At 35.4% G+C, this 69,487-nt stretch overlaps 8 protein-coding genes, 1 non-coding gene and 1 pseudogene across 17 annotated transcripts; 4 read left to right on the top strand and 6 right to left on the bottom strand.

Moving 5' to 3' along the window:
* Window positions 1-12,272: 12,272 nt before the first annotated feature.
* LOC106408437 lies at window positions 12,273-14,835 on the top strand (annotated as a pseudogene).
* A 708-nt stretch (window positions 14,836-15,543) lies between these two features.
* LOC106406955 (transcription factor GTE12) lies at window positions 15,544-18,568 on the top strand. Of its 2 annotated transcripts, none has more exons than XM_013847714.3 (10): window positions 15,544-15,714; window positions 16,093-16,853; window positions 16,946-17,003; window positions 17,088-17,191; window positions 17,294-17,354; window positions 17,461-17,520; window positions 17,598-17,722; window positions 17,820-17,886; window positions 17,963-18,072; window positions 18,173-18,568. In XM_013847714.3, exons 2-10 carry the CDS (start codon window positions 16,098-16,100, stop codon window positions 18,380-18,382), a joined length of 1,551 nt encoding a protein of 516 aa, XP_013703168.1. In that variant the 5' UTR covers window positions 15,544-15,714; window positions 16,093-16,097; the 3' UTR covers window positions 18,383-18,568. The 2 variants fall into 2 exon arrangements, with proteins under 2 accessions (XP_013703168.1, XP_013703169.1); XM_013847715.3 differs by having other exon boundaries at window positions 15,555-15,714; window positions 16,096-16,853.
* A 2,769-nt stretch (window positions 18,569-21,337) lies between these two features.
* On the top strand, window positions 21,338-23,455 carry LOC125575720. The gene is made up of 3 exons (XM_048760255.1): window positions 21,338-22,493; window positions 22,571-22,844; window positions 22,947-23,455. Exons 1-3 carry the CDS (start codon window positions 22,329-22,331, stop codon window positions 23,078-23,080), a joined length of 573 nt encoding a protein of 190 aa, XP_048616212.1. The 5' UTR covers window positions 21,338-22,328; the 3' UTR covers window positions 23,081-23,455.
* Window positions 23,456-23,966: 511 nt separating this feature from the next.
* LOC106407331 lies at window positions 23,967-29,407 on the top strand. Of its 7 annotated transcripts, XM_013848173.3 has the most exons (14): window positions 23,967-24,741; window positions 24,819-25,092; window positions 25,195-25,321; window positions 25,405-25,529; window positions 25,626-25,707; window positions 25,816-25,894; window positions 25,969-26,132; window positions 27,170-27,426; window positions 27,635-27,790; window positions 27,950-28,077; window positions 28,263-28,502; window positions 28,596-28,676; window positions 28,744-28,859; window positions 28,965-29,407. In XM_013848173.3, the coding sequence occupies exons 1-8, from the start codon at window positions 24,577-24,579 to the stop codon at window positions 27,183-27,185; spliced, it is 1,032 nt and encodes a 343-aa protein (XP_013703627.2). In that variant the 5' UTR covers window positions 23,967-24,576; the 3' UTR covers window positions 27,186-27,426; window positions 27,635-27,790; window positions 27,950-28,077; window positions 28,263-28,502; window positions 28,596-28,676; window positions 28,744-28,859; window positions 28,965-29,407. The 7 variants fall into 7 exon arrangements, with proteins under 7 accessions (XP_013703627.2, XP_048616193.1, XP_048616189.1 ...); XM_048760236.1 differs by having other exon boundaries at window positions 25,969-27,426; window positions 28,784-28,859; XM_048760232.1 differs by having other exon boundaries at window positions 25,969-27,426.
* A 244-nt stretch (window positions 29,408-29,651) lies between these two features.
* Window positions 29,652-37,082, bottom strand: LOC106409481 (accelerated cell death 11). The gene is made up of 4 exons (XM_022708899.2): window positions 34,189-37,082; window positions 33,745-33,917; window positions 32,970-33,118; window positions 29,652-32,696 (listed from the first exon to the last, which is right to left on the bottom strand). The coding sequence occupies exons 1-4, from the start codon at window positions 34,363-34,365 to the stop codon at window positions 32,590-32,592; spliced, it is 606 nt and encodes a 201-aa protein (XP_022564620.1). The 5' UTR covers window positions 34,366-37,082; the 3' UTR covers window positions 29,652-32,589.
* Window positions 37,083-37,300: 218 nt separating this feature from the next.
* On the bottom strand, window positions 37,301-38,599 carry LOC106409111 (membrane protein PM19L). Its single transcript, XM_013849794.3, has 4 exons — window positions 38,266-38,599; window positions 37,811-38,030; window positions 37,704-37,749; window positions 37,301-37,525 (listed from the first exon to the last, which is right to left on the bottom strand). Exons 1-4 carry the CDS (start codon window positions 38,390-38,392, stop codon window positions 37,445-37,447), a joined length of 474 nt encoding a protein of 157 aa, XP_013705248.1. The 5' UTR covers window positions 38,393-38,599; the 3' UTR covers window positions 37,301-37,444.
* Window positions 38,600-38,781: 182 nt separating this feature from the next.
* On the bottom strand, window positions 38,782-43,643 carry LOC106411386 (disease resistance protein RPS6-like). Of its 2 annotated transcripts, none has more exons than XM_048760224.1 (6): window positions 42,846-43,643; window positions 41,521-42,652; window positions 41,136-41,441; window positions 40,616-41,023; window positions 39,061-40,175; window positions 38,782-38,990 (listed from the first exon to the last, which is right to left on the bottom strand). In XM_048760224.1, exons 1-6 carry the CDS (start codon window positions 43,301-43,303, stop codon window positions 38,987-38,989), a joined length of 3,423 nt encoding a protein of 1,140 aa, XP_048616181.1. In that variant the 5' UTR covers window positions 43,304-43,643; the 3' UTR covers window positions 38,782-38,986. The 2 variants fall into 2 exon arrangements, with proteins under 2 accessions (XP_048616181.1, XP_013707590.1); XM_013852136.3 differs by having other exon boundaries at window positions 39,075-40,175; window positions 42,846-43,639.
* Window positions 43,644-47,804: 4,161 nt separating this feature from the next.
* Window positions 47,805-57,022, bottom strand: LOC106409686 (accelerated cell death 11-like). Its single transcript, XM_013850268.3, has 4 exons — window positions 56,770-57,022; window positions 49,150-49,322; window positions 48,813-48,961; window positions 47,805-48,089 (listed from the first exon to the last, which is right to left on the bottom strand). Exons 1-4 carry the CDS (start codon window positions 56,932-56,934, stop codon window positions 47,983-47,985), a joined length of 594 nt encoding a protein of 197 aa, XP_013705722.1. The 5' UTR covers window positions 56,935-57,022; the 3' UTR covers window positions 47,805-47,982.
* On the bottom strand, window positions 51,430-51,536 carry LOC125589494. Its single transcript, XR_007325684.1, has one exon. It is a non-coding gene; the product is annotated as a small nucleolar RNA R71 (small nucleolar RNA).
* Window positions 57,023-58,924: 1,902 nt separating the features above from the next.
* Window positions 58,925-63,492, bottom strand: LOC106409855 (disease resistance protein RPS6). Its single transcript, XM_013850407.3, is given in 6 exon segments — window positions 58,925-60,494; window positions 60,888-61,295; window positions 61,422-61,727; window positions 61,814-62,511; window positions 62,514-62,944; window positions 63,026-63,492. Coding segments are annotated over 6 exon segments (3,537 nt in total). The 3' UTR covers window positions 58,925-59,267.
* Window positions 63,493-69,487: the final 5,995 nt, after the last annotated feature.

The raw sequence follows: 69,487 nt of genomic DNA, 5'->3' as shown, positions 1-69,487 counted from the left end.
CCATCCATCTCCTCTGCCTTAAGTTTAACTCAGGCTGAGTGAATATGTACTTCAAACTCTTATGGTCTGTGAGTATTTGCACCCTGGCACCCTAAAGATATGATCTCCATATCTTTAATGCAAATACTATTGCAGCCATCTCCAAATCATGGGTTGGATAGTTACCCTCATGCTTCCTTAACTGCCGGGAAGCATAGGCTATCACCTTCCCATGTTGTGTCAAAACACAACCAAGACCAGTTATGGATGCATCCGTATACACCACATAAGGCTGATCAGCCTCAGGCAACACCAGGACAGGTGCATTAGTCAACATGTTCTTGAGTGCTGCAAAACTTTTCGCACACTCCTCAGACCATGTGAACCTCACGTCCTTGCCTGTCAGCTTAGTCATAGGTTGAGCTATGCTCGAGAACCCCTTGACATATTTCCGGTAATAACCAGCCAACCCTAAGAAGCTCCTCACTTCCGTAGCATTCTTTGGCTGTGGCCATTCCTGGATACATTTGATCTTATCTTGATCCACTGAGACTCCTTTATCAGACACCACATGCCCAAGGAATCCAATGCTCTTCTGCCAGAAGCTACACTTGCTTAGCTTAGCAAAGAGCTTCTGTTCTCTCAGGCGGCCCAACACCGCCCTAAGGTGTCTTTCATGGTCCTCCTTTGTCTTGGAATACACGAGTATATCATCAATGAAGATGATCACAAACTCGTCCAAGTATTCCCTGAAGATGCCGTTCATCATCTTCATGAATGCAGCAGGTGCATTGGTCAGTCCGAACGGCATGACCACAAACTCATAGTGACCATACCTAGTTCGGAATGCTGTCTTCCTCACATCACCTGGTGCAATGGGGATCTGATGATACCCAGAGGCCAAGTCAATCTTGGAGAACCACTTGGCTCCACGGAGTTGGTCCAACAACTCATCAATCCTGGGTAAAGGGTACTTGTTCTTCACAGTCACCCTGTTCAAACCCCTATAATCAATGCACAACCTAAAGCTACCATCCTTTTTCTTAACGAATAGGACTGGTGCTCCCCAAGGTGATACACTAGGGCGTATGAACCCCTTCTCAAGCAACTCCTCAAGTTGCTTCTTCAGCTCTGCCATCTCAGCTGGTGCCATTCTATATGGACTTTTTGATAACGGGGCCGTTCCAGGTTCCAATTCAATGATGAATGGGTCAGCCCTATCAGGGGGAATGCCCTGTAGTGCCCCAAACACATCCTGAAATTCTCGAACCAACGGTATACCCTCTGGGTCACAGGCCCCTACAACCTCATCAGTGTAAATGGTAGCCAAAAAGGCCTCACAACCATTTCCAAGCATCCGTTCTACTTGGACTGCTGAAACCACCAAACTACAAGAGGTTGGCTTGATTCCTTGGTACTTGATCGGGGGTCCAAACTCATTCTCAAGTTGCACCCTTCCCCGGTGACAATCTAGAGTTGCCCGATACTTTCCCAACCAGTCCATGCCCAAGATCACTTCATGATGCTTGAGGGGGACAACAATCAGATCTATAGGCATCGGCCTATCCAAGATCACCACAGGGATGTCCTTAACCAGACCGAGTGAGTTCATAACTTGCCCTCCGGCCGCACTCACTCGTTCAGGACCATCCCATGTTCCATACTGGAACAAACCTTTTCCTATCATACTTGGACTCACAAAACTATGTGTAGCTCCAGTATCAAATAGTGTGTGTGTTTCCACACCACCAATACTTAAGGTCCCTACACAAGACCCATCAAAGTATATCTATCCATCCTAGATTCCATACCATGCAATTCTACTGGAATTGTAAAAGTAGTAGTCTAGAGTGTTACCATTGATCGCTTGGAAAGGCCGAGCCCCATCCACATCCTTGGATAGCTCATACACACGAGGTGTGGAGGTCTGGCCTCGTCCCTGAACTGGCCTGCTAGCCTCCCCACGTCCCTTACTTTGGTTGCCTTGCAACTTAGGGCAGTCCCTGCGGTAGTGGCCCTTCTGGCCGCAGTGGTGACAGGTCCTGGACTCACCCAACGGACTTGGACAATCCTTGGCTGAGTGATCCATCTTACCACATCGAGTGCAGGCACCCATGGCCTTCCAGCACTCTCCACCGTGGTATCGTCCACACTTAGGGCACTCTGACCTACCACTTGAGGTTTTACCCTCCTCGGTCGAGTCCCTCTTCCTCTTCTTGTCACCACTCTGACCCGAGGATACCACCACACTCTTCAGCTTCTGCTTACCCTCCTCGGTGAGGTTGGTCTCCAGCAAGGCCATCCTCTCAACCAACTCAGAAACCGTGTGGAACTTAAAAAAGAACAGTAGGTTCGAAGTTCCACCCTTAGGCCTCGGATGAACCTTCGGACTTGAACCTTCTCATCCTCCAGTTCTCTTCCCACATACCTTCTGAGTCGGTTGAACTCTTCTTCATACTCACGAACAGTCCTCCGTCCCTGAGTCAAGTCCAGGAACTTGGACTCCAAACGATCCCACGCCTCAGCAGGAAAGTACTTATGGTTGAACTCAACCTCAAAGTCAGCAAAATGCTCAATGGTGCCATTGGTACGCTTGTCCAAAGCTAACCACCAGTTATGTGCATCTCCCTCCAGGAAGTGTACTGCTATGTCCTTCTGGTAGTCCTCAGGACAACGTGTGGACTTGAAGTTCCGAACCAACCTGGTTCTCCACTCGTCCGCCTCCATAGGATCAACACTTCCAGCAAAGTGTTTGGTTCCCAACTTGGAGATATGCTCCAGCACCTTCAGGTAGTCCATACCATGCACTGGCCTGACCGGTGGGTCTATCTCAATCACCTCGGCCACACGGCCAGCACCAACATCAGTCACTCCAGCAGCAACCCGAACCGGGAGATTAGCCTGTCCTACGGACGAGTTCACCAATGGTGTGAACGCCTGTGTCAAGGAGGCTATCTGAGCTCCCATGACCTGCATAGCTTCCACCAAGCCCCTTATGGTCGGCTCAATGACCTCCTCAGCACCAGTGACCCGAACATTGTTTGCATCAACATTCTGGCCACTCCCAGCACCAACGTTGGATGACCCAGTATCTTCTCCATGGACTTGCTCTTGTTGCTCGTCCACATTAGTTTCATTAACCTCAGTAGGAAGAGTTGGACCCACTGGGAGTCCGGTGGCATTATCCACCTGCTCCACCAGAGCCGGTAGCACTGTGGTTGGAATGGTTCCAGCTGGTAACACTCCGGTCTGTTCAGCACCATCCTGCCCCACTGCTCCAGACGCCCCAGTCGCCTCCTTTCCTTTCCGAGATTTATACCTTCTTGTTCCCTTAGGAGTTACAAACACAAACAAAAGGTTAGTCCACAACTGAACACACAAACCTCAATCACTCCTAAGTTAATCAGTAGAAAAGATTACTTAGAACCCAACTATCTCACCATGAGTCCAAACGGCCAAGTGTGTGGTGAACCAATAACCCAACAAATCCTAGAATCAAGAATGCTCTGATACCAACTTGTAAGACCCGATCCTGGATTCCTCAATCCAACCAGACCGCGGCCTCACCAAACAATGCAACCAATTCCATCTTTCATATTCAAGTTCAAGTGTTAAATAATTCTAAGTCTTTTTCAGAGTTTTGAGGTTCCAACATTCACACTTAAACAATCAAGCATCAACTAATGAAAATAGATACTTCATAGATATTAACCAAGGTTCATACATCATTCATCATCCTAAATAATAGAATACATACTAGAATCGCATAAGTTCACAAGTTGCACAATAGGCTACAATAATCACACAATTTTCAGAATCAACCCAATCACCACACATCTTCCCATGGCCGCGGTCCTCATGGTGCTTTTCCCTTACCACGGTCCATTTCTGGTCCTGGATCCAACACAAACAACCACACAATCACAAGGTTAGATTACAAAACAAGAATCAAATCACATTGCATGGTCGGATCCAATCTAGTCAAGAACAATCATCAAAAATGTCAAATCTGACCCCTTTAAAAAGAGATCCAAATACCAAATAAAATTCATGATAATTCATGATAATTCAGAAGAAAAATATTCCCATAAACAGATTCAAAAGAATCGGCTCAGATCATAGTGATCTCGGCCATGAACAGCCCACACAAGAACAAGGGACTTTCATGGGAATTTGATCAGGCCAAGGCCTTAGGATCAATGAATCCTTTCCTGTAACAACATAAAACATTCCATAGCACAACATATAAGAAGAAACAGAGTAGAAGAAGTCAGAGTAAGGAGTAGCCAATCGATCCAAACCGGCCAGGCTCACACGGCCATCATCCGCGGCCTTGTCCGGTTACTCTTGGCCACACCTCTCACCTTAGGAGTTCGGTCTCCAGGGGTGACTTCCTTCTCTTTCTCCTTTGCCTTCTCCTTGTCTTTCTGTCTCAAATCCATCCTCTTGATCACACGCCCAAACACACCAGGAACACTCAAGAACAATTTCTTGGATCAAATCGGCCGATCCAAAGTTTCTGTCTCTCTTTCTCTCTTGAATTTTCTCTGTGTTTCTCTCTGTGTGGAATGAGTAAAAACCGACCAGAATGATCAGAAATGAGAGAGAGAAGACGATTTAAACTGTCCCCAACCGCCTGGGCGAACAGTTACCAAAATCCCTTCCTTTCTTCCCAAAACCGTCCCATAACCGTCCCATAACCGCCCCTTGGCGGTTTCTCCCCTTTTCTTCCTTTGGCAAATCGATCACTGAGCCTCAGCTCACACTCTGGGAGCTTGCCCGCTCCCTATCCCAAGCCTAAGACCCATTTGGTCGAACCGTCCTGCACCCGGACCATCGGCTCGCCCAGTAACCGTCCCGGACTCGCCCACACTGATCCGAACCAGAACGCACCGTTCACTGGATTGAGCTGACCCCCATCTGTTCCCAGCTGATTGAGCTAGCCCACCAGCTCCTGTGAGCTGAACAGATCATGGTGAACTGATTACCAGCTGAACCGAGCTGATTGAACTCAAACCAACACTCGTCCAGCTGCCTAAACACTCACCCAGCCCCTTTACCCTTATTTCCATCGTATCCTGGTTAAGTCTCAGCTGACTGATGCCCTTAACCTTCATTCAGGGCCATGATACGCTTGTCTCAAGGTCTAATGACCTGACTGGTGCGTCTCCCCGCACCATGGCCCGTCCGGCCGATCCTATCTAGGATCGGGGACATGACAGAGAGGATGTAACTTATTCGTGGTTTTAGCATGAGATTCAGCTGAAAATTAGTTGTTTCATGTAGTTACAGTTTTTTGGAAAAGATAGTCATATTATGTGAAATTCAATTAGTGAATTTTATGCCAACAGTGCGGTTCTCTTTTATTTGACTATACACTTTGGTAGGATTTGTTTTGTAGCTGTTTAAAATGGTAATTTGGGTAAAATAATAATTATTAAATTTGAACATAGCAAAGGCGACACAACGCTAAAGCCAGAACTACATTTGTATACATGAGCTCAGCTAAGCTAAAATCTAAACTACTTTAGAATGACTTCTATACTACAATGATCTAAGAAGCAAAATATAAAAGAAGCTAGCCGGCTAGCCCAGTTGTGGCTCATGATATGTCACATAGTAATTTGTTGACAAAAAAACAACGTAATTTTTGTCCAAAAAACCAACGTTTCCGAAAAATTATAGATAGCAAAAATATAGAAGTATATTAGGTAAGTGGATAAGGCACTGTGCATTTTCAGTAATACTGAAAGTGTCATTGGTCGTATAAAAAAGAAATACAATTGGAAAATTAAAGAAACTGAAGAGACGGTTGCACAGAGAGAGAGAGTGATAATAATGCAAAGAATCGGAATGTTCAAAAACTTTTTCTCTTGACTGCAAAAGCCCAAAGAGGTTTGATATAAATTTGTTCCCTAATATATCGTCTCGTTTTGAACCAACATCTCATTTCTTAGTTCTATCTCAAAATCTCTTTTACCAATCCGTAATGGTCGCTTCAAGATTAGTCGATTTTCCAGAAGACATAGTAGATGAAACATAAGTCGATTTACCTCAGATGATGTTAGCGGATGGAGAGGAACCAGTGGGCGTTAGGGTTCTGACTTACCAGTCTTCCCGATCAATCAACACCATCCTTAATGCTCTGAACGAAGATGAGATCCGGTATCTCAGAGAGTCATCTTTCGGTATACTCGTAGAGATAGCGGAGAAGCCTGGTTTTTCTGGTAGATTTGCTAGATATCTACTATCGCAACAACTTTAGGTGGAAAAAACATGAAGCTTGGTTTCGGTTCGCCGAAAAACCTATTAGGTTTTTCTTTGCGTTAGTTCGCCATCATCACTGGACTTCCTTGCGGTGAACTCCCGAAGAATCGTCGTAATATATTTAACAATCGTAATCTAATCCAATATCCTATATTTGTAACCGGTTAATTCTGTCTCGTTAATGCAATTTCAGGTTTCGGACGCCCTTTGTCACGAAGAAAAATCTTCCCTACCAAGGGGTGGCCGGCTGGGTGAAAACAACCATCAACTCACTCCACTAGCAAGTGAAGATATTGAAGTAAGGATTCAATAATGTAGATATGCACACTACTTTCAAATATCCAGTTACTAATATTAAAATCCGGAGAAAAAATGTAATCCTACAATCATTACAACATAGTCACAAATATATGCTTTCCTCTACCTCTTGGCTTCGTTAATATGGTAAATCTAACATCCAAGTTTTGTTATTTGACAGGGTACGGACGCAGCTGAACAGGAAACCATGGTCCTATGGCATCGAGCACTCCCCACCTTACGTTCAGAACATCGACCAACATTTTCTAAAATATCTTGCTTTGAATCCCATTTCGGACAAACAATTAGTAAAATATCTTACAATTTTTTTCTTTTCAATTATTAAAGCTATATCCGGTTTCAAGCTCTTATATCATCAATTACCATCAATCTATCCGGTTTCAAAACGTAGTTTGCGTTTCCATACAGTATCAATACAACTTAATTTTTTTGGCATCAGCCCCGATAGCAGGTAACACTTACGTAATGAAGAAGTTTTAGTTCGAGGACAGAATTGACTACTCATCGCATAAATGACATGGTTCGCCAATTATTTTTAAAAAATGCACACTTCTGCAATTACCGCCTACAATTTGTATATTAAGCTAAATAGGCCATTTAATTATTAAAAGGTTTTCTCCAAACTATGAACTACGCCATTTTTGTTTGAGAATATTGTACTAAAATCAATATATTTATTTATTCCACTTCCTACTTATATTTTATTATTGCAAGTTTGTACAAAATGTTCTGTTAAATACATGTATTGATCATAAAAGAGAATGTGAAAGTCAAATCTAATCCCTTTATATATATATATGTGGTATTAGAAAGTATGTATATGCTATTATACTAGAATGATTTGCATATGCAGATGAATATAACAAGGCAAACCGTGTTGAAGATGAATACGACGACAAAGTTCACTTTATGAAGATGTGTTTTTTTTTAATATATCTTTGATTCGGTTAGTAACAAGAATTGAAGGTTGATCGGTCAAAGGCTAACTTTGGAAACATTCATTTTCTTATTTATTTTAATTTGCATTGTAAAATTTGTTTTTTTTTTTTCAAACGTCCAAATCGGCAAGTTCTAACAACGTGTAAACTACACCAGGAAATAGAGAAAATTTTGCATAGTGCCAGGGTTCGGCCGGGGAGGGGGAACGAGTACGCCTAGGAAACATCCCCAACAAATGTAAGATAAATCCGTGACGGCATGACTTAATGGAGAGGGGTTTGGTCGGTGACCGGCGACGTCTCGGAAACGTTTCAAGACAAAGGAGACGTATACGTTTGCATTTAATTTTTTTTTATTCTAATAACTCTGAAAAGAAAAAAATTGTTTATCATAATATCTTCCATTCCTATCTTAGTGTCTTTCTCTTTGATTTTCACCAATATCTCACATACGCATGTTTCTTCTTCTTGTCTCTTTCTGTTTTTTATGTTTTCAATTTTTTACGTTTGAATTATATTTCATATACAACTTTTAGATTTTTTTTCTTCTCTATGTGTTTCTGTATACGAATATGTGATTTCATGAGTTTCTGATGATAAACAACATACATGCTTTTTCTCTGCATTCCTCTTGTGTCTTCTCATCTTTAATAATATTTTGTTCTGTGGTTTATTTTGTTGTTAATGTATGTTTAGTTTTGAATATTATCATTTGTTTAATTGTTTATTTTAATATTGGTGGTATAAATAGTAGATTTTTAGCTTATCATGTTGATTTATAACTGTTTTTAAAACTATTGAATCATATGTGATATATTCTAATGTTTTGATTTATATGTATTATTACATTATATATAGCCGTTTCTATGATGTACATGTATCTACAAATTTTAAGTTCGAAGTTTCATGTCCGCGCTCCTGTCCCTGCTCCCGTTCCAGTTTCCGGTCCCCGTCCTGTTCTTGGTGCAGCTTAGATCTTAGGGCTTTTGCTCAGAAGTTCAATAGTATTGGTTTCAACGAAAAGTCTGAGTTTGTAAGGTGAACCCGTGACGGCATGACTTAACGGAGAGGGGTTTGGTCAGAGACCGAAGATGTCTCGGAAACGTTTCAAGACAGATGAGACGTATCCGCTTGCTTTTAATTTTTTTTATTCTAATAATTCTGAAAATAAATAATTTCTTTATCAGTAGTATCTTCCACTCTTACCTTAATGTCTTTCTCTTTGACTCTCAACCATATCTCACATACGCATGTTTCTTCTTCTTGTCTCTTTCTGATTTTTATGTTTTCAGTTGTTTACGTTTGAATTATATTTCATATACAACTTTCAGATTTTTTCGTTCTCTATGTATTTTTGTATACTAATATGTGATTTCATGTATTTCTGATGATAAACAACATACATACATTTTCTCTGCTTTTTTTATTGGTCTTCACATCTTTAATGATGTTTTATTTTGGGGTTTGTTTTGTTGTTAACGTATGTTTAGTTTTAAATATTATCGTTTTTTTAATTGTTTATTTTAGTATTGGTGGTATAACTAGTAGATGTTTAGCTTATCATGTTGATTTCTAATTGTTTTTTAAACTATTGAATCATATGTGAGAGATTCTAATATTTTGATTTATATGTATTCTTACTTTATATATAGCCGTTTCTATGTCATACCCGTATCTACAAATGTTAAGTTTGACGTTTCATGTCCCCGCTCCCGTCCCACTTTCTGGTCCCCGTCTTGTTCTTGGTGCAGCTTAGATCTTAGGGCTTTTGCTCAGAAGCTCAATAGTACTGGTTTCAACGAAAAGTCTGAGTTTATAAGGTGAACCCGTGACGGCATGACTTAACGGAGAGGGGTTTGGTCAGAGACCGGAGACGTCTCGGAAACGTTTCAAGACAAAGGAGACGTATCCGTTTGATTTTAAACTTTTTTATTCTAATAATTCTGAAAATAATTTTTTTTATTATCAATGGTATCTTCCACTCCTAACTTAATGTATTTCTCTTTGACTCTCAACCATATCTCACATACGCATGTTTCTTCTTTTTGTCTCTTTCTGATTTTTATGTTTTTAGTTGTTTACATTTGAATTAAATTTCATACAACTTTCAATTTTTTTATGTGTTTCTGTATACGAATATGTGATTTCAGGTGTTTATGATGATAAACAACATATATGCCTTTTCTCGGCTTTCTTCTTGTGTCTTCTCATCTTTAATGATGTTTTGTTTTTTTTGCTTTGTGGTTTGCTTTGGTGTTAATGTATGTTTAGTTTTGAATATTATCGTTTGTTTAACTATTTATTTTAATATTGGTGGTATAACCAGTAGATCTTTAGCTTAACATGTTGCTTTCTAACTGTTTTTAAAACTTTTGAATCATATGTGAGAGATTCTAATATTTTGATTTATATGTATTCTTACATTATATATATAGCTGTTTCTATGCCGTACCCGTATCTACAAATTTTAAGTTTGATGTTTCATGTCCCCGCTCCTGTCCCCTCTCCTACCTTAATGTCTTTCTCTTTGACTCTCAACCATATCTCACATGCACATGTTTTTTCTTCTTGTCTCTTTCTGATTTTTATGTTTTCAGTTGTTTACGTTTGAATTATATTTCATATACAACTTTCAGATTTTTTTTCTCTATGGGTTTATGTATACGAATATGTGATTTCATATGTTTCTAATGATAAACAACATACATGCCTTTTCTCTGCTTTTTTCTCGTGTCTTCTCATCTTTAATGGTGTTTTGATTTGTTTTGTGGTTTGTTTTGTTGTTAACATATGTTTAGTTTTGAATATTATTGTTTGTTTAATTGTTAATTTTAACATTGGTGGTATAACTAGTGTAAATTTTGATAAGTAGTGTTTTAACATTTTTATTTTAGTGTATTTGAAAATATTATAGTTATATTCTTTCTATTTTTATTAAATTTAAAAGTTATATAAGATATTATTTAATTTAGTTTTTTTAATTCTTTTAATCTCTTTTGGTATGAATTTTTAATAAAATTTCTGTAATTCATTTGATTAATTATGTGATATATACTTATTTCATAAAAATATTATTATAAAATTCTTTGATTTTAATTTATTAACTCTAACATTTTATTTGTTTAGTATAAAATTAGTTTTTAAAGAATTATTTTATATATTTTTCATAAACAAAATTCCATTGATTTAAATTTCGTAAACCTTTCATATTAGATTCTTATTATTTTATTATTTTTATTTTTAAAAGTATATAATTTATAGTTATATACACAAGATTATGTTTGGTTTAAGTTGATATCAAATATGTTTTAAACAAATAAAATGTTAGACTTAATAAATTGACAGCAAATCAGTTTCATATTTAAAAATTATCAAAGAAGTATATATCACACAATTAGTCAGACGAATTACTAAATGTTTAGTAAAAATTCTTAACAAAACAGATTAAAATAATTAATGTTGGGGTCGAAAATGGTTACGACGAAGTTAACATCCAAATCTCTGCAAATTACAAGTATGAGTATCTTTCCGCGACAAATTGTGCTTGGTCAAAAGAATGTCGCGACTTATGTTCTCGAGATTAAACCTTGTTCAAATCCCGTTTGGATCAAACACAAGCTGTCCCAAGGTAACGGAAACGTATCTAAACCAGCCACGTATAGGTTCGAATATGACGATCGGAACACGGACAAACCAAGCTCAGTCACTACGCAACTACCGCACATGCAAACTGCCCGGTCAATGCGAAGCGACCAAGCTCGAACCGAGCTCGGTCGCTACGTAGCGACCAAGCTCTTCCAAAACGACGATACAACACAAATCCATGCATTCTCGTCTACCCTTCGATGCTGTCTCCCGAAGACCGTAGCGAACCCATTTCATGTTTTCTGCCATTCGAAGTCATCAATAAAACTTTACGATAAAAACCGCGGAAAGTTTGTTTTTATCGAAAGAAGACGTAATAAACGCTTCAAGTCGAAAGACGGCCCAAAGGGACCTAAGACATGACTCGAAGCCCACCTTACGATTTCTTAACCAGCAGTCCGTAAACTGTGGGACGGTTTATGCTTGGTTCGCAAGGAAACATCAATGTCAAGTTTCCGCGAATAAATACGAAATTTTTTAGATAATTACGAAGATCGAGAAAAATGGAATATCTCCATTTTTAGGCTATGACGCCTTAAGGGCAGAAGGGGAAAGGCGTAAACCGACCTAGGAGCGAGTATATAAGGCGTCCAAGGCGAGAGGCATGGGAAGAGAACTTTTTCACAGAAAACTCAGCACTTAGAGCAGTTTAGGAAATTTTCCGTTTTTTGTTGTTTGAGCTGCGACTAAATTAGGTTAAGCCGTCTTAGGGTTGCTAGAACTAGGAATCTCGCCGACAGCTCTCGAGCCCAGGCTTATAACTTGTTGTAACGCAGATTCGTAATAAGACCTACTTTGCTCTCTTTTTACGATCTTATATACTTTGTCGTTGTTATTTCGTGTTCTGATTGCTTAGCGTGTGGTATTAACAGATATCCGGGACCTCTGAGAAATTAGGGCTCTCATACTTTCCTTATTTAAACGAAAATCTACAGTGCAAATTTCGGTTCCCACAATTGAATAAAAAACAAAACAAATTAATAATAGAATTATAAATTTTTAAAAGCCAGTTAAATAAAAATGTTAAAACACTAAAATTAAAATGTTAACACATTACATACAAAAAGTTCATAACAAAACAGATTAATATAAATAAAAATAATACAATTATATAGTTTTAAAGTACACTAAAATAAAAATGTTAAAACACTACTTATCAAAAGATGTTAAAACATATAGATTTTGTAAATAGATTTTGTTAAAAATATTCTTACGCTTTTAAAATGTGGGTCAAAATCTAATTTTAGTTAAATATAGTCGGGTCGGTCATATTTTAATAGTTAAAACAAGATATTTAAACGATCTCTAACATCCACATCAGTTTTTGGATGAATAAATTAAACTCGTGATGTTAACTACATAACATCATAAAGTTAAAGGATTTTGTCATGTATATCAAGTACTTCGTGTGGTTAGGTATACATTAGTTTAGTTTGCATGGTTAACCATGTGATGACCAATACTTCATGTAGCTAGCAATCATTTTTCCTTCATATAGTCGTTTTTATGCCGTACCCGTATCTACAAATTTTTAGTTTGACGTTTCCTGTCCCTGCTCTCGTCCCAGTTTCCGGTCTCCGTCCTTGTCTTGGTGCAATTTAGATCTTAGGGATTTTGCTCAGAAGCTCAATAATATTGGTTTCAACGAAAAGTCTGAGTTTGTAAGGTGAACCCGTGACGGCATGACTTAACGGAGAGAGGTTTGGCCAGAGACCTGAGACGTCTAAAAAACGTGTCAATAAAAAGGAAATGTATCCGTTTGCTTTTAATTTTTTTTTATTCTAATAATTCTGAAAATAAATAAGTTATTTATCAATAGTATCTTCCACGCATACCTTAGTGTCTTTCTCTTCGACTCTCAACCATATATCACATGCGCATGTTTTTTCTTCTTGTCTCTTTCTGGTCTTTATGTTTTCAGTTGCTTACGTTTGAATTATGATTCATATACAACTTTCAGATTTTTTCTCTCTATGTGTTTCTGTATTCGAATATGTGATTTCATGTGTTTCTGATAATAAACAACATATATGTCTTTTCTATGCTTTATTCTTGTGTCTTTTCATCTTTAATGGTGTTTTGTTTTGTGTTTTGTTTTGTGTGGTTAATGTATGTTTAGTTTTGAATATTATCGTTTGTTTAATTGTTTATTTTAATATTGGTGGTATAACTAGTAGATGTTTAGCTTATCATGTTGTTTTTAAACTGTTTTTAAAACTGTTGAATCATATATGAGAGATTCTAATATTTTGATTTATACGTATTCTTATATTATATATAGCCGTTTCTATCCCGTACCCGTATCTACAAATTTTAAGTTTGAAGTTTCCTATTCCTGCTCCTGTCCCCGCTCCCGTCCTAGTTTCCGGTCCCCGTCCTGGTCTTGGTGCAACTTAGATCTTAGGGCTTTTGCTCATAAGCTCAATAATACTAATTTCAACGAAAAATCTGAGTTTTTGTATACTCTCGATGACATTCCTCATCCACCAAATAAGGATAACACATTCCTAGTGCTTAACCGTTTTTGAACTTTTGATCCATAAAGTTTTATGACAATGGTAAAACACTCATACGTTCTTCGATTGGTCAAAACCAAGAATGCGAAATGATCTTTTATAATGTCACGATGAAATCTCTAATATTTAAGAGACAGTTTTAGCTTATTGAGGAGACGACACGTGAGAAATGTGAATGATGTTGGTGAGCTTGATAACATCACTTATTCAACTATCACCACTTGTTAAAAAGGTGCAATCTTTACCACAAAGCGATTGAATGGTTCGAGAGGATGTATAAAAAAGGTTTGATGCCTGCAGATGGGGTTGGAGATCTGATGATATAGTGTTCTCTGTGTTGGGGAATATGTTTGGTGAGCTGGGATTATGTGTGTTTTGAAAGAGATGAGAGATATAGTTCTGAATCCTAATGTGGTTGTGTATTGTATAATAATTTGCTGGAACTTGGAAGCTATGGGAAGAGCTGGGAAACGGGGTTTAGGGTAAGAGTTTGTTTCCTGAGATGGTTGGGTCGGGTTTAACTCCAAATGAGAAGACATTTGACCGCTCCATTGAAGGTTTATGGAAAAGCAATGTGGGCTAAAGGTACTCTTTAGTTGTGAGAAGATTTCATTTTGTACAACACATTGTTGAATATATGTGTTGTTATTGGTGCGGAGGAAGAAGTATAAAGGTTGTTTGATGATATAAAGAAGTCTGGGTAGTGTAAACATGATAGTATTAGTTACACAGTTATGTTAAATATATACGGGAGTGGTGGAAAAGTAGAAAATATGTAATTGTTTAGATGTTAGAAGTTGGGGTTCAAGTTAATGTGATAAGATGCACTTGTTTGGTTCAATGCTTAGGAAAAACTAAAAGGAGAGATGATTTGGTTTATGTGTCCATTCAAAGAAGAATTAAACCTGATGATAGGTGTGAGTGTGTTATTTAGATTACAGCCTTGTTATGTGAGAGTAATGAAGATGCTGAAAAGGTTATGAATTGTTTAGTGCGAACTAATTGGAACTGAATTTAATTTAGTTTTATTAGTTGATATAAACATTAATTACGATATTTTATTATCTTGATAAAGACAACAAATTTCCTTTTAAAATATAATGTACGTCTAACATTTTATAATTTAAAATTTGAATCTATATCGATTACTATAATTTTTTTCCTGAACTTAGCTTAATATAATCTTTTATTGGTTAGTTTTTTTTGTAATAAAAAATAGGGCAATTGTCAATAATAGCACATTTTGAGTTTTTGTCTCAAAAATGGCACTAAATGGAGAAATTCACAAAATAACAAACAAAAATAAATAAAAACAAATAAAATAAAAAATAAAAAATGAAAAAAAAAGAATTTTTTTATAGTTTCAGATTCGAAATTTTTTATAATTTTTTTTTGAAATATTTTTTTTTTGAATTTTCTTTTTCAAATTTTCTTTTTATAATTCAAAAATACTTTTTGAAACTGTTTTTTATAATTTTATTTTTAATTTTTTACTATTTATTTTATAAAATTTTAAACCCTAATTCCAAAACCTCACCTCTTAACTCTAAACCCTAAAGTTTGAATTAATTAACCCAAGGGGTATAAGTGTATATTTATCTCTTTAATGAAACATATTTTTGTGACTTTAAACCTTGAATGCTAGTTTGAGAACAAAACTTGGTTTGGTGCTATCCTAGTCTTTTCCTCTAAAAAATACATAACTGGAAAGAATATTTTCATAATGTAGACTGAACATCATTTATTAATTATTACAAAAAGGAAATTTTCTCCTCTGGAGGTTACTTTTTAAATGCGAGATAATAACAATTATTTTGTGGTGTGTTCAATGTGTTGTGTTGTGTTATTTTGACGTGGTTTAATCGATTAATTAAAGGTTAACCTTTTTCTTTTGCGCACAAAGGGTTAACAATGCACGTTTATTTAATCCACCCTATAAAAGCCTCACTTGGAAAGAAAAGAAAAGGTTAATGTTCGTCATCACTCTGCTTTACGCCGACTGCACTCTCTCATAATCGCTCCTTCCTTCGTTCGATCAATTCTTTCCCCAGGTAAGAGCTCTCTCTCTCTCTCTCTCTCTCTCTCTCTCTCTCTCTCTCTCTCTCTCTCTCTCTCTCTCTCTCTCTCTCTAATCATTGCTCTTCTCGGATTCGTCATTAAATTTCGTTTCGAAGCGTAATGTTTTCATCTCAATCGTATCGATTTCGATAAACCCTAATTAGTCGGAGTTTGCTTGTGTATCCAATTGTTGAATCGAGTTGATCGTCTTGACGTAAAAACCCTAATTTTCGAGTTTTGTGCAGCCGCACTTATAAACCCTAATCGCTCTTTTCAGAATCGTTCTTTGCTTGGGTATCTAATCGTTGAATCGAATTTGAATTTGAATCGATTCTGAAACTGGTTTTGATTTTATGTGTATTCGAATCAAGAAGCAATGGTTGGAATAACCAAACTGAGGATAAAGTTTGGCCCTGAAGGCTCCGTCAAAGCTTTCCAAACGTTTAACAACTGCACTAACGCTAAGAGCACTGAGAATAAACCCATCGGTAAAGAAGAAGAAGATGTTCAGTCAAGGAAGCGTGGACCTGAGGAGCTAGAGGAGGTTCAGGCTCACAAGAAGCAGAAGCTGAACCGTGTTTTGTCTAGTCAGTGTCTTAACCTCTTGAAATCTTTGAGAGGGCACGAGTTTGGGTGGCTGTTTGGCGAGCCTGTGGATCCTGTTAAGCTCAACATTCCTGATTACTTCTCTGTGATATCGAAGCCCATGGATCTTGGCACTATCAGTTCCAAGCTTTTGAAGAATGTTTACAGCAGTGCGGATGAGTTTGCGGCCGATGTCAGGTTGACTTTTGACAATGCGTTGAGGTATAATCCTCCGGAGAATTTTGTTCATGATGTGGCGAAGGAGCTTCTGGAGATTTTTGAGGCGAGATGGGAATCGCTTAGGAAGAAAAAGGTTTCGGATTTACACGGGGAGAAAGTTACAGAAGGTTCTAGAAGGCAGCCGGTTGAAGTGGGTTGGGTTAGACAGAGCAGCCCTGAAACGTCAGCATCCTCTGGGAGGTTCTCTGCGGAATTGCCAAAACGGGCGAAAGAGATGTCTCAAAAGGTTCCTCCTTTGTTAAAATCTGTGACAAAGCTGAGCAAAAAGGATACTCCTGTTGTCACACAGACGACTTTAGCAACCAAGGTATGGTATATGATCAGAATGATAGACTTGTTACTGTGATTATGGGTAATTTTTTTGGATTGAAACGATTGACATATGTTTGATATTTTCAGTTGAGGATTAAGAAATTCGAGCAGGGTCTTGGTTCGACTGTGGAAAACCCAAGCAAAGGTATTTACGTGTGGAAATTTTACTTTTTTTAATAAGTGGGTTCTCAACAGTCGTATTGTATAACTGTATATGCATATTATGCAGGTTCAACCCCAACTTCATCCTGCAGATGTAGTTCATGTGGTAGGATAACTTGCATATGCCTCAAGTCCTGTAACTCATCTGGAAGTGAAGTTTCTACACTGACGGTATAAGCAGATTATTGCTTTATCTTTGATGGATTTGAGTTTCCTCTTGTTCTTTTCATTGGCAAAAGGAATTCAGATTTCTGATACTCTTGTGGGAAACAGGATAATCTGGTAAAGGACAATTCATGTTCACAGGCGAGCGAGTCAGATCCTCATTCCAATGGTGAGGAATCTTAAGCTCTTTCTTTCACCTTTCTTTTTTCATTTAAACGCCTCTTGATTCTATTTCTGTTATAACATTGTATATACTTGTTTTGTTTCTTTTTTAGGGTCTATAAGCTCAAAGAATGATTGTGTCAGTTCTCAGCTTGATACACCTTTGGATAATGGCAAGTTATCATTCCTCTCTTATGGTCTATGGGATTCCTATAGTATGGTTTCTTAGGATCTCTCTCTGATTCTACAGAGTTGAAAAAGCCATTACCTCCTATGCCTCCGTTGCCACCTGAGAAGGCTATTCGTGCTGCAATACTCAAGTGTCAGTTTGCAGAGACCATCCTGAAAGCTAAACACAGAAAAGTCCTTGACAAGGTATCATCATTACTTTCTTGATTCCAACTACAAAGAAAGAGAGACTTTCACAGCTTTTGTTTCACTAAAAATTGCTATGTTGCTGTGTTGTTCTCAGAGTAACAAATCTGATCTAATTAGAATACAGATAGAAAAGGAACAGATGGAGAAAACTCAACGTGAAGGTACATGTTCTAATGAAAGTAAGAAACTCTCAAACTTTTCGGTTTTCTCGCCTGTTGACGTTTAAAATATTTGCAGAGAAAGCTAGAATTGAAGCAGAGATAGCAGCCGCTAAGCTTGCTACAAGAATGAGAGCAGAAGCCGAGTTGAAAGAGAAACGTGAGAGAGAACGGCTTAAGCTAGAAAAGGTATTTGTCAGAATTTTAGAAACTCCTTTTCACAGTTTCTTGAAAAACCATTTTAGCGGATGGAAGAAACCAAGATTCTAATTTCTATAAATGTTTACAGATGGTCAAAGAAGTTGACTTAGAAGAGAATAACGCCTCGAAGTTTAACGAGAATATGATTAATCTCTGTGGTAGCTGTGATCCGACAAGAACTTGGTTACCTGAGTTGGGTCTGTTTTTAAGAAACGATGATGATGATTCGGATGAGGACGACTCGGAGGTTTTTGATGCTATGAGAATCGACGATCTTGAGGAGGGAGAGATCTTGTAATTTCTCCAATAGAAACCTCTTTTGGTTGTAATTTTTGACCAGAACAAAGGTTATAATGACCTGAACTTTCTTAATATATGAAAACTAGATGTTGGTTGCTCGTAGATATATGAGATTTTTTCTTGTATTTTTCACAATCTTTATGTAAAAGATTGCTAGTAGATATATGAGATATTTTCTTGTATTTTTCACAATCTCTACTAATAAAATGGAGCTTTTGAGGCTCCATAGGGCGTTCACATCAGCGAAAAAAACAGCTTTTTTTTTGATGACACGTGGCAAATTAAAACCCAAAAGTAAAAAAAACAAATTTACGCAGATCTTCTTCGAAATTTAGAGAGACATCAGAGTATAGATTCATAGTTAAATAGATTCTTCTTCTTTTTCATTTTCATCGGTGACCTGATTGAGAGAAACATCGGAATATAGATTCTTTTTCTTCTTCTTCTTCGCAATTTCAAAACCCTCTATGTCCGCCGAGGAAGACGCCACCGTTACGGAGCCACTGGATCTGATTCGATTGAGCGTACATTCACGCCTGAAGATCCTCAAGAACAAAAAATGAAATTCAGATTAAACAGCTGAGGCGAGAGTTAGCTCAATTGCTCGAAGCTGGGAACAGCTTTACAAATGGTGAATTCACGCCTGAAGATCCTGAAGAACAAAAAGGAGATTCAGATTAAACAGCTGAGGCAAGAGTTAGCTCAATTGCTCGAAGCTGGGAACAACCCTAAGATATAATTCGGGTAAGAACAACTTCAATCTTTGTTTCAATCATGTTGTGTATTGATCACATTGTCAATGTATCCACACTACTTTTGGTTTCACTCATGTTGTTTGTTGATGAGATGTGAATGTGGTTTTGTTATGTTTCTCTTTCTATCTCTCAGGTGGAAGAGAAGACAGTGGCTACCTATGAACTCATTGGCATCTACTGCGAACTCATTGTTGTTCTTTAGGTGTTATTGGTTCTCAAAAGTAAGCACAAGTTTGCTCCTTTTTGGTGAACATTATTATAAAGTCTTTGTTTTTTGTTCTGTGTATAATGTGCTAATCGTTGTGATCAATACTTACAGAAACTGCCCCATTGATCTAAAATGAGCGGTTGCGAGCGTCTTATTCAACTTCCCAGAGGTTATCATATGTCCCTGAGCTCTCAGAAATCGTTAAACAATTCAAGACCAAGCACGGGAAGGATTTTCCTACGTCTGCTATTGAGCTTCGTCCAGATTCTGGTGTGAGCCGCCTGGTAAGTGGTTGCATCCTGTTCCTGGTGTTGATTTTGTCCTTAAAAACTCAGGATTAACCATATAATATTTGATCATGTTTGATATTTATGAATATATAATATATGATAAATATTTGAGTAATTGCATTCCATATACACAGAATAAAGTATATTTAGCTATGTGGTATGTGTACTGTTTCTTTTTAAAATATACCCGTCATACCCTTATCTCTACACATGCAGCCTACTCCAGCTATATGATATAAATAATATTATATTTCTTTTCTCAGACATAAGATATGTATTAAACCAACACGTGTTTACATTGTTTTGCTTTTCGTTTTCAAGAGTCATCTTCCCCCAGATTTTCTCTCTTACGATTATTATTTTTCTCACTTTCTTTGATTTTTCCAGAGAATCATCTTTCAAGCTCTCTCTTTTTTCCCAGATTCATCTCTTTTGTAATCTTTCTCTTCAACTCTTGTTTTATGCGTGTCTCTCTACTTTCACAAATTTTCATCTCTGCATCTTCTAGAGTTCGAAAATGTTTCGGTGTACGGCGCCTTCGCCTGAGCTAGAGCATGTTCCCCCCGTTCCGGATCTCGAGCCACATGACGGAATAGCACTGGCCGCGTGTACAGGAGACCCAGAGACGTCTCTGATTGTAGAGAGGCTTTGGTATCGGCGGATCTGTTAAAAGGGATGGCGGTTCCCTTAGACTGTTTCTCGTCAGTCTTGATCCTTTCTACTCCGCCATGACGGATGAGGTCGTACGTGGAAGCTCGGACCCATGAGAAGGCGAGGATCTTGCGTAGATGCGGTGGTGACGCCTGTGTTTGTGGTCGTGGGGCGCCTTTGGGTGGGTTCTCTTTGACGGGGACTGAGGCGAATTGGGCTTGGACACCCCCATGAAGCTCTGGAAACCCGATTGAAAAACCGTTGTATTCACCGGAGGGGAAGCTAGCTTCCGGAGCCTTCTTTCCCATGACCTCTTTTCATGCTGCTGATGTTTTATGCTTGTAGATTTCTTGTCCTTCTTGTTGTAACCTAGCCTTTACTGTTTCTCCGGCACACAGGCACTGGTTACACTGTTCTGATTTGCCCAGTTGGGAAGTTTAATGAATTTATTTGAAAAAGAAGAAGTTAAGTGATCTTATCTTCGTAAAATTGATGGATTATGTCATAAGTATATGTAGTTGTAAATTTTGTTATCATAGGTTAGTACTAAATATATCTGGATGTCAACATTTTATCCAATTGATGCCAAAGTCAGATCAAAAGAACCATGTTCTGTTAAAATATTTTTGGTCTTATAGACAAAGATTTAAGTGAATTAAAATCTGATATCACATCTGACAGCTGCTGTTTTTAAAAGAGAGATTACACAAGACGAAAGGGAGACACTCGTAATTTTCACAGTCCTCGCGTTACCAGACATGCAAATATAATAAATTTTTGCTACTTACCTAATTATTTTCCATTCTATGTATATTAAGCCAAATAGCCCTAAATATTATATATATGTATTTTAAATATCAAACATAATATTTGAAATAATTTATTTTACACATAAACATCAAACATTTATCTTAAAATGTAAAAAACGATAAGAGAAAAAGACCAAAATAGCACTAAATCAAGTTTTTGTTCCCAAACTAGCACTCAAGGTCAAAAGTCGCAAAAATAGCACTTAAGGGGTGGGGTTTAGGGTTTAGAATTTAGGGTTTAGGGTTTAGAGTTTAGGTTTTAGGGTTTAGAGTTGAGAATTGAGGTTTTGGAGATAAGATTTCAAATTTTGAAAAATAAAAAAATTTAAATTTTTCAAAAGATAAAATGCTATTTTGGTCATTTTAGTTTTTGAGTGCTATTTATGTGATATAAACTTAGAAATGTGCTATTTTGGAGATTTGCCCAAACGATAATGAGTAATATACAATATAAGAAATTTATATATGTAATATAAGTTAAAATAAATAATTAGTAAATATTCAATTTATAAAATGGAAATACTACATTAAAACAATTATCTTAAAATGTAAAAAAACGACAATAAGTAATATACAATATAAGAAATGTATATATACAATAATATAAAAAAACAACAATAAGTAATATACAATGGGTCCGATTGGTAATGGCCGTAGCTTTAAATATTTTGTTGTAGAAAAAAATCTGTAAACTTTTTGATGTGGCTTTAGATTTTATTGTTGTAGAATTTTATTGAAGCACTAAAAAATTGTTTTGGATATTTGGCTCTGCAGAGCATTTGTACAGCTGTAGGTTATTTTAAGAGCTGTGGTTTCAAAAAAAAATTTAAAGCTTGATTGCTCTGAATTTGGTGCTGTAGAAATAAATAGGGTTGTGGACAGCACCTACAGCAACTACCAATCACTCCCAATATAAGAAATGTATATATACAATATAAGAGAAAATAATAAGTAAATATACATTTTAGAAAATATAAATTCTACATTAAACATCTATCTTAAAATGAAAAAAATAAATAAAAGGTAATATACAATATAATAAATGGAAATATACAATATAAGAAAAAAAGAGCAAATATACAATTTTAAAAAATGGAAATACTACATCAAACAGTAAAACGAAAATGTATAAATTTACATCAAGCACGTCTCTATAAAACCCATTGTATCAACACCATCAACCTCACACCCATCAAAGAAGACTCCAAAGAAATCCAGCAAAGAAAAGACAATGGCTCCTCCCACAACCCTCGCTGTCCCAACAACGTTTGACGACCTCGAAGGAGATTTCTGTAACAAGGAAGTTTTTGTCAGGCTGATTCGTTGCTGGGAAGCCCGAAACTTCAAAAAGGCGAACATACTCATGGGAGTTGAGTTGCTCCTCATAGACTCAAAGGTATTCTCTCAACTTAAACTACCATACTTTTATTGTTAACATTCATTACTAACTCTTGCGTAATGAAACCACCACAGTCAACAACCATTCAGGGGTTTATCTCCACACACTTCCTTCCCCGCTTCAAAGAGGACCTGAAACCCAACACAATTTACAAGCTCAACGGGTTCAGCATCAGACTTTCCAAATCAGTTTACAGAGTCTCACCACATAAGCACGGGATCAGCTTCAACAACAAGACAACCTTCACTCCTGTTCATGAAGTGGACTACCAGATTGATTCTCAGCACTTTCGTATACGAGATCTCCAAGCGTTCACCGACATTGTCGATAAACACACAGATCTTCTCGGTGAACACTTTTTTCTCTCTAAACATTATAAATCTTTAACTCTAATGATTTATTTAGACCAGATTGATTCTCAGCACTTTAACATTTTTAACTCCCTGACAGATATCATTGGCTTTTTGCGAGTCATCAATGGGGACAACTTAGACACTCAGACACCCATGGCTACTGCCCCAGCACCTGCTGGTGAAAGATCAAAGGATATGGTCTTCTTGCATGTGCAACTTGAAGTAGTTTGATGAAGCTTTAATAAAATGGAAAGAGTACATTAAATATTAAACATCTATCTTAAAATGTAAAATATAGATATTAAGTAAATAGAAAGTATAAGAAAAAGAAATACACAACTTAAAAACAATGAAAAAAATATATTAAGATTTAAACATCTATATATTGATAAAAATTTTCTAAAAGCATATTCATATATCAACGAAAAGTCTCGTTATGCTAATTTCTTGCATCTCCTTCCAATAGTTTCTTTCAACCTAAAATACAAAACCTTTCTCTCATACCACCATCATATGATAAATATTATATATATGTATTTTAAATATCAAACATAATATTTGAAATAATTTATTTTACACATAAACATCAAACATTTATCTTAAAATGTAAAAAACGATAAGAGAAAAAGACCAAAATAGCACTAAATCAAGTTTTTGTTCCGAAACTAGCACTCAAGGTCAAAAGTCGCAAAAATAGCACTTAAGGGGTGGGGTTTAGGGTTTAGAATTTAGGGTTTAGGGTTTAGAGTTTAGGTTTTAAGGTTTAGAGTTGAGAATTGAGGTTTTGGAGATAAGATTTCAAATTTTGAAAAATAAAAAAATTTAAATTTTTCAAAAGATAAAATGCTATTTTGGTCATTTTAGTTTTTGAGTGCTATTTCTGTGATATAAACTTAGAAATGTGCTATTTTGGAGATTTGCCCAAACGATAATGAGTAATATACAATATAAGAAATTTATATATGTAATATAAGTTAAAATAAATAATTAGTAAATATTCAATTTATAAAATGGAAATACTACATTAAACAATTATCTTAAAATGTAAAAAAACGACAATAAGTAATATACAATATAAGAAATGTATATATACAATAATATAAAAAAACAACAATAAGTAATATACAATGGGTCCGATTGGTAATGGCCGTAGCTTTAAATATTTTGTTGTAGAAAAAAATCTGTAAACTTTTTGATGTGGCTTTAGATTTTATTGTTGTAGAATTTTATTGAAGCACTAAAAAATTGCTTTGGATATTTGGCTCTGCAGAGCATTTGTACAGCTGTAGGTTATTTTAAGAGCTGTGGTTTCAAAAAAAAATTTAAAGCTTGATTGCTCTAAATTTGGTGCTGTAGAAATAAATAGGGTTGTGGACAGCACCTACAGCAACTACCAATCACCCCCAATATAAGAAATGTATATATACAATATAAGAGAAAATAATAAGTAAATATACATTTTAGAAAATATAAATTCTACATTAAACATCTATCTTAAAATGAAAAAAATAAATAAAAGGTAATATACAATATAATAAATGGAAATATACAATATAAGAAAAAAAGAGCAAATATACAATTTTAAAAAATGGAAATACTACATCAAACAGTAAAAGGAAAATGTATAAATTTACATCAAGCACGTCTCTATAAAACCCATTGTATCAACACCATCAACCTCACACCCATCAAAGAAGACTCCAAAGAAATCCAGCAAAGAAAAGACAATGGCTCCTCCCACAACCCTCGCTGTCCCAACAACGTTTGACGACCTCGAAGGAGATTTCTGTAACAAGGAAGTTTTTGTCAGGCTGATTCATTGCTGGGAAGCCCGACACTTCAAAAAGGCGAACATACTCATGGGAGTTGAGTTGCTCCTCATAGACTCAAAGGTATTCTCTAAACTTAAACTACCATACTTTTATTGTTAACATTCATTACTAACTCTTGCGTAATGAAACCACCACAGTCAACAACCATTCAGGGGTTTATCTCCACACACTTCCTTCCCCGCTTCAAAGAGGACCTGAAACCCAACACAATTTACAAGCTCAACGGGTTCAGCATCAGACTTTCCAAATCAGTTTACAGAGTCTCACCACATAAGCACGGGATCAGCTTCAACAACAAGACAACCTTCACTCCTGTTCATGAAGTGGACTACCAGATTGATTCTCAGCACTTTCGTATACGAGATCTCCAAGCGTTCACCGACATTGTCGATAAACACACAGATCTTCTCGGTGAACACTTTTTTCTCTCTAAACATTATAAATCTTTAACTCTAATGATTTATTTAGACCAGATTGATTCTCAGCACTTTAACATTTTTAACTCCCTGACAGATATCATTGGCTTTTTGCGAGTCATCAATGGGGACAACTTAGACACTCAGACACCCATGGCTACTGCCCCAGCACCTGCTGGTGAAAGATCAAAGGATATGGTCTTCTTGCATGTGCAACTTGAAGAGTAAGACCAAACTAATACCAAACGTATTTATTTAAGCGTCTAATAGATTTGGTGTTAAATACCTTGCTATTTTTAATTAACAGCGGCGAGACAGCTCGTGTTTATCTGTGGGACAAAATTGCTGCTGTTTTCCGAAGTAGATGGAATGATAGCAAGACAAAACCGTCAGTAATCTTGCTCACCACTCTCAATTCAAAAACACTTGGAGGTTTGTCCATTTTCCTCTTTTTGTTTCATAAAGACATATATTAATTAAATTTCGTGTGTGTATCACTATCAATATCAATTACTGTCCACTTCTCAGGTGTTGTTACCCTAAGCTCCACAGCCTCCACACGCCTCTTCTTTGACTCGGACATCATTGATACAGAAAAATTATTATCAAGGTAGTTGTGAATCAACCCCTCTCTTATTGCAAAGCTATCATGTCTCATATTCAAACATGTTCGACCTATGTTTGAAGCTGATGGAAAAATCCCACCAACTGTCAACAGCTCTTCCGCTGCAGTTACTAAAGTGGAGACAGTGACATTGAAAGAAATTCACAAATTCTTAGAAAATGAGTCACCACAGGTCTGGCCTTGCTCGCAAACCTTTAAATTTTTTCTTTATTAATTCTTAGTATTTACACCCATCTAAACATTCAGGTCGCTAACTTCATTTGCACTGCAACAATAACGGATGTCATGGAAGAATATGGTTGGTACTTCATCTCCTGCACCGCCTGCAAGTCTCAACTTGAAAGGTCAGAAACAACTTTCATTTGCCCTAACTTCAAGTGCAAGAAACCAAACACTGTCGGGCTCATCAGGTCAGTTTCATTTAAAAACAAAAACAGAGAACATATGCTAACGCACATAAAATTTAATAAATAAGATAATATCAAATATTTATGTGGATTATACATTTAATTATCATAATATTTTCCAAACTTTTTATTATTAGTTATATAAATATTGTAAAACTATTTATTAAAATTATTATGACTATTGATTATTAATTATGCTTATCGTACGTTTACATTAATTAATCATTTACCATAACAAACTAAAAATATTTTAAAATATAATAGATAAGTTTAAAAATATAACAGATAAGTAAAGCTACTAACTAAAAACAATTAAAACATAATAATAAGTAAAATTACTAAGTAAAATTATTTAAAATTTTTATAAATAAAAAAAACCCTAAAACTATGGAGAAAGTGACACATAAGTTAAATTACTTCATAAATAAAACTACTAATAAATAAAAAATTAAAACATAATAACAAGTAAGATTACTAAGTAAAATTATTTGAAATATTTAAAATTTTAAATTATTTATAATTTTGACAAATAAACGAAAACACCTAAAATTATGAAGAAGCTAAAACATAAGCCAAATCACTTCATAAATAATAGTATAGATAGATATATATATGTATCATAACCTAAATATAAATAATTTAACAAGTTAAATTATAAAAAGATAAAAATCCCGGGCTACGTTAACCCCTAGTCTTTATGTAAAAAGTTTGCTAGACAAGAAACCCGACTTTGTCATGTCTTTTCTTGAGTAACTTCAGAGAGATGAAATTATTGTAAATGCAATTTCATGGATGAAGAACACACATGATCAATGACTTGATATTTTATTCTTTTTGTACTTTGTATTAACGTATATTTCATACTGCACTAAACAAAATTTATAAAGCTATCTATCTATAATAATAAACGAGACTTCTCTCCCTTCTCGTGCTGCTACTTTAGCATTGAGCATGGGGCAAAATATTGTTTAGTGGGCTTGATGTTTAAAACCGTTTAATGTAATAGGCTCAACTCTTTTATAAACATGTGCATATGTCAGAGACTCAGAGTCCTAGAACAAAGCCGCGGATGTCGATGATTTTTGTCCGAATGTCTTCTCTTTGTGAAACGCTCACGGTCCCGCTTCTCATCCTCATTGATGCTTCTGAGAAACATCTGCAGTTATGGCATTCATTCAGTCTTGAGTTGCTATGCCTCCTTAGTTCATGTTCAATGCATCGATCTCATCGTCTTTTATAAGATACAATCTTTCTAGACTCCCTCTTGCTACCGTCCAGTCTCCCTTCGAGATGCCAGGTTTGTACATGGAGATTTTCTTTTGATCTTCTCTAGAGATTTATAGGTAAATTTTCTCATTGGGTCATTTGATTTAAATGCATAGATGAAAAAAAAAAAAGAATCTTTAGAATTCTATATTCTGGGTATAGAAAAGGAATTTGTTATTTGAACTCTCTTTGTGTATATTTATTAAAAAAGTCAGATTTTTTTTGTCTGATGTACACAGTCAGTGGATCGAGAACTACGAGTTTATCTTTTGGGCACTCATATCCCATGGGAAGATGTATTTCCGCAGATATCTCCATTGAAAAGAGCCTCACGTCAATAGAACATCTATGACATTCTCGCGGATCATTGAATTCTGTCACAACCTCCCTCTTGCGTAAGTATCATCTATCTATCACTCTATCAGTTATTTATAATCATATATTTTCAATACTTTTATCATTTGCTCATGATCATATATTATTGTTTGGCATGAGAAACTATGCGTATGAGTTGTTTAATAGATTGTCGCTAATAGCTTCGTCTTCTGAAACAGTTGCAGATTTTGACCTCACTGCAACTCTTCATCATAAAAAAAGATTACCGCAAGCATGAAGTCCAATATCTAATCGTGCAACAACCATTGAAGAATCAGTTTCATTTACTACAAGAAACAGTCCTTAGGTGACTCGATCTCTTTCCTTCTCTCATTGCTGCAAATATGTTTCCTTCTCTTGAAACGACTTCTTCACCTAGACTAAAAGAGTTCTCAACATCAGTGCCTTATTTGACTAAATATCTATGTCTTTGCTTAATGATCTAGAGCAGGTTTGGACAAACATAAAATTTAGTCGTTCACTTTGTCTTAGGTGATTTGGCAAGGAAGAGTCTAAGACTCACGGTTCAGAGATGGAGAGCTAAGAAACAGAGGATGCACCATTGACACCAGAAGATAATCATTCACTTCTTTTAGCTTTATAAACAGAGTCTAAGACTCACGGTTCAGAGAGAAGCGATATATCACAGCGATATAATCATTCACTTCTTCACTCCCGGTTTACTCCACCGGAGCTTTTACTCTCGATGTTATGTAGCTTCTTGACGCGAAGGTACGTTCTACTTATTAGTTAATTTCAACATTTGGTCTGACCTCTTGCTTTATGTGAGTGACATTTTATTTTGAGTAGTCTATTGTTTCTCAGATGATGGTGATTCAGTCATCAGTAAGCGTACACCGGCTTAACAAGTAATGGAACTAGCCAACACGAACACTCATTTACGAGGTCAGATTTAAATCCAAAATCTAATAAGTTTGATAATCCTTATTTGATTTCTCACTTACTAGCTTAGGCTTAGCGTGGATATTTTCCAATATATATTGTTGGGCAAGTAAGGGGCATTAGGACTACTTACAATGAAGCGACTAAAAGTACACAACGTATGATGATCACCCTGAGCATAGAAAGGTATAAGCTAATAACGTACGCATTTATTTTATTTTTAAGTAATGCTTACGGGGGAAGGTTTCAAAATCTCTACATGTCTTAAAGATTTTTTTCTTGTCTTCTTAGGCACTCAAATATATGCCCAAGTGTTTTTGACGGAATGGCTAAGCTCCTTGATAAAAACCTGCTGCTTAGCGGTGATGTACTTGATTGAGATCACTCCTGTGAAAAATGGTGACTGTGGGAAATGATGATGTTGAAGGTGGAGAAAGTGAGGCCACAGCTTCAACTCACACCTCTGTTGAAGGAAGGGAGACAAGCGAGGAGGCAACTGTGAAGGAAGATGGGTAGTCCGGCAAGTAGGTACAGTGTGAGTAACATCCAAAGCACAATGGGAGATCAAGTTACAGGACAGGAGTGCGTTTAAGTTGCATTAGTTTCTAAATTACATCTCCAACAGTATGAAATCTGAGTACTTCCAAGCTTATAGCTATTTTGTTTTGCTTTTTATTTTCAAAATGTTAACCTCCACAGTCCTTTTGGACTAAGCAAATATTAAGATCCTGATCCTCAACCCTTTTCCAATTACTAACAAAGCTCAATCAAATATTAAGCATTAAGTAAAATATGGATTAATGCGAAGCATGACAATTTACATGCTACTTATAAACTACATTACGAGTACCAGAAAGGCACATGACATCCTCCTTGAATAATTTAACACTCACTTCATCGCTATGCACAAAAAGAATCTCCACATACAGCTGGTTAATAAATACTCTAGTCCTCTAACAAAATTATTCCATCACTCTTATATATTCTTACATAATTAAAAAAAATTGTTCGCCGGTGTTTTGTTCAAGTAACTATATACAAACAAAAACTGCATGCATGTTATTGCTCATAAACACATCCTCTAATAATTGCGCCAGACGTTACGAGTGATTAGAACAGGTTAACCCATTGGACAAAAAGGTTTCAAATAACAACAGAGGCTTGAAAATATGCTGAACACCTACTCTCTCACAACTAAATGATTGAAGCTCCTGAGCGTTAAAATTTACACAAATACTTGGCTCTCTACTTCTGCTGCATAGGAACTCCTCTAATCATTACCTAATGGTAAAGAAGAAACCTCGACAAAGTGATGTCAGGAAAACAGTGCCTTATGCTGGACTCAATGCTCGAGCTTTGAGAGGATCTCTAGCTACCATCAATCCCCAACCGTCCCAAGGTGAGCTATCTTGCTAAGCAAGCAACTTAGATCATAACTAAAATTTCCCACCCTAACAAATATCACAACACATGTGTTGATGGAAGACAGCCATGGTTAAACACGCCGGTTACATCCCACAAACTCTCACGCAACTCAGTAGCTACCCAACGAGAACTCCATAACTACGCAATAAAATATACAGAATCACTCTCACATAACCAAGTTTCACAAAGAGATATCGACAAGTACCTTGCTAAACTGTAAATACCAAATCATATACGAAGTTAAATAAAACATTCCTCTCCATCACACCATGTTAAACCTATTAACTGAAAACATCATCACCGCAAGAAAAACACAAACAAACTCACATATTGCTTCACTATGGAACAAACAACCGAGCTCCACCATAATATACAGTATCAGGTAAAAAAATGAAACAACAACACACACAATGGTCAATACACAACAATTAAACTACTTCAGAACAAACATTTAAATATTCACATTTTCAAGTGTCCAATAAAATTATAAAAAAATTAGAATAATTTTATTATAAACTCACCCGCCCGTAGGGCGGGCCATCCCCTAGTATTACATAAATTTTCAGTGTCGTGTATTTTCCTTTCAAAATTTTATAGTAATGAATATTCTATACTGAACTAAAAAAAATTCAAAAATACTTCATTAACTCTCAAAATCGTGCTTATATATTTATTAACCGTCAAAGTTGTTACTCATCTGATAGTTCATTAACTCTCAAAATTGTGCTTATATATATTGATCGTCAAGGTGTTAATCATCAGTTAATTTATCAAAATGACGTTATTTGGATAAATTCTGTAAAATTAAAAATTAGTTTTTTGGGAGGCTTAAACTCTCACAATGGTGGACAAGTAAGAACATATTAACTCCAAGATCAAAGTAACTTTCTTGTATAAATTGTATATATAAATTTATATATAAGTTTTAGTTTAATCAAATAAATGTTATCATATTTTTTTGGTTTTAGTTTTATCAAATAAATCTATAATTACTTCTGTTTTTAAATTTAACTTTAAATCTTGTTTTATAAATTTAAATTAATTATTATAATTTAAATATTTACTTATAGTATTGCTAAATATTAAAATATATTGTAAAATTTTGAATTTTGTGTTTTTATGTATATAAAGTTACATTTAAAAAAAGACAATTAAATTTTCAAAAAGATATTTCAAATTTTAATAGTACTAATAAAGTACTAATTTAAATTAACAGCAATTTAAATATAAGCACTTGAGAGTTTGAGAGTACTAATTTAAATTTTACTGTCAATATATATATATATATATATAAGCAAGATTTTGAGAGTTCATGTAGTATTTATCAAAAATGAGGTCGTTATTGATAAATTAATGGTTGATTAGCATCTTTGACGGCCAATATATATAAGCATGATCTTGAGAGTGCATGTAGTACTTTTTGATCTTTTTTTTAGTTTAATATGAAATATACAGTATTACAAAGTTCAAGAAGGAAAAAGTACGCTACGTAAATTCATGTAATATTTTTGGATTTTTGTTTAGTTTAGTATGAAATTTGCATTATTAAAAAAATCGGGAATAAAAAGACGCGATGCGAAAAATTCATGTTGAAATAAAAATCTTTTTCCAACTTCTGTATATATAATTATTCTAGGGAAAAAATAAATGTTTGTTTTTCAGGTAACCAATTTTTTTTTCGTATGTGAGCAAGTGCATCACTATTTGACCGGTCACCCAAGTGACTCACACGTAAATTTATAAGAATTATTACCTATTTTAATATATGACTTTCTTCAAAAAACTAAGATCCTGTTTATTATAGGATCGAAGCATTTAAAATTTAATATTTACCACACTTACTATAATATTAAATACATAAATTACAATGTTACATTTCAATTATATACCAATTTCAGTATACGGACACAAAACCTAGAATGATCCAAATCATATAAATACCTATTTTAAGCCATTTGTGTAAGAAATATTTAATGTTCATATCAGTCTTTTAGCAATTTTTAAACTATAGAGACTTCATTTTCTTTTCTTTACCATATACAAACTCTAAGCATTCCACGTTGTGGAGTTCATAATAAAATATAACGCATTCTTGCTACTTAAGCCGTTCGGTGACAGTCAAAAACTGAAATCGTTGTACGGTGGAGGATTAGAAGTTTGACATTTGATTAAGATCGCGTACACTTGTCAAAAAAAAAAAAAAGACCCCGTACACTTATAATAGTTTAAAACCACACCAAAGAGGTTCTTGTAATAGTTCAGCTTTTGGATCCCACAAATACTTATACATATATAATATATATATATATATATATAATACATATTTAAAGAGCTCCAATGGAAAAGAACCTTCATTGGAGGTGGTCTAATATTATTAATAATAGTAACTTACATTGATTGACAAATATAGAAGATAGAGTAAAAAGGAGTGATCACGAAGGGATACCATGGTGTATAAATTTGGCCTAGGCCATGTAAGTTTACAGAATCTTCACCAATCAATACCAAGGTTCTTGGAGAGGAAGAGGTTGTCAAGATAATTGGTTACTGATGCTGATGCAGTAACATAGCTTTGAGCATGGATCTTAAACGTTTCCTCTGTAAAGATTCAGAATGATATGAAAGAATGTATAGTTAGACTTATCAAAAAAAAATGTGCGCAGACAGTAATTTTGTAGCCGTCAAAACATAACGAAGGCTAGAGAGCGAGCCCACCATGTAACACCATCATTGTGATTTTTCTTAGCCTTAGGGATGCATTAAACGACCAGATTATCTTACTTGAATAGCTCTCATGGATTAGTTTCGGTTCAGTTCATATATTATTCCAGTAACCAAAATATATAAACGTTTAAAAAGCTCATTACTTACCAGTTTCATTGAACATTCCAGATAGCAGCGTCTTGGGAAGAAGAGACCCTATTCCTGTAGCAACAGCCTGCTGAATAGCCCAGCCATGGTGCGGAGCAAACACTTGATTGTAAGCCGTGAATGTTGCATCTCTTAAGGAGTGATCAGATCTACGAATCAGTTTTAAGAACACATCAAATCTTGTGATCTTGAAAGATAAAAGACAATGATAACAAAAAATGTGTACTCATATGAGCTAGCATGGCATTCTCAGAAAAGCAACTGCATAATGTGTTAATTTATATGGTTCCTGGGGTTAATTTTCTTATAAAACCCCTACATTTATTTGTCCTTTAAATTTTATTTATAATAATATTTAAATAAATATCCACAATCGGACATGATTGTTCTTTATATAGTCACTAACTAATTTTATTTATTGTTGCTTCAAATCTATTTATTAAACCAAACTTTTTTTTTCAAAGCCGCATAGATGGATGTCATCTTTTTTTTTTTGAAACTCTAGATGGATGTTATCCAAACTCAATTTTGACATAAAGTAAAACGGCATCCCTTTTATTGTTGGACCTGATCTCCAGGACCATCGGCGCTCCCATCCTATATTACTAACCCTTTCGCAAAAAATAAAAGGAATGAAAACTACAAAATAAAATGTACTTCTAGAAGATTCTGCACATAATAAAAATATAAAATACTAAAAAAAATTGCAATGGCATATGAAAGGTGACAGGGCATTTCTTTAAATATGTTGTGAAATGTCTTCAAGAACACTTACTCAGTGTCTAATAGCACTTCGCACATAACTCTCATCATTTCAAGACTACGCTTAATCCGCAAAAGGTTTCTTGTATGACTACCAACTTTCCTTACGCAGTTTGCCTCTATATCTCTGTCAACCATTAGCTCTAATGTCGGTGTTAAGTTCGACGCCTCGGCAAGATCGTTCACCTAAGAAAGGGTTGTATTTTAGCATATTCAATATTTTTCATTAAGTCTAAAACTTAAGATAGTTTTCGTAGGTTGTATTTTAGCATCTGCAGCTTGAATATATAAACAGGAGCTTGTTTTCAAAATTCTTATTCATTAACTGTTATTTATACCCCACACAAATCAGGTTGTCTATTTAAAATTTAAATCATACATAACTTTTTTTTTGGGTCAAAGAACCATATATAACTATGTTTTAAATTCTTTTCATAATCAAGGCGAGGAGACATACCTTGGTAACATAGTCTATCTCTGCAAACCTTGGAAACATTCCTGTTTTGAGGACTTTAAATACGACGAAAAAGCGAGAGCAAGCATCAGAGAAGTTCTTAACAGGCACGTCCAAACCAGGCGTATTCACAATGACAGCTAGTTCCTTGAACGCATCCACAATTCCTTTCGACGCCATTGCCGATTTCTATTTTTTTGCTCCCTATTTTCAGTGTATATGATCTTGTGAATGATTTTCTTCTTTCTTTTTTTTTCTGAGGGAGAAACGTTGGGGTTTTTAAGATGAGTCATTTGGAAACTTGTCCCGCTTGCCAACAAAACACAAATTTCATATTTTACATCTTTGTTACTAAATTCAAAATTGTATAGTGCGAATAAATGTCAAGGAAAACGGATGAACAAAATACGTAGAACCCACTTCAACATGCATTCACACTATATACACAAAGTAATTCTTTTTTTTTTATTATAAATTAATAAGGTTAAGACTATTATATTTTATTATTTTTTCTCGCTGTAAGTTTAGCAAAATATTTCTCGTTTATATTTATATATTTTGAAGTATAGTTTTATATAAATATATGAAAAAATATTTTAAAGTATATATAATGGAATTATTTTACATATATGTTTTTTATGTTTTCTTATTCTTTTACTTGGTGTATAGAAAATATGTACCTTAAAGGCAAATGCATTTTTAGGTTTAAAATGATAAAGAACATCAATATGTTTTGAAATGGTTAGAAAAATTAAAGATGACTTTCAATGTGAATAAAAACAAAATATTTTGTTTCTATATTCTAACTGAGAAATTGTTAAATTATATTACATGTTTCAATATTCTAACTGAGAAATTTATTAATTTATCGTTCTTATTGAGTATTAATTTATATAGTTTCTTTTGTATATCTATGTCTATATATATTTAGCTCTATATGTATGTAGTTATATTTAGCTCTATGTGTGCATTTTAATTTAGGTCTATGTGGGGGTGTATATATTTAGGTTTATATGTGTGTATATATATAGGCCTATATATATTAAAACACATGTGTTTCTATAATTCTAACATCCAGTCAATTCAATCTTCTATATAAAAAAATTTAAGTTACCCTTTGGTATATATGTATATGTATATATCTTTATGTATACACATGTTTCTATATGTATATACCAATCATAAAAATAAATTTATAGATAAAACCAAAATGTATATGTATATTTTATATTATTGATGAAATTTTTTATTACAATGTTCTAGAAAGCTAACTTTTTTTGGAAACATCGTGTTTTAATGGTTAATGTTTAAATTTTTTTACACCAGTTATAAGTTTTGATTTCCAGAGGATATAACTTCTTGCATATTATAGGATGCAAAACAGGATGATGGGGAGCTGCATTAGAAAAGCATTGTTCGTGAAATTTTTCTTCTTTATTGCACATGTTACAAATATTTAATCATTATATGCATTTATAGATGATGTATTTTGATCAGTATTAAAAAGAAAAGAACAGAAGGATAACACTTCCAAAAAAGTTTGTAAAAGCTTTTAGTGCATCAAAATTCTTTTAGTTACAAGAATGCTTTGATGCCAAAGAAAAAAAAAATTACAAGAATGCTTTGTAATGCTATTTTTTTGGCTAAGAATGGAAATATCATTTTAAGAAATAAAGGATGAGAATCATCAATAGTGATTATTAAATAAATGAGAGACCTCAAGAATTGGGCACATGGCAAAAAAGGTAAAGAAATGCTAGGAAACCCCAAAGGATACTTCATCCGTTCAGCTTGGTAGCAAACATGAGAAGACAAAACCGATATAAACTTGAATTACTTGGGAGATCAAGCCGATACTGGTACGTGTTTTGAAAATGAAAATTACATGAGCAAAAAGCTAAGGTTAACCTAATTGACTGTCTTAGATTCTTCGTACTTTCCATAGCCTAGAAGTTGGTAGAATTGTATTTGTAATTGATGGTATACTTGGTGATTTTGTAATGATTTTGTTTTTCTTGCCAAAATAAATGATGTATTTATTTAAAATTTACTTGGTTTTCTTATATTATTTGATGTATATAAAATATGTTTCATAGATTTTAGATATAATTTTACTAAGTCTCATCAAATATATTAAATTTTAAGAAAATATAAATATGACCCCATTGTAAATATAAAATATGGGATATAATAGTTTATTTGTATTTATAGAAAATGTACATACATATAAGTTATTAATTTACAATTTTAATGGGACCAAATTATATAAGAACTTCTAAAAAATTATTATCTTATCGATTTGTGTCATATTTTGAACCTACTCAATTTGAGATCGGATAAATTAATTAATTTATGGTGTTTATTAATTTATGGAGTATTAATTTGTAGAGTTACTATTGTAGTTTGACAAAAATAATCGGTAAAGATGCTATTCGAAAACTAATTAATTTGTTTGTGGGTTTATGCCTTTAGGGCACATATCGCATCAAGAAGACTTGTAGTGTACCTTAATAGGAAGTTTCCGGTATTCATATCATCCAATGACTATGAGTCCAAATTTGTACCCATTTCAAACCTCTTTTTTTCTGACCTCCTTTCATCTTTCTTATTCATGCGTATATCTCTTCACAAAAATTGAAACGTAAGTACGCATATTAAAAGTCCGCGATACGCTATTACACACGGATGTCTGAATTTCAACGCGGACTCTTCGATTCAATATTCAGAAATTCGAGAAGAAAGAGATGCGGATCCCTTGTGTTCTTGACTTCTTAATATTTGTTGTCGGCAAAGTGTCACTGTCAGACGATCAAATTATATTGGTTTGGCACAAATCCTATCAAATAGTGTTGTATTTTTAAGAAGACCTTGGATTGATAACAGCCATGAGAGGAGAGGAAAGAGCTTATGAGAGGTCAACCATATGTATCTTCGTGGGCATAGCAAATGGGAACAAAAAGATCCGAACTATGTTTTCTAAGCGTTTTATGGAATACTCCATTGACATATTCTAATATTATCTTTTCATTATTTTTTAAATTATTTAATTATTTTTAAAAAAATTATATACGTGATTATGGAATGCATTTATTCAAACCATGCACAAAATCTCTTGTAATCAAACAAACACACAAGATAAATCCAATCAAATAATCCAAACCACACAAATACACAATCTTCAAATAAGCAAATTGGATAATAATTTATAAATTACAAAACAAAGAAATAAAAAGAAATGAAATCCGTTTTAGTTCTTCGATTAGTTTCGAACTCCGTATATAGCAGCGATATAGAGAAGTTGTGTCGCCGAAAGTATTATTAGAAATGCCTCCATTGTCCTCTGCCGAAATAAAAAATAACTGAATCATTTTTTGCTCACTAATTGAGTTATTTAAATAAATGCTTTTAGTCATTCACATTTAAACTACTCTTCTTCTGAAAAATATATGTAAATAACCACTATACATGTTTATTCCATAGACCTTTGCAATAGTGTAACATAATAGAAGTTTACTTACCAAACGAGCATTTCTCATCCCAAGTTCAATTTCCTTGCATCCAAATCTGCACAAGTACATTCAAGAAACAAACGACTTTAATATATGTAAATGAATATTATGACGGCCGCATCGCTAAAACTGTAAGCGACCAAGCAATAGTGGCGGCAGAGACAGCTGCCGGAAGACTCGCTGTAGTCCATGACTGGAGATGACTGAAACCGGAGATAACAGAGGCTGCTCCAGCAACTCCGGCTATTAAAGCAAACATCACAAAGAACCCAGTGGCGGCATTGCCCATCGGAAAATATATTGGCGAGAAATGAGCGGGAAGGCTGAAATCCGCACCTTTAATTTTTGAAAGAAAACAACAACTTAAGATGATTAATTCAAACTATTATTAATTTTTTAATGAGAATGTTTTAAATTTATTTCCAAACTACCATATTATTTCATCTTGATTTTTTTTCAGATTTGTGATGTTGTACAGTTAGTGACAGAAAATCGTAAAGTTATTTTGAGAAAAATGATTGATTAATTATGAAATTACAAGCTTTTCTATTACATAAAGAAAATTATATACCAATAGGAAAACCATGGCTGATAGCTTTGTTCATGGACCATGCTCCAATTCCAAGAACAATGGCGTACATACAGAAATTCAGGAGTAAAAGCAAAGAGGCCACTGGTTTCATCTGCTGTTCAGCCATTTTTTCTTGTCACCCTAGACAAGAAAAATCCAGAGCTATGTATTTTTTTTGAAAAGATATATTTTAGGTTAAAATCTTCACAATTTTGGATGTGTAATGATTTAAGACCTTAGGTTTATATAGGTTTGATTAGACGGTGCCTTTCTTGGTTAAGGCTGTTTGGTTTTTCTGGATTCGTAAAGGCAATTAAATTCTTGTTCTAGCAGGCTGTAAAGTTGCGTTGCTGTTCTTCTTACAAAGAATCTATGTTTTGCTTCATCCACAGGACATAATTAAATAAAAGTAACTAAATAAAAAACCTTTGAAACTCAAAAAGATTCTTTGGTTCATTTAGTTTCTTTCGCAATTTTCTTGTTTTATGTAGCTTTTAGTCTTTCCTGTATTATACATGCACATAAATATTCAGTTCATTATAAAATACAAGTATTATAACACATCAACATTCATTATCCATTTAATAGACTTTAAGAAAAGAATAAGAAACGTGTATGATAAGTACCAATATGCAAAAATAACGTAAGTAAGAAGTTAACAAAGGAAATCATCAATGAGGGTACCGTGAAGAGCAAGCCAATAGGATGTGCTATTCCGTATTTATCTGCAGAAATAATCCAGTGGTCTATATTATATAAAAGATTTGTGATACATAGAGTATTGTATTCACTTACTTCTGAATGCTTACCCGAATTCGCTTTCTGCTTCTCTTCGTCTCTATATCGCTATATGCACATTCTTCAGTCTCATGACATCCATCATCAGCCATATCTTCTTCATCTACTTCAATAGGAGAAGCCAAAGAGGGAGTATTGTCATCTGAGAGTCTTATACCACATCCTTTTAGTTTGAGTCGAATACTAGAAAGGCGAAACTCTATCTCAACTTGATTGCAATCTTGGTTTAGAGGGAAATGACAGTCAAATATAATCAGATGATTATATTTCTGATGTAAGGAGAAATGTCTTGGATTATCAGGCTCAAAGTAGTTCCCGTGCTGGTCTCTAAACCGGCAATGTACCTGAATGTCTATAAAGAACAGCAGATGGCTAACCGTTTCTTCGGAAACCACAACACAAGCCTTGAAGTCCAAGAATGATTGTTGACTAAGAGTTGAACGATGTAAAGGGATTGTAAGGGAGCTTGCGGTAGACCGGTGAGTAAAATATGGAGGCACTTCTACACCTGGTAAGATCAGATATTCGGAAGCTGATTGTTGAATGAATGCTTCTTGATTCAAATTGAAGCAGTTGGTGAAAATAACTAATGACAAGGTGGTGCCAGCATCATTGGTGTCTTTTTCTTCCTCTGGCCATCTAACTTCAGTCAATTTCTCACAGTCTGAGAAGTAAACCTCAAGATTACTAAGTTTGAAAACCTTTGGTGAGATGGATTGTAGCTGCTTGCATTCCCACATCTCCATAGATTCAAGGCTAGAGAAGTTTCCGATGCACGGAGGAACTTCTTCAATGGCTGTTTGGTTTAGAAAGAGAGTTGAGATATTGCTTGAGATATCTGGGAAGCTTCTCAACTGAGAGCATCCATTAAGATTGAGGCGATAGAGAGATTTTAAGTTGATGCCGGTTGGGAGAGTCTCTAGACTTGAGCATCCTATCATTTCCAAAGTCGTGAGTTTGTTGAGATTTTGAATCGATGAAAGAGTTAGCTCCACCAAACTAGAACAACCATTGAGATCAAGTTTCTCGAGTTTAGTCATCATTGAAAGATCTGGGATTTCTTTCAAGTTTTCACATCTTGAAAACACCATTTTCTTGAGGCTTGTAAGAGGCTGAACAAAACAGTACCAAACACTATTTAGATATTTTTAAACTTGGGTAAACATCACGTGAATCATTTCTTTCCCTAACTATTAGACATTTATTTATTTTTGTTTGTCAACAACATATAAATGCCTACAACATGCATTCTACCAAGTTTGAACCTCTATTGTGGCACAACAATATTACTAGCACAAACCAATAGGCTACATGTGCCAGTCTACTATTAACATTTCTAAAGACCTAGTCACTAACTTAATTAGGGGATTTAAGATATACAGTTTGTAGTCTTTTCTTTTTCATAGAAAATGTGTGTTATATTCAGTGAAAAGATTTACGAAAATCTTCAGATATGGTACTTTGCATGTTTTCAAAAACTTACTTTAAAATTTTAAATATAATAATTTCAATCGTTTGTAATTAAACAGTTTTAGAAAAAACAATGTCATACCTGAACTCCTTCCCAAAATCTCTCACTCTTGATTTGCTCCATGTGAAGTTCAACGAGAGACTCTAAAGGCAATTTAAAGGGGTATTTTGCGATAGCTGTTTGGCTTAGATTGAGCTTTGAAATGTTACTTGAGATCAAAGGAAAACTTTGCAGCCGTGAACATCCACTGAGATCAAGAGAACTTAGAGACTGGAGGTCGATTCCGGTGGGAAAGGTGTCCAGATTTACACATCCTTGCATGTTCAACTCTGTCAATTTATTGAGATTCCGAATAGAGGAAGGAAGCTCCACCAAACTTGAACAACCATGAAGATTCAATGTCTCAAGATTGGTAGCTGTTGAAAGATCCGGGATTTCATTCAGGTTTTCAGACTTGGACAAATCCATATCTTTAAGGCATGTAAGTGGCTGAACAAAAAATAGACAAAATAAAAATTAACTACTCACCAAGTGAAAGGTCTCTTTTTAAGAGGAAACCCATTTTTAGTAATAAGCAGTTTGAAAATATATTGGAACTTACCTCAACTCCGTCCCATAGCTTCACGAGGTTGGCGTTAGGCATTATGAGTTCAACAAGATATTCAGGACAGAAACTAGAAGGCATGTATACCATTGGACATCCCGGCCAACTCAATAACTTGAGTTTGTCCGGAAAATTATCGAATCTTTCGGGTAGTAACCATCTAACTTCTTTCTTCCTCTCCAGTGACTTCTTATAGAATTTCAGAAAACGGAGATTAGTCATCTCGTCGAATGCATTCTCATGTATCCTCACCATACTAATCTCATCTAAATTCATGGATATACCTATAACCATTTCACTCCCCTGAAAAAAAACAAGAATCGTTATATTGGTGGAATGACAATTTCCAATATTCTTATGGAAAGAGAAAGAAAAATCTTACTTTGGAACTTCCAAGTACATTGCAAACATCCTTCGAATCCATAAGAAACTCTCGTTTTCCAGGCTTGTTAGACTGTGTACGAACAACTTCTTTACCTATCTCTTGTACCAAACTATGCATCTCTACAATATTTGTATTATTCCACGATGGTTTTACACTAATAAGGGACTTATCAACTAGGTTTGTAAGACCTATATTAACATTCAACCCACTATCTGCAAACATCAGTTTGATTCTATCAATTTCCATACCATTGAAGAAACATGCGATGTGACGAAATATTGCTTTATCTTCTTCGCTGTCTAACGCATCATAACTAACTCTTAGCCCTTTTACAATATCTCTGTTTGGACTTTTTCCAAGCCTCGATAACATATCTGTCCAATACTCCTTGTTCCTCCTTTTCACAGCCTTACCTAGAATCTGAAGAGCTAAAGGAAGACCACCAGCACACATGGTTATTTTAGAAGCAAGATCCACAAAACCATCAGGTGGATAGTTTTGCACAAAAGCTGATCGGCAGAACATCTCAAGCGCTTGCTTTTCTGATGGAAAACCAACCGTGTAAATATGACCAATCCCATGTGCCTCAAGAAGATGTTTATCTTTTGTAACCACAATGATTCTACTCCCAATTCCAAACCAATCATCTCCACCAGCCAAGGCCTCTACCACCACTTGATCATCCAAATCATCAATAACGATAAGAACTTTTCTGTGCATAAGCCTATCTCTCGCAGCCCCAAGATGATCTATTTTTATGTGCACATAGCCTAAAATTTCAGACAAGAACTTTCCTTGCAAACTCAACTTCATGTTGTAATCATCAGAGTTAGCTCTCCTATAATCTTCCAGATTCTTAGATATGAACGCACTATCAATGAAAATTCTACCTTCGAATTGATGTGAAAGCCTATCAAATAGAGCTCTTGCAATGGCAGTCTTGCCAATTCCCGAAGGACCCCATATCCCAACCATCCTCACTTCCTCAGATTCTACATTCAACAATACACTCATCTTTGCAATATGATCGTTGATGCCGACAAACTCATCAAAATCCCTTGATGGAGTTAAATTAAGTTTAACCAAAATATCAGCTACGATCGCTTCAATCATTTTTGCTTCATTATCCCTGACATGGAGAAAATATTATATTACAAACCATGAAATAACATGTAACAATTGGTGTATTAGTGTAACAAGTTGTATAAATCTTTTTTTCTTTGAGTATCATATTTTTTTTAATTCATATAATAAAGTACCACTATAATTTTAAATTTTTTTTATAAAATAAAAAATAAAAAATCATGATAATAAAGTTATACCAGTTTCGAGAATGATGTCCTTCTAGATTTGCAACATCGGTTAAAGCTTGCCGCCACAGCTGTATCTTGCTCTCTGTTCTGTTCTTGCAAGTCTTGTCAAAAGCTTCACCAAACTCACCCAACTGTTTTCTAATATCAGAAGGATCCAACCCGTAGAAAACGGGTATCACAATCTGCTCTAGCTCCTGTTTGCATTTCACAATCTCCAGCAACTCGTCTAGGCACCATTTGGAAGAAGCATAGTTTTTCGAGAACATGACAACCGCAATCCTTGAACTCCTAATTGCCTGTAGAAGCTCTGGTTCGATCGCTTGGCTTCTTTCTATCTTACTGTCTTTGAAAGCAATGATCAATCTGAGATCCAGCTCCTTAAGAAAGTGACTGAGGAATGTTTTGCGGACATCTAGCCCCCTGAAGCTAGGGAAGACGTCAAACACCCAATTGCGTGAAGAAGACATAACGAAACACAATTCGTAGGGAAGCAACGCTCTGAATAATAATGCAGATTCCGAGGAGAATCTAAAGGCTTACCATCTTCTTAGCAATAATGAAAGCCTAATCACAGATCAGCTAACAGAAACAGAGAGTGAAAAATTTCATGAATGTCTCTTTGGGTTCTCTTTTTTTTTTTTTGTTCCTCTATATAGGAAAATGGTTTGGCTAACAAAGAACACTCAAATCTGAAATAAGTTATTTTCCTCGAATTTTACCAAGATAAGGTGATAGATAGATTTAGAAAAAGACAAAGGGGCATTTCGGTTTCTCTTATTACCATGAAAGACAAAAAGAATTCGTTGTCTTAACAAGTCCCACCTTCTTTATCGTCATCGTCAACTCTGAATGTTGTCACATACTCACATGAGCATGAAAGCGAGTGATTACAACGAGTCAACAAAGGAGGAGGTACGTATGTCAGATTCACATATACATTTATGTGTAATGCATTTATTCTCATTGATTATGGTAGAATAATCTTTGTCTTTGCATTTACATGAGAAGAAAAAAATCATAAACGTCTTTTTTTTTCTAATTACAAAATGTGCTGGAGAAACACATTGCAAGATTATTATTTTTAAGGTAAAAAGTTATTCACCATCTTCAATTTTTTCTAGAATATTTGATCAATACATTATTTCGTACTAACGATGATTTGAATCAGTGATTAAAATCATGGATTAACTAACAGAAATGTGAGAAGTCACAAGTTAAATCTCATTGACAGTTTACCCTCCAAATAGTTTTATTACATGGTTAATTACAAATCTAGAACCTTGTAATTATTCTAAAAAAGAAAATTCTTTCGTACACGTTTAGTCCTACAATTCAGAACATATAATATTTAAGGAATATAATATTCAACGTTATAAGCGACATTGGCTTTTGGTTGCAGAATTCGAACTCATTGTCCACCGTAGTGATCAGTCACCCACCGGCACAGTACTGCACCAGCAGAGCCGTCCCTGCCATAAGGCCAGAGAGACAAGAGCTTTAGTCCACAACTTTTTTTACAGTTTTTTGAGGCCACATTTTTGAAATATGATTATGTTCAAGTGGTTAAAAAATTATTTTCACTTTTTGTCTGAGTTGGAGTTTGCAGCTTCAATGGTTTATGTTGGCTTGTAATGTTTTTTATGCGTGTTCCTCTTTTAGTTTGAATCATTTATTTGTTATCTATGTGTTTCTATTTTTTTCTATGTTATTTAGGGGGCGACTGGTTTTTCCGCTACCACCCGCAAACGCAGCTTTTGCGGTTGGTAGCGGTTGTCGGCGGTTTGCAACAATCACTCAAATCGCTCTAAACCGCTTCAAACCGCTCTGAATCTCATAAATTCAAAAGCTGGCTCCAGCTAGCGTTTGCGGTTGCGGGCGGTTGCGGGAGGTAAACTTTTTTTCTTTTTTTTAAAACAATAAATATACAAAAGTAAAAATATTTAATAAAAAATTTAAAATTGAAATTATGAAAATATTAAAATATATCTATTATATTTTAATTAATATTATAAAATTTTATAATAAAAACAATTTTAATAAATTTTCAAAAGTTAAAAATATAACTTTCTAAATATAAATTTTATATTTATTATAATTTTATGATTTTAGATATTTTTATAATTATATTAAATGTAAATATTGTTAATTTATTATTTGATTGTTACCGCATTTGGTAGTTAACCAGTCATAAGTCACCCGCAAACGCACCAATTTTTAACCGCAGTACCAGTCGTACAAATCTCTTAAAACCGTTAAAAATCGCAACTGCCCGCATCCACAAACTCCTGCAACCGCAACCGCAACCGCTGCGTTTGAACCAGTCAGGCCCTTAGTATTACAAATAATGATAGCAACTAGTGGTTTCTATTTTATTAACATATCTACTAATTATCTGATATTAAGATGACATAAGTACATAATAACTAATCTACTATATCATTTTATATTTCAAATAGAAAATATAATATATCGTAAATACGCCCAAAGCGGCCGCCTATACAGTCACTATACGCTATGCGGCCTTGCAACGTAGCGAAATCATCAAATACGGCTTATAATACGGTTTGTTAGAAAATGGATGTATACACGGCGAATAGTGCGCACAAACGGTGCCGTCTATACGTTTACATTTTTTTTTTGCTCTGAACATGTTTGTTTTGTTTAAATATTATAATAGTTCAAGTCTATTTGTTGGTATGTAGTCTCATTAGAAGTGTTCAATGCTTTAATAGTCATTGCTAAGTGAACTTTTTATAGTTTATTTATAGTGTGAATTATAATAGTTGCTAAGTACGATCAGTTATTTTTTACTACACATTTATTTTTCCAAAAACTGCAAAAAATCATTCAAGAGATTTTGGTATGGCTGGATCATCTGCAAATTCAATTATGAACCAAGCAGGATCTTTCAAAAATTTTAGTATTGAAAACCTTATATTCTTTTAGTATTAATATTATTTTTATGTTCACATTAATCATCAATAAATTATATATATATATGGATATATATTATATTTGTTTAGGCCCGTTTAGGCGTCCGCATATACAGCTAGGCACTAGATCACCGCACAGTGAACATATAATACTGATATCTATTTATATTGTATAAATATATGATATTGTATATAAATATGTTTTAGGCCACCAAATTTATGGGGAAGGCACTGTGCACCAGCGTACCATAATTTGAAAATTAGGGCCGTATATATGATCGCTATTGTGCAGCGGAAAAAATTATCGAGAAAAATTAGGGTTTGTATCATATCGTGACGCAAGTAATCTTATATATTAAAATAGAAGTCACAACTTTGATTCATGTGTGATTTTTTTTAAAAATGGACCTAATGGACCTATACCTAGAAAGTCATATTACATTTAATCTCTAATCTTATCATTTAAATTTTGAGCCTACTAAATTTTTTTATTGGGCTATCAATAATTAGATTTAAATAATAGATAATTAATTAGATTTATAGATAATATAAATTAAATAGATATAATTTTAATGTTGTAATACTATACCTCGATATGTTAATTATTTAAATATTTGTTGATGTTAACTTTTAAAATTATAAATATTTTTTTCTAAAAAACAAAAATCATATTATCTAACAATGATTAATCTTTACTACCTTAAACCAATGAAAACAAATTCTAAACTATATAGTTTATTTTAAAAATTAAACAAAAACTAAATGTTTAATTATTTACTCGATAATATAAATCTATGAAGCGAAAAGTTTAATTTTTTAAAAACTTTCTAAATTTTTGAAATGTTACAATATCTTTGGATATAAAAATAAAATAATATTTTACTAATCTTTATATATATAGTTATGTTTTTAATAATGAAATAATAATCCTAAAATATATATATAGAAGAAGATACAAATACACGTGAAAGTTTGAAACAATCTATTCAATGAAAAAAATATACCGTAAACTTATTATGTTTTAAAAACTGATAGACACATATATATTATAATATATACAAATTTAAAAGTCGGAAAAAATGTTTATACAAAACTAAATAAAACCAATAACCCGCGCGGTTGCGCGGGTTGAGATCTAGTCTATTTTTAATCAGTTAATAACAGATCTGTAAAAAACAAATTTGCTTAAAACAGATCTGTAAACTTGTGAACTCATGAAGAGATGATCAGGATCGCGAGGGAGCGTATACACAGCTTGCTTGTCTACAAGAACGATCAAAGAAAGATGATGAGTTTAAAAAGCCTTTAATTTGTCAAAAGAAGAGAGAGGAGGACTAGTCAAGGAATCAGAGAGGCGTCGCATGACACGAGTTTAGAAATCGAAAGATTGATTAGCCAAAACATAACCAGTAGGATGCACTCATCAGGTTGGACAGAGGTTGTTCCTTAAGTTTCACAACAGATTCTTGTGCTTGTTTACCATCTTATGAACAATTTTCTTAAATCCTTAATTAGTTTTTTGTTAGATCGTTGATTACACTACCATTTGGACAACGTTATTTATCTCTTCCATGTTTAGATCTTTCTTGGAAGCAGAGGAATATATATATTGCAATGACTAAAGACCAGTTAATTAGCAAAGTTTGTTGTTTTTCGTTAATTTACAAGAATCCCTTTATATACTTTGTAGTTGACGTTAAGTAAAGACAAGAAAGGATTCAGAGTTACACGCAGGAGGAATGTTATTTTGTGGTGATGGGAATGTACTGCCCTTTTCATGATACTAATAGGAAAGTCATGGACCAAGTGATCCTAATAGCATGTGATTCACAATTTTTGATTCATAATGACTCAATATCCCTTTTAATAGTGATGCCCACTTATACCATCTTAATATATTGTTAAAATTACGAGTTTTTACGGGGATACTGTTGATTTCAAACTTTTGATATCTCTAGATACATTTAGCAATTCATTTTAGAAAACAGTTCGAGGAGTACCCTCACGGCCTCACCTCATAAACATACCTTTGATATCACGCTTTAAAGATGATTTATTTGAGTTTTTCTCGGACATAACCAAAGCGGTTCATGAAATGATCCAGCTTTTGGAGGCCGTAATGTCATTACATGCATAGATTGATAAAAGAGAGAAATTTTAAAGAGTGATAATACTTGCAAAATAACCAGGGCCCATGCGAGTTTTCAGAGTCTTCACCAATCGATACCAAGGTTCTTGGAGAGGAAGAGTTTGTCGAGATATGCAATTACTGGTGTCGATGCAGTAACATAGCTTTGCAGATGTACATTAATCGTTTCCTCTGGAAACATTTCATAAAGAGTAAAACAATCGTCAGAGAATTTGTATCTTTCGAAAATATATTGAAGAAACAAATAGGCTTTTGTTCTACTATAGATAATAGATATAGCACGTAAACTTTGTAAATGAAATCAAACTGCCTCAATTACCAACATAACACAGAGAATATACAATATCATGTTGTACTTCATCACTTGCATCTCAAAATAATTTGAAAAATCGACAGTCGTTATAGAGTGGTTCATAACCTGTATATACATATTGTTAGAGGTATTTCGTATTTTTATCAACAACATGCATTTACTAATTTGTGAGTAGGTTCTATCTGGATGGTAACACACTAACAGTCATATAGTAAAACCACTACATATGCTACATTACTGAGTAAAATGCTTCGTGACACATACTTATGTTAGTTTAAGTCCCTAGTTTCAATGGACTTTCATCACAGTGACTTCCATGTTTGTTTTCGATGTCAGATAATCCTAGCGCGACTTCTAGTTCTAGAGATAATACAGATTTTCGTTCAAAAAAAAAAAAAAAGAGATAATACATATTTTAGTCTAGTCTAATAAATTATATTTTTGAATCAACCGAAGATCATGTTAACTAGAATTGACTTTCATTATAAAACCATTTGATTATAATAATAGTATAACTACCATGTCTCATTTGATTTCCGAGATGTGATTCCATTAATTAGGAAAAAAAATCATGTACTCACCAGCTTCACCGAGCAGGAGTAGCACCAAAGACTTCGAGGGGAGTGAGTTCAGCCCAGTAGCACAAGCTTTCTGAATATTATACTGATGGTGAGGAAAAAGCACTTGATTGTAAGCCTTAGTCGCTGCATCCTTTAGAGAGTCATCACCTCTGTGAATCATATAATATTCGAAAACGATTTAACCCCCAATAAAATTACAACAAGCCATGGACAAACTGATACAAGTAATTAAAACTCGGGTATCTTGTATGGCTATATATATATATGTGTATGTGTGTATATTATCTGTTTGGTTGTGTTAACATTTTGTGAGAGAGCCTAATATAAGAAGACTTACTCAGTAGCCAGTAACTCTTCGCAAAGAACCTTGATCATTTCAAGACCCTGCTTTACCTTCAAAAGGTTTCTTGTATGGCTACCATATTTCTTTACACAGCCTGCCTCAATGTCTTTGTCAATCATTTCCTCTAATGTCGATATTGAACGCGAAGCCGCGGCAAGATCATTGAGCTGGAAAAATAAGTTTGTTTCTCAACGCTTCCATATATAAACAAAAACACATTTATAAATCTTCATAATTTTTCTTTTTTTGCTAAATCTGCATGATTGTTTGTTACATGGATTATATATCTGTTTCTAAATTTATTGGAAGTTACATGGTATCCGGTAGGTGATATATGGTGTTTTATACATCTTGTATATATGCTTTTAAATTGGTTTTCAAGTCTTTATCGAGTCTTCCTAGTCCTTTTCGAGTCATTACAGGTCTGGAGTTGCATTGGATGGGAGATGAACCAGCTGGAACAAAAGAGGCAGAAAACAGTGCAATTTGGTGATTTTCACGCAGAACAGTCTTGATGACTGTTCTGGATAGCGGAGCAACCCGAGTGACTGTTCCGAGGGAGTGTTCCAGCGGCAGAGATTTTTAAGGAAACAACAACCTATTTCGGGATTTGCCCTAATCTCTCTATTTTCTCTCCCAGCCGCCTGTGGTTTGGATATATCTTCTTTTTCTATTTTTCCTTATCATAGGACGCTAGTTTACAGAGAGGAACCAGACCCAAAAACTCCATTGTTGGATTTGCTTATTGTAAAGGGAGAAGGATCTCTACACTCTTGAGAAGAATCCTGAACCCTATCTCTTTTATTTTATTGATTCAGCATGTTTTCTTCATCTGTTATCTCTGTGTTTTCTTGCTCCATGGCTGAGTAGTCAGCTTGCTTAGTCTAGGGTGTTAGGATGTTAGATCTGTGAGCTTGACATAAATAAGTTATAAATCGATTGTCTTCATTCACTGTTGTTCTTAAGGCTTGCATCAAGTTAACCACTTAGTGCCTGATTCTAGGTTTAATCTATTCATCAAAAGTGTTATAGGTTGCTAGACATAACTTGAATGAGCATTGCATCCCTAATCAGCGAAAGTAGATATTAGGGTGTTTTGTGAACATATCGGACTTGATCTCTATTGCTTGCTGTCGCATCTTGATCCAAACGAGAGTTTAGGTATCAAGATCGATCAGCATAGGGGGCAGTTCCACGACAGTGGGCTGTTCTACTTGAGTGATCCGAGTTCTAGACTGGTCTTTAATCGAACTTGAATAATTGTTTGGCTCACACTTGTTTAACACCCGATCAAACCACCCTAGGCTAGCATTTTAGTTATCTGAATACTTTAATTAATCTTGTTACTTGTTTCTCACGAAACCCTCAAATCTTAAAACCCCCATATTGTTTTAGCTAAGTATTGATCCCATAAAGATAAAGTGTAACCGTTGGTCTCTGTGGATTCGATCCTAAAGTGCTACATCGACATACCATTCGATTGTGGTAGTGTGCACATTAGGTTATTTGGTGTGCGTATACACGTAATATCAAATTGGCGCCGTTGCCGGGGACCATCTTTTTACCTTTATTTTTCGGTTATTTATTTAGTCTAAGACCTCTAACTTGCCTTATCCTTTTTGTTGCAGCTAATGTTCCAGGTGCATGACCAGTAGACATACTCGGAGAAACGCACAAGGAGAGTTAGTTACATTTACCAACCAGGAGCTAGCAAGGTTAGAAAGAACAAATCGTCAACAGCCAAGGCAAACTGACACCACTATGGGTGATCACGCCAATCAGGATGATCTCGCTGCGGCTATGGCACTCATGCAGCAGCAGATGCAACAAATGCAGCAGACCATCCAAGCTCAGCAGGATGCTGCTGAACAGGCTGCTCTCGCGCAGCAGGAACAACAGGCGCAGACTGTTCCAATCGGGCAGAGAAACCTTCCGCGTAACATCCCTACTACGCGCTCTGCCATTGTTCCTCCACTCTGCACCAGGCAGGACTTCGAGATCAAGCCTGCTTTGATTGGTCTAGTACAGAGAAAGGTGTTCTCTGGTCTCTCTACAGAAATTCCAATGGAGCATATTGAGAGCTTCGAAAAAGTCTGCAGTTTCACTCGCGTGAATGGTGTTCCACCAGACTACATCACGTGCATGTTATTCCCATTCTCTCTTGATGGAAAAGCTGCACGGTGGTTGAACTCTCTCCCTACCGGCTCTCTCACTTCATGGGAACAGGTCCGATCAGCGTTCCTCAGCCATTTCTACTCTAAGGCGAGAACAGCTGCATTGAGGAACAAGATCACCTCCTTCAAACAGCTCACTGATGAGCCTTTCTGCGACGCATGGGAGCGCTTCAATGACTATCGCAGAGAATGTCCTCACCATGGATTTGATGATGATTATCTCCTGGACATTTTCTATGATGGAGTGGACTGGAAATACCAAGGTGCTCTAAACTCTGCGAGCAATGGAGACTTCATGACTCAAACCACTGATGGAGCGTTTAAGCTGATTGAGAACATGGCTGCTAGCTCAGCTAATAAGAAAGAGGAGAGTGATTGCTCCATGAAAGGGAACAGTTCTGACGCCCAGAAAATAGATGAGCTGACTGCCAAGGTTGATCAGCTACTGAAAAACAACCAAGGGCACGTTTTCAGCATGGAACAACCTACGGCCGGGCATATTCAGAACCAGAACCAGCGACAACCGCAGAGCAATCCGCATGCTGTTCCAGCTACCGGGAACAGTCAACCAGATGAGCTGAAGGGTCTGGGTATGATGATGCAACAGCTGTTGCAGGGTCAGCAGGTTCAGGCCAAGGCGTTGAATCAGGTAACCACGGAAATAGACACCAGGATGGGCAACATGTTCACTGAGCTGAATAACAAGTATGACAATCTTGCGATCCATATAAGAAAGATCGATGTTCAGCTTGCTCAAACAGTTGAGAGTGTCAAGAGGCAACAAGAGACGCTTCCTGGAAGAACTGATAAAAATCCTAGGACTGAGCACTGTAATGCAATAGAGCAGCCGTTTGCTGAGACTGCTTCAGGCGCAGAAGAGAGAGCAGAGCAGTCTGCTAGCTCTGGAGTGACTGCTCCTAGCGAACCTGCTGAGACTCCACCATCTCGAGTCTATGTTCCCAAGGTTCCCTATCCAATTCCACCTAGACATCTGATGGATCCCATTAGTGAAGAGCAGCTGATAGGTTTTAACAAGATGGTGAGAAGGCTTCCTAAAGAACTTGCATTCGAAGATGCTCTGCAGATTCGTCCATTGCTCCAGTTCTTTAAACACTGTAGAGAGACTCAAGAGGAGATCAAGGTCCTCTATATCAAAGCACTGTCTACACCAGCATTGAAGGTATTGCCTAAGGTTGATGATCCTGGAAAGTTTGTTTTCCCATGTTCCATCGCAGGAACAACCTTCAAGGATGCTCTTTGTGACTCTGGTTCTTGTGTGAATCTCGTCTCAAAGGCTATTGTAGACGATTTGGGTATTGCTGATGTTGAGCGTTCTCAGCTGACCCTGACCTTTGCAAACTCTTCCAGAGCAGTCCCATATGGAACCATCCGCAGCCTTCATGTTCAAGTAGGGGAATGCATTGTTCCTGCTGAGTTTCAAGTTGTTGAGATGAACAAGGATCATGAGATGCCTTTGATATTTGGAAGGACATTCATGGCTACTGTTGGAGCAACCATCGATATGCCCAACAAGAGAGTCTGCTTCTCCAACATCAACAAGAAAGTTTTCTACAAGGCTGTACCCACCAGATCTTCCTCATCACACGCCTCTCGCATCTCAGTGTTTGATGTAGAAAAGCTGAAGGTTGTTCCAGAGAAGGAGCATGGTGATAAGGGTGAGAGCAGGCTGTTATCTGATGAAGATCCTAGCACTGATCCTACTAAATTCAGAGGGAATTCAAGGGTGAAACAGAAAGTCCAGAAGAAAAGGGTCAAGGGAGATCCTACAATGACTTTGATACCTCTCAAGTGTGATGAGAACTCCATTGAGTATGAGGTAAAGTGCAAGGGTACCTCCAAACCGTTCTCTAAAGTCAGAGCTATTCTCACACATGAGCTGAAGGAGAAAGGGGAAGCTGCTGTGAAAGGGTTGCTGAGCAGAGTTTTGAAGCTGAACATGTCTGATTGTGGAGCTTGTTTTGGAACAAGCCCTCCTGCTCAACCCGACTGATCCCAGTCACCAAGTCAAGCTAGAGACTTAAACCAAGCGCTTGGTGGGAGGCAACCCACTGGTGAGTGTCATTAACATTAGGATTTTCTTTTTACTTATTTTTGTTTTTAGTTTGTTGAGTCTCAGGTCACAAATCAGAAAATCCGAGACCCTTGACTGGAGCAAGCAGCTGGCTGCTCTCATTCCAGAGCATCCTTTACCGGAGCAACCGCGTCTTGCTCTGTCAGGCTGCTCCGCGCCAGGTAAGTATCTCGAACAAAAAAAAAATGTTTATTCTTGATTTCACCTTCTCTCTGATTTATTTTCACACCAGGGACGTTGTGAAGTAAGTCTGGGGGAGGGTTTTCGTCGTTTACTAACTCGTTTCTTTCTTTTGTTTTTTTTCTTTTGGGTCAATTTGAGTCAGTTTTTATTGAGTCATTCAAAACTTTGTGGGAATTAGGATCTTATTCTGTGTTGATCACTGACCACCTCGTGCTTTAGTTATCTTATTCAGTGACCTTAGCAGTGGCGAAAGACACACATGTGGACCTGGAACACCCTGACATATCTCACTTGATTCTCCAGAAGTTCTCAGCCGATCAGGTTACACTGGGTAGACTTAACTCCACCTTACTTGAACCTAATCTTGACTGAAATTCTTCTTGTTATGGGCATTAGATCAGGGAAACGAGAACACACTCAGGACTTCTTATCCTTTTTATCCATCTTGCTGATCCTGAGTGGCTAGCTCATCTTTAGCTAGTTCCCACCCTGCACCTTAGCCTTTATTCCACCTTCATGCATTTGTTTTTCAGTGTCATATGTGCAGATATGTGCAAAAAGGTCGGAGAGGAAAGGATCAACGCAGCCTCCTACTCGTTACTGCTGCAGAAATTCAGTCAGAAAGGAGAACAAGCAGATTAAGGGAGCAACCGCTCCATAACCAATGAACTGCGCAAGAGCAGGGGTGGAGAACCAGAATGGTTGCAAAATCAGAACCACCAGTGGCACTCAGAACGATCATGTATTACGTCCTTCGTCACATCACCATATCAGTCTTCAAAAAAAAAAAAAAAAAAAAAAAAAAAAAAAACGAGATTAATGTGATGGAGAAGGGGAAGAAAGAAAAGAAACATGGAGCCACTGGAAAGGTCGAGCAAGAAGTTGGTACCAAGTATTGAAGAGTGTGTAGAGGAAAGTGGAAAGCAGAACAATCAGTTGCCTGTTCCGTCATCAGAACAGTCGCACCAGATAGAGCAAAAACGAGTAGAGGCTGTGGACATCAATGGATCTATCCTCTCTTGCCATTTTGTGTGATATCCTGCATCCTCTTCAATGAAATGGTAGCCCCTAAACACTCTTAACTCCACCATTAAATAGCCTGTTCCACACCTAGACCGTCTACCCTGAATGATGCCTGTGATGAGAAGCTCACGCTACTCTTAAATGAATGTAGGGAGTTCTGTCTCGATAGTGTTGCTTTTTCAGGTTTGAGATGAAGAGTATGGAGCCGATTTTTGAACAGCAGTCAGTGGGGTTCCGGTAAGGGTGTGTTGTCCTAGTTTTACTGCTTGTATGGTTCAGAGATTCGTGGTTAAAGTATGGTTGCTGAGAATAGGAGAGTTCCCACACTTTCAAACCTTTCTCCCTGTTCTTGATACTTGACATTGTTTGAGGACAAACAAGGATCTAAGTCTGGGGGAATTGATATATGGTGTTTTATACATCTTGTATATATGCTTTTAAATTGGTTTTCAAGTCTTTATCGAGTCTTCCTAGTCCTTTTCGAGTCATTACAGGTCTGGAGTTGCATTGGATGGGAGATGAACCAGCTGGAACAAAAGAGGCAGAAAACAGTGCAATTTGGTGATTTTCACGCAGAACAGTCTTGATGACTGTTCTGGATAGCGGAGCAACCCGAGTGACTGTTCCGAGGGAGTGTTCCAGCGGCAGAGATTTTTAAGGAAACAACAACCTATTTCGGGATTTGCCCTAATCTCTCTATTTTCTCTCCCAGCCGCCTGTGGTTTGGATATATCTTCTTTTTCTATTTTTCCTTATCATACTACGCTAGTTTACAGAGAGGAACCAGACCCAAAAACTCCATTGTTGGATTTGCTTATTGTAAAGGGAGAAGGATCTCTACACTCTTGAGAAGAATCCTGAACCCTATCTCTTTTATTTTATTGATTCAGCATGTTTTCTTCATCTGTTATCTCTGTGTTTTCTTGCTCCATGGCTGAGTAGTCAGCTTGCTTAGTCTAGGGTGTTAGGGTGTTAGATCTGTGAGCTTGACATAAATAAGTTATAAATCGATTGTCTTCATTCACTGTTGTTCTTAAGGCTTGCATCAAGTTAACCACTTAGTGCCTGATTCTAGGTTTAATCTATTCATCAAAAGTGTTATAGGTTGCTAGACATAACTTGAATGAGCATTGCATCCCTAATCAGCGAAAGTAGATATTAGGGTGTTTTGTGAACATATCGGACTTGATCTCTATTGCTTGCTGTCGCATCTTGATCCAAACGAGAGTTTAGGTATCAAGATCGATCAGCATAGGGGGCAGTTCCACGACAGTGGGCTGTTCTACTTGAGTGATCCGAGTTCTAGACTGGTCTTTAATCGAACTTGAATAATTGTTTGGCTCACACTTGTTTAACACCCGATCAAACCACCCTAGGCTAGCATTTTAGTTATCTGAATACTTTAATTAATCTTGTTACTTGTTTCTCACGAAACCCTCAAATCTTAAAACCCCCATATTGTTTTAGCTAAGTATTGATCCCATAAAGATAAAGTGTAACCGTTGGTCTCTGTGGATTCGATCCTACATTCGATTGTGGTAGTGTGCACATTAGGTTATTTGGTGTGCGTATACACGTAATATCAGTAGGCCTGAAACTTTTATCCGAGATCCGGATTCGATCCGAAATTCGAGCCGAATCCGGAATCGATTCGAGATTTGAGCCGAATCCGGATCCGGATAGTAAAATGTTGGATCCGTCAAAGCCGGATCCGGATATCTTGATTTTTTAGTCTAGATATCTGGATCCTTAAGTTTTATTAATAACTATTTCAAAAATAGTAATACCGAATCATAAAGATAATATTATTAGAAATTTGTTTAACTGATTTTAACATTTTGGGACATAAGTAGTATGGACATTGTAAAACCCAGACATAAGTAGTATGGACATTGTAAAACCCCTATTTAAAAAGAAATTTACTATTTCATTTAGATCCTATATAATTTGTCCAAAACCGAGTAGGAAAACTAAACCAACTAAACGTCAAAAAAAAAAACTAAACCAACTAATACACAAATGAGCTCAGACACCGTTATATATGGGTTTGAATTTTTATGCAAAAATGATAGAATTTGATGCAGTCAATACAGATGAAAATAAGGGTAACTGTACTCAGCAACCACAGAATAGTAAAAATACCTTGCCAACGTAGTCCATCTTTGCAAACTTGAAGGACGTATCAAGAATACCAAAGAGTCCCGAGAAGAGAGAGCATGCGTCAGAGAACTGCTTCACAGTCACCTGCGGCTTCCGTGAATTCACCGTGGCAGCCAGTCCCTTGAATGCGTCGGCAACAGTTTCCATATTTCCTCTTTTTCCGATTTCGTTTGAATAATGACATGTTCGAATGAAGAGATAATGATTGCATATTATAGTAAAATGACACCCTCTCATGGTCGATAAAGTCAAGATTCTCTTTTTTCTAGTTTATTAAACATATTAGTATTTAATCCCATGTTTTTAGTTGTTAAGTTATCTAGTTTTTTCAATTTTGTCTCCGTTGAATATTTGCTTTCAATATAGTTTTCTTACGCGTTTGTTTTAAACCAAGAAAGGAGTTGGTTCATAGGCTTTTGACTTTTCTGTCTGAAAACCAGTACACATTATTAAGGCATTAATCATGCGAACTCATGCTTCAGTTAAAAAAAAAACTAATCTAATTTTCTCCAAATCATTCGATTTCTAACTGATAAATGTTTTAGAATTTTTTCCAAAAATAAGTTTTAGAAAATGCTTTCAAAACTAAATGAGTAAATGTTTAAAATTTTGAAGTGTAGTTTTTGCGCTTTTTCAAAATTCAACTCTATAAAAAAAATTCACCTCTATAACTTTTCTTATTTAAATATTAAATTCAGTTATATATATATATATAAACTAGAGGATTCATAACCAGTATTTTCTAAAATCTGTCAATATCTCAAAATATTAATTTTCATCTTAAAGTAAAGGAATTATATGAATTTTGGGTCGACAGCTTTTATAATTTTTGGTCAAGGGTCGATAGCTTAACATAGAGACTACTTTACTTCTCTCCAACCCGTGTATCAGCTTTATAATTTGACTGGAGATGTCACCGATCTCTCTTATTTCCCACTGGTCAAATGTGTGTACGTGGGATGAAAAATACTCCTGAGCAGGTGGGGGAGCAGGTTGGGTTTCTTTTGGGTTTCCCACTAACTTGTATATATCTTTCAACTTATTTGTCTTTATTGTTTTCAATGGGTGTTGATGCATGCATTTTTAAGCTATATATATAACCGTCTATCGTTAACAATAACATGCCACGTCTTCTTAATACTTACCACTATTGATAGATTAGGTTTTAACCCAATTATCTAATTAAATCCACGTCGAATAGCAAACAAGTTATTAGCTAAAGCCATAAAATAAATTTTGTTTGTTTGATTTTCAGTTTCTTAATTCAAATACATCAAGAAATTCCGTAATGAGAATTTAACCCAACTAAGAGACTACTCGCTCATGATCAATGAATAACAACAAAATCCAACGACAGAAAACATAATAAAATGGTATTAAATGAGAAAGAGATAAGAAAAACTTCTCCAATATAGTAGAAAGAAATATCCTTCCAAAAGTCTACAAAATGACTGAAGTGTTACAAATCTCTCACAATCTCTCTCAGTATGCTCTCTAGCTGTCAAGAACAATAACTAGTTGAAAGATACAAAATAAACTCGGGTTTTTAGGTTCTTAGGTCTTCAAATTTATTTGCAAATATGGAAAGTTGCTCAATTGTGTCACCGATTGATCGATCTCTTATATATGGATTGATCGATCCTTGACATAACTCGATCAATCCCCTATTAAAAGGATCGGTCAATGGCCTGTCAAACTGACGGCAGTTGAATTACGATCGATTTTTGACACTGATCGATGGATCTGTTCATGTTTCTAGCTCAGTTCGATCTTGTTCTTCCTTTTTTCTCCAAATTCATTTCCAAATGCGTTTTTCGGTAAGCTAACCTGTAACCTGTAATAGGTATAGAAGAACAACAAAAAGCGCTGAAAATACCAAAATACCTTAAAAATCCAATCATTCTTTGTCAAAAACCGAGTTTAAAACTGATAAAAACACAACACATCAACTATGTAAAGACAGAGTTTGATTCTTCACAAAGGGAGCATGTTTGTCAACGTGGAGCTAACAACCAACTGACGCAAAATTGCTGAATTTGAAAGTGCGTGTACTGTTTTATCGATGCCAGAGACACCAAGATCAACTTTTTGAAGAGTCAAGTTGGCAGCTCACAGACCATATTGCATAAATGAAAGTTAACGCGGAAGAACTGGATTTTAATCCACTTTCAAACACAATACATCTCTTAGCTTATTGTTCTGAAAAAATAAAATGTGTGAAAGAAGCAACGGTAATCGTTGTTAATAGATTCATAACTTGAAGAAATTTATTCATAGAAGTTTATAGAGGATATATTGATGATGGACATGGTACCTCACGGTGCAAGTTAAAGGGTTCTTGAGCTGCCCTAAAGAGTAATATCATGCAATACCTTTTTTCATTTTTTTCTGAAAAAATTAAACTTTGATTTTTAACCCCATATATGTATGAAAAACGTTACAGTGGCCAATAGGTACTAACAAGAAGATGGTACATGCAGTCATTGGCATTTTAAACCACATCCTATTAGTCTGAGCCCTGTACTAACAAGACTAAACTCTATCTCAACTTGTTCGCAATTCGATTCACCGCTGTCTTGGTTTTGACGGAAAGGACAGTCAAATATAATCAGATGATCATACTCTTGAGGTAAGGAGAAATCTATTGACTCTGTTGACCCAGAGTAGTTCCCGTGGCTGTCTTTAAACCGGCAATGTACCTCAATGTCTATAAAGCAAAGATTATGGTTGGCGGTTTCTGTTCCTTCAGAAATCGCATCGACATCAGAAACCACGACGCAAGCCTTGAAGTTGAAGGCTGGTTGTTGAGAAAGAGAAGAATGATGTAGAGGGATGTTAAAGATGCTCCCAGCAGATCTGTGTGTAAAGTAAGGGGGCACTTCAACACCTGGTAAGATCAGATACTTGGAAGCTGATTGTTGAATGAAGTTTTCTTGATTCAAATTTATGCAGTTGGTGAAACTTATCAATGACAACTTAGTGCAAGTATTACTGGTGTCTCCTGCTTCCTCCTGCGGACAGTCTAGCAAGCTAACTTCAGCCAAATGCTCGCAGTCCGAGAAGAAAATCTCGCCAAGGTTTTCAAGCTTGAAGATGTTTGGTGAGATGCATCTTAGCTGTCTGCATTCCCACATTTCCAGGGCTTCAAGGCTAGAGAAGTTATCGATCCAAGGAGGGACTTCTTCAATGGCTGTTTGGTTAAGATAAAGAGTGGAGATATTGCTTGAGATATCTGGAAAACTTTTCAGCAGTGGACATCCACTGAGATTGAGGCGATAGAGAGATTTTAGGTTGATGCCAGTTGGAAGAGTCGCTAGATTTTTGCATTTCCACATTTCCAAGGATTCAAGTTTGGAGAAGTTTTCGATCCATGGAGGAACTTCTTCTATCGCTGTTTGGTTTAGATTGAGGGTTGAGATGTTATCTGAGATATCAGGGAAACTCTTCAACCGCGAGCATTCATTGAGGTTGAGGCGGTAGAGAGATTTCAAGTTGATGCCAGTTGGGAGAGTCTCTAGACTTGAGCATCCTGTCATTTCCAAGGTGGTTAGTTTATTAAGATTCTGAATTGATGAACAAGTTAGCTCCACCAAACTAGAGCAACCATTGAGATTTAGTGTCTCTAGACTTGTTGCCAGTGAAAGATCTGGGATTTCTTTCAGGTTTTGTGATCCGGACAACATTATCTTTGTGAGGCTTGTAAGAGGCTGAACAAACAAAACAAAAGAATTAAGACAACAAAAAATGATAGTAATAAAGATCTGGAATTAAGTCCTAACAAATATGTCCGTCCTCCGTATCACAAAGGTGGATTTTTCATTTGTAAATCGATAAATATTTAATAAAATTAATAGGTCTCTTAAAATAACTATTTATAATTATTAAATACTAAAACAATTTATAGAAACACACAAAAGGCTATTTTTGAAATAAATTTTCCAAAATATTTATCTTTGTGAAGCAGAGATAATAGCTTATATGCATGGTGAGTTTATACTGTTTATATATAAGCTTTTGAGTCTTTTATAGATATAAACTTGAACATATTTTGATACATTGTAATTTCTTGTAATTAAGAAGTTTCAGTAATTATGTCATACCTGAACTCCCTCCCATAACCTTCGACTCATGCTGTGCTCCATGCGAAGTTCAACAAGATTCTCAAGACGCAATTTAGAAGGAAAACTTTCAAAAGCTGTCTTGTTGGCAATGATGGATTCGATTTTACTCGAAATATCTGGGAAAACCTTCAACTGTGAGCAACCAGTGAGAACGAGGCGAACTAGAGATTTCAGGTTGGCTCCATTTGGAAGTGTCTCCAGATTTGTGCATCCAGACATGTTCAAATCCGTCAGTTTATTAAGACTTTGAATGGAAGAAGGAAGCTCCACCAAGCTTGAACAACCGTGAAGATTCAATGTCTCAAGATTGGTCGCCGTTGAAAGATCTGGAATCTTTTTCAGGCTTTTAGATCCTGACAAATCCATATCCTTCAGGTATGTAAGCTCCTGCACCAAAATAGACAAAGAAATAAACTGGACCGTGCAAGTAGTAATATCATACTTATTCCATGTCAATGTATTGGAATGCTATAATTCTAATCAACCACGTTCTAATAATTAATGGACACTAACCTCAACTTCTTTCCATAGCTTTTTAAGCTTGCTGTTAGGCATATTGAGTTCAACCAAATATTCAGGACAAAAATTAGAAGGCATGCATTCCATAGGATATCCTGGCCAACTTAGTAACTTGAGTTCATCCGGAAAATCATTGAGTGTTTTGGGTGATTGCCATCTAACTTCTTTCTTCGGTTGCAATGACCTTTTATAGAATTTTAGAAAACGGAGATTACTCATCCTTTTAAAAGCCTTTTCATGTATCTTCACCTTATCAATTTCATCTAGGTCCATTGATATACCTATAAGCTTTTCAGTACCCTGAAAAATACAAGAATCATTCTCTTAAGAAAGGCAAAAAATTAATCTCATTCACACTAGGCAGAGATTGAAAGAGAAAAACTTACGGTGCGATCTTTAAGAATATTGCAAACATCCTTTGAATCCATTAGAAATTCTCGTTCTCCAGGCTTGTCAGATTGTCCACGAACAATTTCTTTACCCATTTCTTGTACTAAACAGTGCATCTCCACGATGTTCGTATTATTCCAAGATGGTACCACACGTATGAGGGACTTATCAACTAAAACTTCAAGACCCATGTCAACATTCAACTCACTATCTGCAAGCATCAACTTGATGTAACTGACTTCATCACCGTTAAAAAGACACGCGACGTGACGAAACAATGCTTGATATTCTTTTCTTTCTAATGCTTTGTAGCTGAAGCTTAGTGCTTCCTCAATTTTCCCGTGTAGACCTTTCCGAAGAGCTGGCAACATATTTACCCAATGCGTTTTGTCCCTTTCCCGTAAGGACGAACCTATAATGTTAAGTCCCAACGGAAGACAACCTACACGCATTGCAACTTCAGACGCAACCTCCATGAACCCATCAGGCGGAGAATCTTGTCTGAAAGCAGATCGACATAACATCTGAAGAGCTATTTCTTTAGATGGGGTTTCAACCTTGTAAACACATGTAATCCCATGGGCCCTTAGTATCTGCATATCTTTTGTAATTGCAATTATCCTACTCCCAGGACCAAACCATTCATCTCCACCCGCCAACGCATCTAACACAACTTGATCATCCAAATCATCGAAAAAATAAGTACTTTTTGGCGCTTTAGCTTCTCTCTCACGGCATTTAAGGTATCTACTTTTACCCCTTCCTTATCTAATATCTTGGAAAGGAAGTTTTCTTGCAAGTGCAGCTTCATGTTAATATCATCTGAGTTACCTTTGCGATAATATTCCTTACTCTTGGATATGAAACGCATGTCGATGAAAACTTTACCATGGAAGTGACGAGAGAGTCGAGCTTCTAGTGCTCTTGCAATAATACTCTTGCCAATTCCGGAAGGACCCCATATCCCAATCATCTTCACTTCCTTGGATTCCAAGCACAAGAGTGAACTCATCTTTTCCATATGCTCTTCAATCCCAACAAAGTCCTCAAAATCCTTAGACTGAGTTAAATTCAATTTACCCAAAACATCATTGGCTATTACTTCAATCATTGTTGCTTCGTTTTCCCTAACAATATGAAAAAATATCAATACAAAAACAAGAAATGAACAGTAAAAATGTCAAGTATGAACCAAGATAAAGTCATACCAGTTTTGAGAATGATATCCGACAAGATTTGCCACATCGGTCAAAGCTTTCTTCCATAGTTTTATCTCGTCATCTGTTCTTCTCAGGCAAGTCTTCTTAAAGACCTCTCCAAACTCTTTAGTCTGATGTCTGACATGACAAGGATCCACATCATAAAAAACCGGTATAACTATTTGACTTAACTCTTGCTGGCATTTCACTATCTCCAACAACTCGTTAAGGCACCAGCTAGAAGAAACGTAGTTTTGGGAGAAGATGACGATCGCAATCCTTGATTTTTTAATGGCTTGCTTAAGGACGGGATCAAGTGATTCACTTGTCTCGATCTTCTTGTCTTTGAAAGCACTGATGAGTTTTCGATCCAACTCCTTGAGAAAATGGCTGAGGAATGACTTACGGACATCTTCTCCTCTGAAGCTCGGGAAGACGTCGTATACCAAATCACAAGACGATGAAGAAGAAGACATGAAGAGAAACAAATAAAATAACCTGACAAAGATTGCAACGATCTAATATAAATAATAATGCGGAACTTTTTTGGTGAAACTGATCACTCCTCTCGTATGTTTTGTCTGAAAGTTCGTTAGTCAACAAGATTGAAAGTTGATATAAAAGTTCTTTTCTTTTATTTTCTGAAAGTGAGTATACTTCATACGATGAATCTAAGATGTCAGGAAACAAAGACAACCCAGAGAGATGCAGGGAAAGCGACAACGCCTCTGTGTTTTTCTTTCTCATTAATCAATTAAGTTTTCTTAAATCCTTTATTAAAACTTAACCATAGTTAACTAACTATTTAACAGAGTTATTAATTTGCAAGATAATAATGGAGTACAGGTCTACAACAGTAGGCTATGGCATCCCATGTAACATAGTTTTAAATAAAACTTTTTCTGCTGACAAAAAAATAAAATAAAAATTTTCAGCAATAACTTCAAGTTGAAATGGATAAATTTACAATTAGCATATATATGTATGATCTTGATTGTTAAATAGAAACAATTATATATTTAAATGTATTGCCTAACTAATAAAATTGTTAAATAGAAAAACAGAGGACGAGATACACCTATGGCGGAAAGCTTAATTAATAGAAACGTATTGCCTGATTAATAAAATTAAGAGAAACTATTGTATATTTGAATTTTTCTTAAATTTTATCAGACATGTTGAAATAAAGTTCAGGCGTTTAAAAGATATGTACTTTCTAAAAAAAAATGTTTTGTATTTATTTATATTAAAACATATGAAAATCTGATAATGAATCATTTCCACAATTTTAGATCAGTAGTAATTTAGTAAATACAATTACATTTAAAAAAAGTATAATTTATTATTAATTTATGTAGAATATATTGAAAATGTATAATAAATATTTTTTTATAAACAAATGACTTTACAAAACATTTTTTTTCGAAAAAATATTAAACTTTTTGATTTCTGACAATTGGAAATGGTCATTATAATGCGTTAGTAACTTTTAACGAGTTACTATTGCTAGAAAGAAATATCATTGAGCAATCATAGGACACTGTTCATGTACTATATTTATATGTCGACAATTTTATACCGTCGGCCACGTGTCATCACTAAGCCCAGTTCCAATAGATTAATGATGATATATAGGACATGCTGCATACATAGCCACCCGCCCAGCCCACCAACCAGTCTTGAAATAAATTTGGGAAATTGGGAGACGTAACTATAAGACAAGGCAAAATTAAGCATGTAACCATAACATCTAAGAGGCTATGATATTTATACAATATATACTATTTTGTCCTTCTTCACTTTCACCTTTCTTTTTTAATTAATTTTATAAGTTTAAAAATAACTAATTCGGAATTTTTATATATCTATAAAAAATATAGATTTTTTTTTGTATATGAAATGTTTTGAATTTTGTAAAACTAATATATATTTATAAAATTGAATATTTACAGTTATACTAAGATTATGTTCTATTCTATTTTGAAATACTCCCTCTGTTTTTAAATGTAGGTAGTTTTAGCAAAAAGAGTTTGTTTCACAATATAAATAGTTTACATATTTCAATGCACCTTTTTCATTTATTGGATATTGTGTGACCAATAAAATAATATTAAGCTTTTTATAATTGGTTGAATTAATTGATTAAATGATATATTTTTTTAGATAACAACTTTCTAAATATTTGTGCTTTTAAGTAAAACTACTTATAATTAAAAACAGAGGGAGTATAGAATATAATTATAATTATACAATATCATTTTCTTTCATTTTCCTGTCTTCTCTTTTCTATTTGTCTCCTTATGTCCTTTCCTCTCCGCTTGCCTTGTTACCTCTTTCTCTATAATGTTAAAATAATATATTATTGTATTATATTCTATTTACGAAACATGGAATAGAATTATGATTATTATATTTTTTCTTTTGCTCTCTCTCCCTCCTCCCCCATTCTCCCCTTCTATTTCTCCCTCCCTCCCTCCCTCTATCTCTCTCTCTCGTATATAGTTTTTCACGTACCATACTATATGGTCATCAAATATAGAATAACATTTTTTTTCTAATTTGTATTATACCAATCAAATATGCTTTTCATATGCTATAACATACATTTAAGCATCTATTTTATAACAATTATGTTTTTTCATATTAGACATTGTGTTTACTTTACTAAATATTACAAATAAATAATACACAGAAACTAAATTCTTTTTTATAATTATATATTTTTTTCAAATGATCTATTCTATATTGACATTATAAATAGAATAGTATCTAACTGTTATGTGACATACAAACGCTCACGCGCTACGGAGGAGTCTAACGTCTATTTATGTGATAAGTAGACACACTTCCCAAACTATGTATATATTCTTAATTCTTTTTTTAATATGGTTATACCACAAATTCTCCCAATAAATAAACCGTCTTGTGGAAGGGATTTATGCAGTTTATAGTAATTAAATGATCCAAGTTTTAATAGTGGAAGGATGCTTCACCAAATTTTATATATCCCATACAATTGACCTCTCCAAAAGTGGGGGACAGCACATCATGCATGGCCATTAGATGTGTAGAAAAAATTCTCGAGCCATACGCAGAGGCATAAAGAACTCTTCTTCACTCCCTGTTGGCTGAAAGAATCTCTTCAGATTCATGCAATTTGTCATGCTTAAACAACATTAGTTTGTTGAGATGCAAAACAAGGAAGCTCCATCATCAAAAAATGGATTAAACGGCTAGAACAAAAACAAATTAACGGCGTTAGGACACATATAATTTTGTGGACGTATATTAACTAGTTTTTCTCTAGTTAATTGAAACGTATACACACGCTGATGTTTTTTTGCCAAAAATGTTTTAAAGTTTGTAAAGAGCATCAATAACTTCTAGCAGATTTACCAATTATAAAAGGAAAGAAGGTTGAGAAAACCTACATGCACTCCTTCCCACAACGTTTTGCTCTTACCACAAGATTCGTTAGAAACATGTTGGATGGGAATCCCTCTCCGAATCCATCGGAAATCTTGATTCTAGAATCGCACTTAAAATCGCCACCTCAGTCAAAACGCTGAGCACCTTAAACACAACTTGGTTGTTTGATGATGTGAGTTTTGTTTGGGTTTTGGTTGAGGTTAGACGCCCTTCAGAGACACGAGACAGATATACATAAGAGATGGAGAGAAGAGAGACGAGAGGAAGAGTCGACGGCCAGATCTCTATCGCTTCTTCTTTCTCTCCATGACACAGACGTAAGTCCCTTTTTATCACCAAACCTGATCTTACTTATGGATATTCTCTGAATTCTTTTCTCTGGTATGAAAGTTGCTTACTTTTTTGGTTGATTTCGCCTTGTTTCTTGAGCTCTATTCAATCTGAAAGCTGTTAGAAACTTATCTTTTATCTTTATTGGCATACTGTTTTGTGTTGTCTGAAGAGGGCTGTGTTGGTTCAGGCACTGCAAGGACGAGACATCATAGCTCGTGGAAAGAAAGGAACTGGAAAGACTTTAGCTTTCAGTATCCATATCATCAAACACCTCACTGAACAAGCTGGAGACTACTCTGCTTTCAGGTTCTTTTGTTGTAAACTTTTCAGCTCCCTTTGTTCTTTTGTTGTTAACTTTTCATGTTCTTTTGTTGTTAGGTGACCAGATGCTTGCTGTTGTGAGGAGGCTGTGGAGTCGATTCTTGAGAATCTCCCACAGAAGAGACAAAACTTGTTTTTTTTTCAAAAACTATGCCTACTTTGATGAAGAAGTTGGCGAGGAAGTACCTTCTATTCTATGGTACTGTCTTTTGCTCCTTTGTTTGTCTAACATGATTTTATTAATGACTGTTCCTTGTACATTTCTGTTTGCGGGTACATTTTTGTTTTGTGTTGTCTGAAGTGGAGTGGCGCTTTTGTATGTTGATAGTCAGAATTGCAGTGCAATATGCTAATCCTTTGAATTTAAAACCATTGCAGGTGTTCTGGGATTTTTCTACTTGGAGGTAGTTGCTATCCTTCCCAGTTGGTTCTGCTATAGAGAAGTGGGAACGAAGACAATTTGACTAGACAATATGTTCTCTTTCTTGGATACGTAATTTTTTCTCCAGAGTTATGTGTTTGCTTGCTTGATCTACTAGAATTAATGGGTTCACATTTTGGAACCCAGTGTTGATATAGCATGACAACTACCGGCAATAATGTTATTTGTAATATCATATATTGAGTTTGTTTAGAATTGTTCTCTCTCTTCTTAACATACTACTAGGTGATAACCGGGTGAATTTTTATAATAATGTTTGCTCATTAATCGGCTTTAACATTTGCAACACTACAATCTTTATCGATTTTAAAATGACGAATACAAATGTTGGTATCTTAAATATATCATCGTTGTTGATGAAGAGTTAATGTATTACAATTCATTTTAATTATTTTTAAGACTTCATATGTATAAAAATAAATTAAGTTTTGCGGTTGACACAAATCACCAAAACCAAATAAGCAACATCGATTGTATAATCACGAAAGAGGATTAGGTTTTATACTCTTGATTTGTTTACTATTGACTCTCCATAAGTGATTTAATTTTCTAACTATGTAAAGTTGTGCTTTCGTTCTCGTCTCTGTTCTATTGATATGAATTTAGTTTCTTTTTAACTTCTTCTATGAATTTGGTGAATTACATAAGTGTCAATTTAAAAAGATGGACATCAGTAAAAATTAGTTCTACTCCATATACATATCTAAGAATTAATTCTATAACAACAAAACAAATTATTTATTTTATTAGCCTATTCTTTTGAAATATAGTTACTTAAAATATACATATAAAAATATATATAATACTTTACCATTCTATTATATGTAAACTATGTATAAACTAAGAACTATTTGATTTATTAAATGATATTACACACCATTTAAAGAAAAGTGAGAATAACTCTCAAGGTTCCAAAAATAATACTCAAAGCTTCTTTTATTATAATGGAGATTCCAACTTATTTATAGGAAAACAAAACTTGCAAACAAAACTAGAAATTTATTATTCTAGGAAATCACCAAAGAAATGCATGGAGGAGAGAAAATGTTCTTGAAACAAGCATTCCTTGCATGCAAGAGAGAAAATCTTTCCATGCAATTTAATTTCTGAGTTTCGTCACTTTTTTTGGACAGCAAAAGAACCACTTGATTTTGATTTTTTTTGGGCTTGTGACTTGATAACAATGGACTTGACATGTTAGCTAACATCATGGGTCAATTTCTGAATGTCTTTCATGTCCATAACTTCACATATGAGCCCAAGATCACATCAACTGATCTTTGTACTTGGTGAAGACGGGCCCAAAATGTTACGTCTCAGGAAATGCGCAACAGTCTCATCTCAGAAGCTACATGCCAGGGCGCATGGCACCTTCCTCCCGCGAGATCTCCTGCAGCTGAGACTCTTTAAATAGTCTTGACAACAGTTTCTCCTCCGTCGCCTCATAAGGTCCTGATCAGTACTTATGGCGCAAGGCAGATGGAAGCTTTGGCCCTCTCTTTTCCTCTAAGATTACTTGGGAACACATAAGACACAAATCACCTTCAGTCTTCTGGTTGAAGGTTGTCTGGTTCAAGGAAAACATACCTCGCAATGCATTTGTTACTCAATGTACCGGCTGATTGTGTTCTATGCTCTTTCGGTGTCGAAACACATCACCATCTCTTCTTTGAATGTGATTTCTTTTGCAGCATATGGAAGCACTTTGCATAGCAAATCCTCACTGCAACACCCTCGGATCTGCACTCATCAGCAGCTTTAATTAATCAGTGTCACCTTGACTGAACAAGAGGCCCTGTGATCAAGCTAATTCTTCAGCCAGCCATCTACCTTTGGCGGGAAAGAAATGCCAGGATCTTCACCTCAACAACTACATCAGTTGTAGGTCTCAGTCGTGCGTTGGACCATCTTATCCGTGATCGCCTCATCTCTTTCCCAACTTCAGA

Source organism: Brassica napus, chromosome A2, assembly GCF_020379485.1.
Source record: "Brassica napus cultivar Da-Ae chromosome A2, Da-Ae, whole genome shotgun sequence".
In the NCBI taxonomy this organism is placed as follows: Eukaryota; Viridiplantae; Streptophyta; class Magnoliopsida; order Brassicales; family Brassicaceae; genus Brassica; species Brassica napus.
The sequence above is the reverse complement of the archived record's forward strand: the minus strand, read 5'-3'. Positions and strand labels throughout refer to the sequence as shown.

What these genes read in the sequence shown, in the direction of transcription:
- LOC106406955 (XM_013847714.3), top strand. Translation starts at nt 16,098, where the DNA reads ATGGTTGGAATAACCAAACTGAGGATAAAGTTTGGCCCTGAAGGCTCC. An exon ending in AGACGACTTTAGCAACCAAG is followed by an intron (nt 16,854 to 16,945) that starts GTATGGTATATG and finishes TGATATTTTCAG; the next exon opens with TTGAGGATTAAGAAATTCGA. An exon ending in TGTGGAAAACCCAAGCAAAG is followed by an intron (nt 17,004 to 17,087) that starts GTATTTACGTGT and finishes CATATTATGCAG; the next exon opens with GTTCAACCCCAACTTCATCC.
- LOC125575720 (XM_048760255.1), top strand. Translation starts at nt 22,329, where the DNA reads ATGGCTCCTCCCACAACCCTCGCTGTCCCAACAACGTTTGACGACCTC. An exon ending in TGCTCCTCATAGACTCAAAG is followed by an intron (nt 22,494 to 22,570) that starts GTATTCTCTCAA and finishes AAACCACCACAG; the next exon opens with TCAACAACCATTCAGGGGTT. An exon ending in TAAACACACAGATCTTCTCG is followed by an intron (nt 22,845 to 22,946) that starts GTGAACACTTTT and finishes ACTCCCTGACAG; the next exon opens with ATATCATTGGCTTTTTGCGA.
- LOC106407331 (XM_048760236.1), top strand. Translation starts at nt 24,577, where the DNA reads ATGGCTCCTCCCACAACCCTCGCTGTCCCAACAACGTTTGACGACCTC. An exon ending in TGCTCCTCATAGACTCAAAG is followed by an intron (nt 24,742 to 24,818) that starts GTATTCTCTAAA and finishes AAACCACCACAG; the next exon opens with TCAACAACCATTCAGGGGTT. An exon ending in ACAGAAAAATTATTATCAAG is followed by an intron (nt 25,708 to 25,815) that starts GTAGTTGTGAAT and finishes AACTGTCAACAG; the next exon opens with CTCTTCCGCTGCAGTTACTA.
- LOC106409481 (XM_022708899.2), bottom strand. Translation starts at nt 34,365, where the DNA reads ATGGCGTCGAAAGGAATTGTGGATGCGTTCAAGGAACTAGCTGTCATT. An exon ending in AGATAGACTATGTTACCAAG is followed by an intron (nt 33,918 to 34,188) that starts GTATGTCTCCTC and finishes ACCCTTTCTTAG; the next exon opens with GTGAACGATCTTGCCGAGGC. An exon ending in TGGAATGTTCAATGAAACTG is followed by an intron (nt 32,697 to 32,969) that starts GTAAGTAATGAG and finishes GAATCTTTACAG; the next exon opens with AGGAAACGTTTAAGATCCAT.
- LOC106409111 (XM_013849794.3), bottom strand. Translation starts at nt 38,392, where the DNA reads ATGGCTGAACAGCAGATGAAACCAGTGGCCTCTTTGCTTTTACTCCTG. An exon ending in CTTACAGTTTTAGCGATGCG is followed by an intron (nt 37,750 to 37,810) that starts GCCGTCATAATA and finishes GTACTTGTGCAG; the next exon opens with ATTTGGATGCAAGGAAATTG. An exon ending in GGATGAGAAATGCTCGTTTG is followed by an intron (nt 37,526 to 37,703) that starts GTAAGTAAACTT and finishes TTATTTCGGCAG; the next exon opens with AGGACAATGGAGGCATTTCT.
- LOC106411386 (XM_048760224.1), bottom strand. Translation starts at nt 43,303, where the DNA reads ATGTCTTCTTCACGCAATTGGGTGTTTGACGTCTTCCCTAGCTTCAGG. An exon ending in GGACATCATTCTCGAAACTG is followed by an intron (nt 42,653 to 42,845) that starts GTATAACTTTAT and finishes TCTCCATGTCAG; the next exon opens with GGATAATGAAGCAAAAATGA. An exon ending in AGCTATGGGACGGAGTTGAG is followed by an intron (nt 41,024 to 41,135) that starts GTAAGTTCCAAT and finishes TTTTTTGTTCAG; the next exon opens with CCACTTACATGCCTTAAAGA.
- LOC106409686 (XM_013850268.3), bottom strand. Translation starts at nt 56,934, where the DNA reads ATGGAAACTGTTGCCGACGCATTCAAGGGACTGGCTGCCACGGTGAAT. An exon ending in AGATGGACTACGTTGGCAAG is followed by an intron (nt 49,323 to 56,769) that starts GTATTTTTACTA and finishes TTATTTTTCCAG; the next exon opens with CTCAATGATCTTGCCGCGGC. An exon ending in GAAGAGTTACTGGCTACTGA is followed by an intron (nt 48,962 to 49,149) that starts GTAAGTCTTCTT and finishes TATGATTCACAG; the next exon opens with AGGTGATGACTCTCTAAAGG.